General features: G+C 38.2%; 5 protein-coding genes and 1 long non-coding RNA gene across 10 annotated transcripts; 1 reads left to right on the forward strand and 5 right to left on the reverse strand.

Moving 5' to 3' along the window:
• Positions 1-40005: 40005 nt before the first annotated feature.
• On the reverse strand, positions 40006-41209 carry LOC124193803. The gene is made up of 4 exons (XR_006874488.1): positions 41093-41209; positions 40756-41034; positions 40566-40687; positions 40006-40505 (listed from the first exon to the last, which is right to left on the reverse strand). It is a non-coding gene; the product is annotated as an uncharacterized LOC124193803 (long non-coding RNA).
• Positions 41210-41282: 73 nt separating this feature from the next.
• LOC124193802 lies at positions 41283-47820 on the reverse strand. 2 transcript variants are annotated; one of them, XM_046587772.1, is made up of 4 exons: positions 47730-47820; positions 41951-42041; positions 41694-41846; positions 41284-41617 (listed from the first exon to the last, which is right to left on the reverse strand). In XM_046587772.1, the coding sequence occupies exons 1-4, from the start codon at positions 47730-47732 to the stop codon at positions 41562-41564; spliced, it is 303 nt and encodes a 100-aa protein (XP_046443728.1). In that variant the 5' UTR covers positions 47733-47820; the 3' UTR covers positions 41284-41561. The 2 variants fall into 2 exon arrangements, with proteins under 2 accessions (XP_046443727.1, XP_046443728.1); XM_046587771.1 differs by having other exon boundaries at positions 41283-41846.
• A 1287-nt stretch (positions 47821-49107) lies between these two features.
• LOC124193947 (uncharacterized protein K02A2.6-like) lies at positions 49108-51087 on the reverse strand. The gene is made up of 2 exons (XM_046587920.1): positions 49720-51087; positions 49108-49440 (listed from the first exon to the last, which is right to left on the reverse strand). Exons 1-2 carry the CDS (start codon positions 51085-51087, stop codon positions 49108-49110), a joined length of 1701 nt encoding a protein of 566 aa, XP_046443876.1.
• Positions 51088-52686: 1599 nt separating this feature from the next.
• LOC124193727 lies at positions 52687-56140 on the reverse strand. Of its 2 annotated transcripts, none has more exons than XM_046587694.1 (6): positions 55984-56140; positions 55560-55912; positions 55390-55492; positions 55003-55300; positions 54737-54944; positions 52687-54594 (listed from the first exon to the last, which is right to left on the reverse strand). In XM_046587694.1, exons 1-6 carry the CDS (start codon positions 56123-56125, stop codon positions 52795-52797), a joined length of 2904 nt encoding a protein of 967 aa, XP_046443650.1. In that variant the 5' UTR covers positions 56126-56140; the 3' UTR covers positions 52687-52794. The 2 variants fall into 2 exon arrangements, with proteins under 2 accessions (XP_046443650.1, XP_046443649.1); XM_046587693.1 differs by having other exon boundaries at positions 55003-55297; positions 55387-55492.
• A 17-nt stretch (positions 56141-56157) lies between these two features.
• LOC124193729 lies at positions 56158-58705 on the forward strand. Of its 3 annotated transcripts, XM_046587697.1 has the most exons (9): positions 56158-56244; positions 56366-56468; positions 56534-56622; positions 56683-56873; positions 56947-57300; positions 57364-57510; positions 57602-57921; positions 57988-58168; positions 58233-58705. In XM_046587697.1, the coding sequence occupies exons 2-9, from the start codon at positions 56379-56381 to the stop codon at positions 58472-58474; spliced, it is 1614 nt and encodes a 537-aa protein (XP_046443653.1). In that variant the 5' UTR covers positions 56158-56244; positions 56366-56378; the 3' UTR covers positions 58475-58705. The 3 variants fall into 3 exon arrangements, with proteins under 3 accessions (XP_046443653.1, XP_046443651.1, XP_046443652.1); XM_046587695.1 differs by having other exon boundaries at positions 56534-56873; XM_046587696.1 differs by having other exon boundaries at positions 56183-56244; positions 56369-56468; positions 56534-56873.
• Positions 58706-61548: 2843 nt separating this feature from the next.
• Positions 61549-64298, reverse strand: LOC124193948. The gene is made up of 7 exons (XM_046587922.1): positions 64279-64298; positions 64051-64199; positions 62941-63973; positions 62277-62872; positions 62002-62174; positions 61816-61941; positions 61549-61743 (listed from the first exon to the last, which is right to left on the reverse strand). Exons 1-7 carry the CDS (start codon positions 64296-64298, stop codon positions 61549-61551), a joined length of 2292 nt encoding a protein of 763 aa, XP_046443878.1.
• Positions 64299-66588: the final 2290 nt, after the last annotated feature.

A 66588-nucleotide genomic window follows, 5' to 3' on the forward strand; every position in this document is an offset into this window, starting at 1 on the left:
TTCAGAGATCACATTGAATAAACACGCTGAGTCGCGATTTTGGAGCCTGAGCAACTGGACCACATCATTAAAAACGAGCTTAATATCAGCAACAGTGATCATCCCGATAGCATCATTTGCCTGTCTGGCATTGGCCTATTTTAGACTAAAGCAGATAAAGCATCAAAAAGAGCTAACAGAGTTCGCTCTACGGCTTCAGGCAAATCAACTGATGAGCCCACCGTAAGCAACAGACCAAATGTCCGAATATATATGTATCGATTAATCATTAAAAAATTCACCCATCAAGCATCATCAACACACAAGCCTATCATAAGAAAAGCCAAGGAGAGAAAGAAAGAAAGACAGAGTCAATGCAACTGCAGCCGAGCGGCCATCACAAAAAGGGAGGGACCGGCCGCATAAAATCCCAAACCCAACGCCATTGGCCCGCCCACAGCCAATGAGCATCGTCGGCAAAGGAAAAAGCTAAGCCCAACCCCCTTCTGTGAACAACACACGGGCCATACGATCGCGCCGTCAAAGACGGACGCATATAGCAACATACGATCTGCCATAGGTTAACGGTTGCAAGACTCATCATTCGAAGAATATATATATAGCAGCATATCAGTTGCACATCCGTAGTCATATGCCAGATAACTAATTAACACGCAGAGTATCGGATTCAAATAGCTCGAACGCCTACGCAGCATCAAACAGCTGCAAACAAATAGCCAAATGCAATCAAACAAGCCAGTCAGCAGAAAGTCGGTATATAAAGACGAACGCCTACACATTAAAACGACGCAGTAAGAAAGCAGCAGCGCATCGGCCAACAATAGACATTGCGACAGAAAAGATTTTTTTAAAAAATGATGAGACGCGACCCAGCAGGAGAAAGAGCCGAAGAAGAAGAGCTGCACGGACCCGGATACAACTTGCGGCCACGCTCAAGGTCGGCGAGCGCGGACGATGCGGCACGAAAAAACAAATACAAGGTATTAACGGTCATTCACGCACCAGAAATTCTTAAGACACCAACCTATAGAACGCGGACGGAAACGATGGTGACACGAAGAGAAGAATGGGCAAAAGAGACACGGCAAGACGGAGGAAGCAGCCAAGCAGGCCCCGGAAACGAAGACCTAGCCGAAGAAATAATTCAAGAATGGGAAGAATTTTGCAGGACGCCAAGCAAGAAGAAAAATCAAGAAATTCAAGAGTCACCAGATTCACCAGAAGGACCGCCGTCTGGCGTGCGCGTTCAGCCGATCAAGATGAAAAGAACATCCGGATATACAACAAACAAGGAAATAGAAGATCTGATGAAAGAACAAGAAAATTGGGAGCTGACTCAATCTTCTCCGGTAGTGACGGGGAGTCACGACCGCCCACAGTCAAGAAGAGGTGAAGAAAATCAACAAGAAAAGGACTACGATCCAGAAAATAGGACTCTGCCGAGTTACCTAAAACAACTTAGGCGTATATTGTTGCGCCTACGGGAGGCAGCAACAGCCGCCCGACGAAATCTGGACCAAATCAGACGACTCGCGTACGATGGCGATATCGTAGAGAACGGAATACAACAGCTGGTAGGAGAGCAGGAGATGGACACCGAAGACGACGAGAAACCAAGTATTGTACGTGTAATGATAAGAAGGTCATTGCATTTCCCCCTATGTTTAACCGTAGTAACAAATAGAACGGACACATTATTAACTTGTCCTATTGATTTAACGCATTTTATACTCCATTTTCCTATTGATTTAACGCATTTTATACTCCATTTTTTCCATAGATTTAAATGCATTTTTATACTCCATTTTCCTATTGATTTAACGCATTTTATACTCCATTTTCCTATTGATTTAACACATTTTTTACTCCATTTTCCTATTGATTTAATGCAATTTTATACTCCATTTTCCTGTTGATTCAATGCATTTTTATACTTCATTTTCTTGTCCTATTGATCCATACAATTTACCTCGTCTTACTCTAGTATAGCTTTCGTCCCATTTTTTTTCCCATTTTTACGCCATTTTTTTTGTACTGCTTTCTTTCCAAAAAAAAAATAATAATACGAAGCGAAAAAGAAAAGTCAGAATTAAAAACTTTTATTGATCGAAGGCAGGAGAATACATGAAGAAAATTTTTTTTTAATAGCCAACGAAAAAAGAAACAAAACAAAATGAATTTGAAAGAAAACCTTGTTTTATTTGACGGCAGACATAGTAAATACAAAGTTTCAACCAAAAAAAAAATTTTTTTGAACAGACAATCAATTGTCCCGATGAGGGGGAAGAATCCGATATTGGTCGTCCTGTTCTAGCTTAGATAGATGAGCATCCATATGACGCCGAAAGGCGTAGTATGCCGCGATGCGTTCCTGCGTAGTATAACCTAAAAAAAAAAAAGAGAGATAGAAAAGTAGTCAGTTAACACATAAAAAAAAAAAAAAAAAAAGGGGGGGCAACAAAACGATTTAGATACTCACTAGTCAGCAGAGAGGCCAGGTAATTCGCCTCAAGCGAATACTGGGTCTCAAAGTCAAAAGGCTCTAAAGGGCTCGAAGAAGAGGAGCCCTCCGACGACACCAGTGGCGTCGGGCAGCCGGAAACCGAAACACTCGGAGACACCAACGTCGGCGGTCGGATGGGGACAAGCGCTGGCATACCACCTGCGCTTTGCACCCTTCCGGACGGCGACGCGGGCGGGGGCTGAGGCACCGGGGTGGCTACAAACGCCCGGAAAGCCGAGCGGGCCGGGCTGGTCGGTCGCACAAACGACTCGACAACGGATGGGCCGGAAAGGCCACCCGCCGGGACACGCAAAGGCACCGCACAACTTTTCCTAGCCGTCGGCCGACATGGGCCGGAACGACAAGCCGCCGGAGGCACAACGGAGCCAGCTTGGCTTCGGGACGGCGGCTGAACGAATCCAGAAGGGCCAGCGGACGGAACAATTCGAGGTGATTCGGGACGAACCCGAATAACGAGGGGGGGAACTACCGAGGTGGAGGGCAACTGGGGAGTCCCCACAGTAGAACTAGCGGAGGACTCCGCATAAGCGACGCGCTTAAATCTTTTGGGGCGCAGCATTTTTAAAGTTAGAACAGAGAGGTGCAACTTTTTCACTCACAGTAAAAAGAACGATAGATGCGCACTAGGGCGAGGCGAAATAGGCAATGAACAGAAATAGTGAAATCTCGGACGAAAATAAAAAGACCACCCGTTAAACCATCGTCAGCAAGTAAGGACACCCACCAAATTTTCGTTTCAAGTAGCTAAAAGATCGTATAAATAACAAACAAAAAAAAAGGGAATACATTTACACTAGGCTTCCCCCTATAGACATATAAATCCAAGAAACAGGACGCACACCAATAACATGTAACACAATGCTAAAAGAAAAAAAGAAAAAAAATATGTATTTTGTCCTACTACAAAGCTTAAGAAGTAGAAATATTAATCGAAGAGGATGACAATATAGAGCACATTGTATTTCAAATTTTTTACGCTACATACATATTATCCTACATTCAGCTTCAATAAGTGACCTACTTCCCATCACGACCATGTCATTATCATGTTATGTCCCATTTTGACCATGTTATGTCCATCATATCCATGCTATGTCCCATGATGCCATTTCAGAAAGTCGAAAAATCCTGAAGCCATCAAAGGTGAAGGAACAAAAAAAGAAGGCGATGTCATTTAATCAAAGGCGAATTATTAAAAACCAAATTATGGACAAAACGCGCAAGAAAAAGAAACAAAAGAGCCAACGCCGAGCCAGTGTAAACAAAGCGTACCAGTCGCGCATACGTAACACTGCAGTAGCCGGCGGGCAGATAAATCCCAATGAAAGTTTCAAGGCCACCCCATGCATATGTATTGTACAGCGCCGTAAAAGCTGTGAAATTATGTTAGATTACTTGTTTAAATGTTTCCTTCAATGCATTATATTAACCGATCCTTAGCTTAGCTTAATAATTGATTTGCCCAGGAGTGCAAATTTAAAGGGGGGGAGTGTGTAAGGATCGGGCTAACTCACCGCTCTGGCAGAGAGTAGTACCCGAACCCAGCCACGGGAGGGCACCCGCAACCAGCAAACAAGCGGCGCATCTATAGCACAGACAGCCATAAGCGCGCAATTCAAAAGACGTCTGCGCAAACGAGTCCGTTGAGCAAATAGGATCCGCTCACGGACACCGTGATGCTGACTCACGGGAAGTATCCAGTGCCGACACCGTGAGGCTGACTCACGGAAGGTATCCAGTGCCGACACCGTGAGGCTGACTCACGGGAAGTATCCCTTGCCGACACCCTGATGTCGACACACGGGAGGTATCCATTCCCAACACCGCGATATCGACATCAGCCAGAGTATCAATCCCAACACGGCAATAACAGCAATAACGAGATCAATCTACAACGCTGACTTCCGCCTTGACCAGTATAAAAGCCCCCTTGTTTCCCTTGTATAATCAGTCTTCTCCGAGCAGGCCTTCACGCTGGTAAACTCTTTCTCTCTTATTATTCTGATATTGAATAGTCGCATTCGTGTACTTTTATGTTTAATCTCGTGTATTCAAATACAAACGTCATCCTCGTACAAGTCGTTGCGTCTCCATTTCTTACAAGTAAAGTAAGGCTGGAACGAGCCTTACAATTTTAATCTGAATAACTTTTGAATAGAACATGAAGATCATAGAAATAAAATTAACTATGTTGATATTTTTACTAGCTATCCAGTGAGATCAAAAATGGAAAAAAAAATACAATACTGTTCATGTTTGGGAATGAGTTCCATGGAATAATGGGAAGAAAGTGTCAACACTCAGTAAGTTGCAAATAGTCAGAAATTTTTCTGGTAATTTCCAGAATAAAAACATAGTGCTAAATTGTAGTGAGAAAAATCCATAAAATAAGATCACTTATACACTTCTTTGGTGTAATGGTTAGCGCGTCGAGTGTATCAGTAAGTTGTACGACGGCTTGAACGAGTGTTCATGGTACCGCATACATGAGTCAATCAGTAAGTTGTGCGACGGCTTGAACTAACGTTCATGGTACCGTATACATGATCCTATCGATTTGTGCAAACTTTTATACCGAGTATTGTATTTTGATTTTTTATCATTTATAATTACCAAATTAGATATTAAAGAAATATTGACAATAGTAAGTTCGGTACTTTGACGGTAAATCTATGTTAGAGGTTCGAACCTTGGCAAGAGCCATCCTTTTTATTATTTGATTCTTCATATACATTTTCATTTACTTATATGCATGTAAAAAAATTAGCATAAAATAAAAAATTATGTTTTTTAGTGGGTTGTTAGGTAAAAGATGTAACGAAAGAGATTCGAGAAGTCTTGAAAGAAATCAACATTCTGTGTTTGACGTTTTTGACTATCGATTTAAGTTGCAAATAGTCAGAAAGAGTTATTTTAATCTGAATAACTTTTGAATAGAACATGAAGATCATAGAAATAAAATTAACTATGTTGATATTTTTACTAGCTATCCAGTGAGATCAAAAATGGAAAAAAAAATACAATACTGTTCATGTTTGGGAATGAGTTCCATGGAATAATGGGAAGAAAGTGTCAACACTCAGTAAGTTGCAAATAGTCAGAAATTTTTCTGGTAATTTCCAGAATAAAAACATAGTGCTAAATTGTAGTGAGAAAAATCCATAAAATGAGATCACTTATACACTTCTTTGGTGTAATGGTTAGCGCGTCGAGTGTATCAGTAAGTTGTACGACGGCTTGAACGAGCGTTCATGGTACCGCATACATGAGTCAATCAGTAAGTTGTGCGACGGCTTGAACTATCGTTCATGGTACCGTATACATGATCCTATCGATTTGTGCAAACTTTTATACCGAGTATTGTATTTTGATTTTTTATCATTTATAATTACCAAATTCGATATTAAAGAAATATTGACAATAGTAAGTTCGGTACTTTGACGGTAAATCTATGTTAGAGGTTCGAACCTTGGCAAGAGCCATCCTTTTTATTATTTGATTCTTCAAATACATTTTCATTTACTTATATGCATGTAAAAAAATTAGCATAAAATAAAAAATTATGTTTTTTAGTGGGTTGTTAGGTAAAAGATGTAACGAAAGAGATTCGAGAAGTCTTGAAAGAAATCAACATTCTGTGTTTGACGTTTTTGACTATCGATTTAAGTTGCAAATAGTCAGAAAGAGTTATTTTAATCTGAATAACTTTTGAATAGAACATGAAGATCATAGAAATAAAATTAACTATGTTGATATTTTTACTAGCTATCCAGTGAGATCAAAAATGGAAAAAAAAATACAATACTGTTCATGTTTGGGAATGAGTTCCATGGAATAATGGGAAGAAAGTGTCAACACTCAGTAAGTTGCAAATAGTCAGAAATTTTTCTGGTAATTTCCAGAATAAAAACATAGTGCTAAATTGTAGTGAGAAAAATCCATAAAATAAGATCACTTATACACTTCTTTGGTGTAATGGTTAGCGCGTCGAGTGTATCAGTAAGTTGTACGACGGCTTGAACGAGCGTTCATGGTACCGCATACATGAGTCAATCAGTAAGTTGTGCGACGGCTTGAACTAACGTTCATGGTACCGTATACATGATCCTATCGATTTGTGCAAACTTTTATACCGAGTATTGTATTTTGATTTTTTATCATTTATAATTACCAAATTCGATATTAAAGAAATATTGACAATAGTAAGTTCGGTACTTTGACGGTAAATCTATGTTAGAGGTTCGAACCTTGGCAAGAGCCATCCTTTTTATTATTTGATTCTTCAAATACATTTTCATTTACTTATATGCATATAAAAAATTAGCATCAAATAAAAAATTATGTTTTTTTGTGGGTTGTTAGGTAAAAGATGTAACGAAAGAGATTCGAGAAGACTTGAAAGAAATCAACATTCTGTGTTTGACGTTTTTGACTATCGATTTAAGTTGCAAATAGTCAGAAAGAGTTATTTTAATCTGAATAACTTTTGAATAAAACATGAAGATCATAGAAATAAAATTAACTTTGTTGATATTTTTACTAGCTATCCAGTGAGATCAAAAATGGAAAAAAAATACAATACTGTTCATGTTTGGGAATGAGTTCCATGGAATAATGGGAAGAAAGTGTCAACACTCAGTAAGTTGCAAATAGTCAGAAATTTTTCTGGTAATTTCTAGAATAAAAACATAGTGCTAAATTGTAGTGAGAAAAATCCATAAAATGAGATCACTTATACACTTCTTTGGTGTAATGGTTAGCGCGTCGAGTGTATCAGTAAGTTGTACGACGGCTTGAACGAGCGTTCATGGTACCGCATACATGAGTCAATCAGTAAGTTGTGCGACGGCTTGAACTATCGTTCATGGTACCGTATACATGATCCTATCGATTTGTGCAAACTTTTATACCGAGTATTGTATTTTGATTTTTTATCATTTATAATTACCAAATTCGATATTAAAGAAATATTGACAATAGTAAGTTCGGTACTTTGACGGTAAATCTATGTTAGAGGTTCGAACCTTGGCAAGAGCCATCCTTTTTATTATTTGATTCTTCAAATACATTTTCATTTACTTATATGCATGTAAAAAAATTAGCATAAAATAAAAAATTATGTTTTTTAGTGGGTTGTTAGGTAAAAGATGTAACGAAAGAGATTCGAGAAGTCTTGAAAGAAATCAACATTCTGTGTTTGACGTTTTTGACTATCGATTTAAGTTGCAAATAGTCAGAAAGAGTTATTTTAATCTGAATAACTTTTGAATAGAACATGAAGATCATAGAAATAAAATTAACTATGTTGATATTTTTACTAGCTATCCAGTGAGATCAAAAATGGAAAAAAAAATACAATACTGTTCATGTTTGGGAATGAGTTCCATGGAATAATGGGAAGAAAGTGTCAACACTCAGTAAGTTGCAAATAGTCAGAAATTTTTCTGGTAATTTCTAGAATAAAAACATAGTGCTAAATTGTAGTGAGAAAAATCCATAAAATGAGATCACTTATACACTTCTTTGGTGTAATGGTTAGCGCGTCGAGTGTATCAGTAAGTTGTACGACGGCTTGAACGAGCGTTCATGGTACCGCATACATGAGTCAATCAGTAAGTTGTGCGACGGCTTGAACTAACGTTCATGGTACCGTATACATGATCCTATCGATTTGTGCAAACTTTTATACCGAGTATTGTATTTTGATTTTTTATCATTTATAATTACCAAATTAGATATTAAAGAAATATTGACAATAGTAAGTTCGGTACTTTGACGGTAAATCTATGTTAGAGGTTCGAACCTTGGCAAGAGCCAACCTTTTTATTATTTGATTCTTCAAATACATTTTCATTTACTTATATGCATATAAAAAATTAGCATCAAATGAAAAATTATGTTTTTTTGTGGGTTGTTAGGTAAAAGATCTAACGAAAGAGATTCGAGAAGACTTGAAAGAAATCAACATTCTGTGTTTGACGTTTTTCACTATCGATTTAAGTTGCAAATAGTCAGAAAAAGTTATTTTAATCTGAATTACTTTTGAATAGAACATGAAGATCATAGAAATAAAATTAACTTTGTTGATATTTTTACTAGCTATCCAGTGAGATCAAAAATGGAAAAAAAATACAATACTGTTCATGTTTGGGAATGAGTTCCATGGAATAATGGGAAGAAAGTGTCAACACTCAGTAAGTTGCAAATAGTCAGAAATTTTTCTGGTAATTTCTAGAATAAAAACATAGTGCTAAATTGTAGTGAGAAAAATCCATAAAATGAGATCACTTATACACTTCTTTGGTGTAATGGTTAGCGCGTCGAGTGTATCAGTAAGTTGTACGACGGCTTGAACGAGCGTTCATGGTACCGCATACATGAGTCAATCAGTAAGTTGTGCGACGGCTTGAACTAACGTTCATGGTACCGTATACATGATCCTATCGATTTGTGCAAACTTTTATACCGAGTATTGTATTTTGATTTTTTATCATTTATAATTACCAAATTAGATATTAAAGAAATATTGACAATAGTAAGTTCGGTACTTTGACGGTAAATCTATGTTAGAGGTTCGAACCTTGGCAAGAGCCAACCTTTTTATTATTTGATTCTTCAAATACATTTTCATTTACTTATATGCATATAAAAAATTAGCATCAAATGAAAAATTATGTTTTTTTGTGGGTTGTTAGGTAAAAGATCTAACGAAAGAGATTCGAGAAGACTTGAAAGAAATCAACATTCTGTGTTTGACGTTTTTCACTATCGATTTAAGTTGCAAATAGTCAGAAAAAGTTATTTTAATCTGAATTACTTTTGAATAGAACATGAAGATCATAGAAATAAAATTAACTTTGTTGATATTTTTACTAGCTATCCAGTGAGATCAAAAATGGAAAAAAAAATACAATACTGTTCATGTTTGGGAATGAGTTCCATGGAATAATGGGAAGAAAGTGTCAACACTCAGTAAGTTGCAAATAGTCAGAAATTTTTCTGGTAATTTCTAGAATAAAAACATAGTGCTAAATTGTAGTGAGAAAAATCCATAAAATGAGATCACTTATACACTTCTTTGGTGTAATGGTTAGCGCGTCGAGTGTATCAGTAAGTTGTACGACGGCTTGAACGAGCGTTCATGGTACCGCATACATGAGTCAATCAGTAAGTTGTGCGACGGCTTGAACTATCGTTCATGGTACCGTATACATGATCCTATCGATTTGTGCAAACTTTTATACCGAGTATTGTATTTTGATTTTTTATCATTTATAATTACCAAATTCGATATTAAAGAAATATTGACAATAGTAAGTTCGGTACTTTGACGGTAAATCTATGTTAGAGGTTCGAACCTTGGCAAGAGCCATCCTTTTTATTATTTGATTCTTCAAATACATTTTCATTTACTTATATGCATGTAAAAAAATTAGCATAAAATAAAAAATTATGTTTTTTAGTGGGTTGTTAGGTAAAAGATGTAACGAAAGAGATTCGAGAAGTCTTGAAAGAAATCAACATTCTGTGTTTGACGTTTTTGACTATCAATTTAAGTTGCAAATAGTCAGAAAAAGTTATTTTAATCTGAATTACTTTTGAATAGAACATGAAGATCATAGAAATAAAATTAACTTTGTTGATATTTTTACTAGCTATCCAGTGAGATCAAAAATGGAAAAAAAATACAATACTGTTCATGTTTGGGAATGAGTTCCATGGAATAATGGGAAGAAAGTGTCAACACTCAGTAAGTTGCAAATAGTCAGAAATTTTTCTGGTAATTTCTAGAATAAAAACATAGTGCTAAATTGTAGTGAGAAAAATCCATAAAATGAGATCACTTATACACTTCTTTGGTGTAATGGTTAGCGCGTCGAGTGTATCAGTAAGTTGTACGACGGCTTGAACGAGCGTTCATGGTACCGCATACATGAGTCAATCAGTAAGTTGTGCGACGGCTTGAACTAACGTTCATGGTACCGTATACATGATCCTATCGATTTGTGCAAACTTTTATACCGAGTATTGTATTTTGATTTTTTATCATTTATAATTACCAAATTAGATATTAAAGAAATATTGACAATAGTAAGTTCGGTACTTTGACGGTAAATCTATGTTAGAGGTTCGAACCTTGGCAAGAGCCAACCTTTTTATTATTTGATTCTTCAAATACATTTTCATTTACTTATATGCATATAAAAAATTAGCATCAAATGAAAAATTATGTTTTTTTGTGGGTTGTTAGGTAAAAGATCTAACGAAAGAGATTCGAGAAGACTTGAAAGAAATCAACATTCTGTGTTTGACGTTTTTCACTATCGATTTAAGTTGCAAATAGTCAGAAAAAGTTATTTTAATCTGAATTACTTTTGAATAGAACATGAAGATCATAGAAATAAAATTAACTTTGTTGATATTTTTACTAGCTATCCAGTGAGATCAAAAATGGAAAAAAAAATACAATACTGTTCATGTTTGGGAATGAGTTCCATGGAATAATGGGAAGAAAGTGTCAACACTCAGTAAGTTGCAAATAGTCAGAAATTTTTCTGGTAATTTCTAGAATAAAAACATAGTGCTAAATTGTAGTGAGAAAAATCCATAAAATGAGATCACTTATACACTTCTTTGGTGTAATGGTTAGCGCGTCGAGTGTATCAGTAAGTTGTACGACGGCTTGAACGAGCGTTCATGGTACCGCATACATGAGTCAATCAGTAAGTTGTGCGACGGCTTGAACTATCGTTCATGGTACCGTATACATGATCCTATCGATTTGTGCAAACTTTTATACCGAGTATTGTATTTTGATTTTTTATCATTTATAATTACCAAATTCGATATTAAAGAAATATTGACAATAGTAAGTTCGGTACTTTGACGGTAAATCTATGTTAGAGGTTCGAACCTTGGCAAGAGCCATCCTTTTTATTATTTGATTCTTCAAATACATTTTCATTTACTTATATGCATGTAAAAAAATTAGCATAAAATAAAAAATTATGTTTTTTAGTGGGTTGTTAGGTAAAAGATGTAACGAAAGAGATTCGAGAAGTCTTGAAAGAAATCAACATTCTGTGTTTGACGTTTTTGACTATCAATTTAAGTTGCAAATAGTCAGAAAGAGTTATTTTAATCTGAAGAACTTTTGAATAGAACATGAAGATCATAGAAATAAAATTAACTATGTTGATATTTTTACTAGCTATCCAGTGAGATCAAAAATGGAAAAAAAAATACAATACTGTTCATGTTTGGGAATGAGTTCCATGGAATAATGGGAAGAAAGTGTCAACACTCAGTAAGTTGCAAATAGTCAGAAATTTTTCTGGTAATCCATATATAATAAAACAGCAAGCTTTTGGGGGAGGAGCCTGTGTCTGTCACGGACATTTTGGGGGAGGAGCCTGTGTCTGTGTCAACACAGGCTCCTCCCCCAAAATGGAACATGCCCAAACATGCCCATCACCACCAGATGTCGTCGCCGTGATGACGCAATCTTTGATGATGCAGCATCACCACCAGATGTCTATAGCATCGCCGTGATAATCTTAAAGTAAAGTACTGGGCAGATTTCCCATGCTTAAATCTATTACGGGCAGATGATTAAGCTACAGAAAAGCGAATAGCAAAAGAGTTCGAATTTACGCTAGACAAAAGTTCCCCGGATTTGAACGGGGCTCAGGTTACTCGTTTCCAGAATAAAAACATAGTGCTAAATTGTAGTGAGAAAAATCCATAAAATAAGATCACTTATACACTTCTTTGGTGTAATGGTTAGCGCGTCGAGTGTATCAGTAAGTTGTACGACGGCTTGAACGAGCGTTCATGGTACCGCATACATGAGTCAATCAGTAAGTTGTGCGACGGCTTGAACTAACGTTCATGGTACCGTATACATGATCCTATCGATTTGTGCAAACTTTTATACCGAGTATTGTATTTTGATTTTTTATCATTTATAATTACCAAATTAGATATTAAAGAAATATTGACAATAGTAAGTTCGGTACTTTGACGGTAAATCTATGTTAGAGGTTCGAACCTTGGCAAGAGCCATCCTTTTTAAGATAGAAAAGCAAGCTTATCAGCTCGCCGCGAAGGGATAGTCGTAAGCCAGTTGAAAACTGTCTTAAATGACAAATTCAGGGCCTATGATTAAGTCGGACTTATTCACAATTCACGCTTTTTTTCACAGACTTTTTGGTCTTAAAACGGGATTTTTCTGACACAGTTCAATATCCTTGCAAGTTATTTACGTTTGGTTTGATCAACTCATATTTTCCAATTTTTACACATAAAGTTCAATAATTGAATTTAAAAATAACCATCATTTAGTCAAATAACTACAAAACATAAATAACATCTGGTGGTGATTTTATGTGAAAGTGAAAAAGTTGTAGTCGCAACCGCCAGATGTCACTAGTCGTTAAGTAATTATTTTAACAGTTTTTCATTAATTACAGGAGAACTAATTCAGTAAATAAAATTATTTTTGTACTGGTCGCACCGCATATTTTTTGTCTAGTTTTTAAGACCAAAAAGTCTGAAATGTGTCGTAAAACGCCCGAGCTATGGAGCGTTACATACATACATACATACATACAGACAAAGTGACATGGCTTTTTTTTTTCTGCGTATGCGATTATTAGCTTCGCCCTTCGGGCTCGCAATTAGCTTCGCCCTTCGGGCTCGCAATTATTTGATTCTTCAAATACATTTTCATTTACTTATATGCATATAAAAAATTAGCATCAAATGAAAAATTATGTTTTTTTGTGGGTTGTTAGGTAAAAGATCTAACGAAAGAGATTCGAGAAGACTTGAAAGAAATCAACATTCTGTGTTTGACGTTTTTGGCTATCGATTTAAGTTGCAAATAGTCAGAAAGAGTTATTTTAATCTGAATAACTTTTGAATAGAACATGAAGATCATAGAAATAAAATTAACTATGTTGATATTTTTACTAGCTATCCAGTGAGATCAAAAATGGAAAAAAAATACAATACTGTTCATGTTTGGGAATGAGTTCCATGGAATAATGGGAAGAAAGTGTCAACACTCAGTAAGTTGCAAATAGTCAGAAATTTTTCTGGTAATTTCCAGAATAAAAACATAGTGCTAAATTGTAGTGAGAAAAATCCATAAAATAAGATCACTTATACACTTCTTTGGTGTAATGGTTAGCGCGTCGAGTGTATCAGTAAGTTGTACGGCGGCTTGAACGAGCGTTCATGGTACCGCATACATGAGTCAATCAGTAAGTTGTGCGACGGCTTGAACTAACGTTCATGGTACCGTATACATGATCCTATCGATTTGTGCAAACTTTTATACCGAGTATTGTATTTTGATTTTTTATCATTTATAATTACCAAATTAGATATTAAAGAAATATTGACAATAGTAAATTCGGTACTTTGACGGTAAATCTATGTTAGAGGTTCGAACCTTGGCAAGAGCCATCCTTTTTATTATTTGATTCTTCAAATACATTTTCATTTACTTATATGCATATAAAAAATTAGCATCAAATAAAAAATTATGTTTTTTTGTGGGTTGTTAGGTAAAAGATCTAACGAAAGAGATTCGAGAAGACTTGAAAGAAATCAACATTCTGTGTTTGACGTTTTTGACTATCGATTTAAGTTGCAAATAGTCAGAAAGAGTTATTTTAATCTGAATAACTTTTGAATAGAACATGAAGATCATAGAAATAAAATTAACTTTGTTGATATTTTTACTAGCTATCCAGTGAGATCAAAAATGGAAAAAAAATACAATACTGTTCATGTTTGGGAATGAGTTCCATGGAATAATGGGAAGAAAGTGTCAACACTCAGTAAGTTGCAAATAGTCAGAAATTTTTCTGGTAATTTCTAGAATAAAAACATAGTGCTAAATTGTAGTGAGAAAAATCCATAAAATGAGATCACTTATACACTTCTTTGGTGTAATGGTTAGCGCGTCGAGTGTATCAGTAAGTTGTACGACGGCTTGAACGAGCGTTCATGGTACCGCATACATGAGTCAATCAGTAAGTTGTGCGACGGCTTGAACTATCGTTCATGGTACCGTATACATGATCCTATCGATTTGTGCAAACTTTTATACCGAGTATTGTATTTTGATTTTTTATCATTTATAATTACCAAATTCGATATTAAAGAAATATTGACAATAGTAAGTTCGGTACTTTGACGGTAAATCTATGTTAGAGGTTCGAACCTTGGCAAGAGCCATCCTTTTTATTATTTGATTCTTCAAATACATTTTCGTTTACTTATATGCATGTAAAAAAATTAGCATAAAATAAAAAATTATGTTTTTTAGTGGGTTGTTAGGTAAAAGATGTAACGAAAGAGATTCGAGAAGTCTTGAAAGAAATCAACATTCTGTGTTTGACGTTTTTGACTATCGATTTAAGTTGCAAATAGTCAGAAAGAGTTATTTTAATCTGAATAACTTTTGAATAGAACATGAAGATCATAGAAATAAAATTAACTTTGTTGATATTTTTACTAGCTATCCAGTGAGATCAAAAATGGAAAAAAAAATACAATACTGTTCATGTTTGGGAATGAGTTCCATGGAATAATGGGAAGAAAGTGTCAACACTCAGTAAGTTGCAAATAGTCAGAAATTTTTCTGGTAATTTCTAGAATAAAAACATAGTGCTAAATTGTAGTGAGAAAAATCCATAAAATGAGATCACTTATACACTTCTTTGGTGTAATGGTTAGCGCGTCGAGTGTATCAGTAAGTTGTACGACGGCTTGAACGAGCGTTCATGGTACCGCATACATGAGTCAATCAGTAAGTTGTGCGACGGCTTGAACTAACGTTCATGGTACCGTATACATGATCCTATCGATTTGTGCAAACTTTTATACCGAGTATTGTATTTTGATTTTTTATCATTTATAATTACCAAATTCGATATTAAAGAAATATTGACAATAGTAAGTTCGGTACTTTGACGGTAAATCTATGTTAGAGGTTCGAACCTTGGCAAGAGCCATCCTTTTTATTATTTTATTCTTCAAATACATTTTCATTTACTTATATGCATATAAAAAATTAGCATCAAATGAAAAATTATGTTTTTTTGTGGGTTGTTAGGTAAAAGATCTAACGAAAGAGATTCGAGAAGACTTGAAAGAAATCAACATTCTGTGTTTGACGTTTTTGACTATCGATTTAAGTTGCAAATAGTCAGAAAGAGTTATTTTAATCTGAATTACTTTTGAATAGAACATGAAGATCATAGAAATAAAATTAACTTTGTTGATATTTTTACTAGCTATCCAGTGAGATCAAAAATGGAAAAAAAAAATACAATACTGTTCATGTTTGGGAATGAGTTCCATGGAATAATGGGAAGAAAGTGTCAACACTCAGTAAGTTGCAAATAGTCAGAAATTTTTCTGGTAATTTCTAGAATAAAAACATAGTGCTAAATTGTAGTGAGAAAAATCCATAAAATGAGATCACTTATACACTTCTTTGGTGTAATGGTTAGCGCGTCGAGTGTATCAGTAAGTTGTACGACGGCTTGAACGAGCGTTCATGGTACCGCATACATGAGTCAATCAGTAAGTTGTGCGACGGCTTGAACTATCGTTCATGGTACCGTATACATGATCCTATCGATTTGTGCAAACTTTTATACCGAGTATTGTATTTTGATTTTTTATCATTTATAATTACCAAATTCGATATTAAAGAAATATTGACAATAGTAAGTTCGGTACTTTGACGGTAAATCTATGTTAGAGGTTCGAACCTTGGCAAGAGCCATCCTTTTTATTATTTGATTCTTCAAATACATTTTCGTTTACTTATATGCATGTAAAAAAATTAGCATAAAATAAAAAATTATGTTTTTTAGTGGGTTGTTAGGTAAAAGATGTAACGAAAGAGATTCGAGAAGTCTTGAAAGAAATCAACATTCTGTGTTTGACGTTTTTGACTATCGATTTAAGTTGCAAATAGTCAGAAAGAGTTATTTTAATCTGAATAACTTTTGAATAGAACATGAAGATCATAGAAATAAAATTAACTTTGTTGATATTTTTACTAGCTATCCAGTGAGATCAAAAATGGAAAAAAAAATACAATACTGTTCATGTTTGGGAATGAGTTCCATGGAATAATGGGAAGAAAGTGTCAACACTCAGTAAGTTGCAAATAGTCAGAAATTTTTCTGGTAATTTCTAGAATAAAAACATAGTGCTAAATTGTAGTGAGAAAAATCCATAAAATGAGATCACTTATACACTTCTTTGGTGTAATGGTTAGCGCGTCGAGTGTATCAGTAAGTTGTACGACGGCTTGAACGAGCGTTCATGGTACCGCATACATGAGTCAATCAGTAAGTTGTGCGACGGCTTGAACTAACGTTCATGGTACCGTATACATGATCCTATCGATTTGTGCAAACTTTTATACCGAGTATTGTATTTTGATTTTTTATCATTTATAATTACCAAATTAGATATTAAAGAAATATTGACAATAGTAAGTTCGGTACTTTGACGGTAAATCTATGTTAGAGGTTCGAACCTTGGCAAGAGCCATCCTTTTTATTATTTGATTCTTCAAATACATTTTCATTTACTTATATGCATATAAAAAATTAGCATCAAATGAAAAATTATGTTTTTTTGTGGGTTGTTAGGTAAAAGATCTAACGAAAGAGATTCGAGAAGACTTGAAAGAAATCAACATTCTGTGTTTGACGTTTTTCACTATCGATTTAAGTTGCAAATAGTCAGAAAGAGTTATTTTAATCTGAATTACTTTTGAATAGAACATGAAGATCATAGAAATAAAATTAACTTTGTTGATATTTTTACTAGCTATCCAGTGAGATCAAAAATGGAAAAAAAAATACAATACTGTTCATGTTTGGGAATGAGTTCCATGGAATAATGGGAAGAAAGTGTCAACACTCAGTAAGTTGCAAATAGTCAGAAATTTTTCTGGTATTTTCTAGAATAAAAACATAGTGCTAAATTGTAGTGAGAAAAATCCATAAAATGAGATCACTTATACACTTCTTTGGTGTAATGGTTAGCGCGTCGAGTGTATCAGTAAGTTGTACGACGGCTTGAACGAGCGTTCATGGTACCGCATACATGAGTCAATCAGTAAGTTGTGCGACGGCTTGAACTATCGTTCATGGTACCGTATACATGATCCTATCGATTTGTGCAAACTTTTATACCGAGTATTGTATTTTGATTTTTTATCATTTATAATTACCAAATTCGATATTAAAGAAATATTGACAATAGTAAGTTCGGTACTTTGACGGTAAATCTATGTTAGAGGTTCGAACCTTGGCAAGAGCCATCCTTTTTATTATTTGATTCTTCAAATACATTTTCATTTACTTATATGCATATAAAAAATTAGCATCAAATGAAAAATTATGTTTTTTTGTGGGTTGTTAGGTAAAAGATCTAACGAAAGAGATTCGAGAAGACTTGAAAGAAATCAACATTCTGTGTTTGACGTTTTTCACTATCGATTTAAGTTGCAAATAGTCAGAAAGAGTTATTTTAATCTGAATTACTTTTGAATAGAACATGAAGATCATAGAAATAAAATTAACTTTGTTGATATTTTTACTAGCTATCCAGTGAGATCAAAAATGGAAAAAAAATACAATACTGTTCATGTTTGGGAATGAGTTCCATGTAATAATGGGAAGAAAGTGTCAACACTCAGTAAGTTGCAAATAGTCAGAAATTTTTCTGGTAATTTCTAGAATAAAAACATAGTGCTAAATTGTAGTGAGAAAAATCCATAAAATGAGATCACTTATACACTTCTTTGGTGTAATGGTTAGCGCGTCGAGTGTATCAGTAAGTTGTACGACGGCTTGAACGAGCGTTCATGGTACCGCATACATGAGTCAATCAGTAAGTTGTGCGACGGCTTGAACTATCGTTCATGGTACCGTATACATGATCCTATCGATTTGTGCAAACTTTTATACCGAGTATTGTATTTTGATTTTTTATCATTTATAATTACCAAATTCGATATTAAAGAAATATTGACAATAGTAAGTTCGGTACTTTGACGGTAAATCTATGTTAGAGGTTCGAACCTTGGCAAGAGCCATCCTTTTTATTATTTGATTCTTCAAATACATTTTCATTTACTTATATGCATGTAAAAAAATTAGCATAAAATAAAAAATTATGTTTTTAGTGGGTTGTTAGGTAAAAGATGTAACGAAAGAGATTCGAGAAGTCTTGAAAGAAATCAACATTCTGTGTTTGACGTTTTTGACTATCAATTTAAGTTGCAAATAGTCAGAAAGAGTTATTTTAATCTGAATAACTTTTGAATAGAACATGAAGATCATAGAAATAAAATTAACTATGTTGATATTTTTACTAGCTATCCAGTGAGATCAAAAATGGAAAAAAAAATACAATACTGTTCATGTTTGGGAATAAGTTCCATGGAATAATGGGAAGAAAGTGTCAACATTCAGTAAGTTGCAAATAGTCAGAAATTTTTCTGGTAATTTCTAGAAAAAAAACATAGTGCTAAATTGTAGTAAGAAAAATCCATAAAATGAGATCACTTATACACTTCTTTGGTGTAATGGTTAGCGCGTCGAGTGTATCAGTAAGTTGTACGACGGCTTGAACGAGCGTTCATGGTACCGCATACATGAGTCAATCAGTAAGTTGTGCGACGGCTTGAACTATCGTTCATGGTACCGTATACATGATCCTATCGATTTGTGCAAACTTTTATACCGAGTATTGTATTTTGATTTTTTATCATTTATAATTACCAAATTCGATATTAAAGAAATATTGACAATAGTAAGTTCGGTACTTTGACGGTAAATCTATGTTAGAGGTTCGAACCTTGGCAAGAGCCATCCTTTTTATTATTTGATTCTTCAAATACATTTTCATTTACTTATATGCATGTAAAAAAATTAGCATAAAATAAAAAATTATGTTTTTTAGTGGGTTGTTAGGTAAAAGATGTAACGAAAGAGATTCGAGAAGTCTTGAAAGAAATCAACATTCTGTGTTTGACGTTTTTGACTATCGATTTAAGTTGCAAATAGTCAGAAAGAGTTATTTTAATCTGAATAACTTTTGAATAGAACATGAAGATCATAGAAATAAAATTAACTTTGTTGATATTTTTACTAGCTATCCAGTGAGATCAAAAATGGAAAAAAAAATACAATACTGTTCATGTTTGGGAATGAGTTCCATGTAATAATGGGAAGAAAGTGTCAACACTCAGTAAGTTGCAAATAGTCAGAAATTTTTCTGGTAATTTCCAGAATAAAAACATAGTGCTAAATTGTAGTGAGAAAAATCCATAAAATAAGATCACTTATACACTTCTTTGGTGTAATGGTTAGCGCGTCGAGTGTATCAGTAAGTTGTACGACGGCTTGAACGAGCGTTCATGGTACCGCATACATGAGTCAATCAGTAAGTTGTGCGACGGCTTGAACTAACGTTCATGGTACCGTATACATGATCCTATCGATTTGTGCAAACTTTTATACCGAGTATTGTATTTTGATTTTTTATCATTTATAATTACCAAATTAGATATTAAAGAAATATTGACAATAGTAAGTTCGGTACTTTGACGGTAAATCTATGTTAGAGGTTCGAACCTTGGCAAGAGCCATCCTTTTTATTATTTGATTCTTCAAATACATTTTCATTTACTTATATGCATATAAAAAATTAGCATCAAATAAAAAATTATGTTTTTTGTGGGTTGTTAGGTAAAAGATCTAACGAAAGAGATTCGAGAAGACTTGAAAGAAATCAACATTCTGTGTTTGACGTTTTTGACTATCGATTTAAGTTGCAAATAGTCAGAAAGAGTTATTTTAATCTGAATAACTTTTGAATAGAACATGAAGATCATAGAAATAAAATTAACTATGTTGATATTTTTACTAGCTATCCAGTGAGATCAAAAATGGAAAAAAAATACAATACTGTTCATGTTTGGGAATGAGTTCCATGGAATAATGGGAAGAAAGTGTCAACACTCAGTAAGTTGCAAATAGTCAGAAATTTTTCTGGTAATTTCCAGAATAAAAACATAGTGCTAAATTGTAGTGAGAAAAATCCATAAAATAAGATCACTTATACACTTCTTTGGTGTAATGGTTAGCGCGTCGAGTGTATCAGTAAGTTGTAAGACGGCTTGAACGAGCGTTCATGGTACCGCATACATGAGTCAATCAGTAAGTTGTGCGACGGCTTGAACTAACGTTCATGGTACCGTATACATGATCCTATCGATTTGTGCAAACTTTTATACCGAGTATTGTATTTTGATTTTTTATCATTTATAATTACCAAATTAGATATTAAAGAAATATTGACAATAGTAAATTCGGTACTTTGACGGTAAATCTATGTTAGAGGTTCGAACCTTGGCAAGAGCCATCCTTTTTATTATTTGATTCTTCAAATACATTTTCATTTACTTATATGCATATAAAAAATTAGCATCAAATAAAAAATTATGTTTTTTTGTGGGTTGTTAGGTAAAATATCTAACGAAAGAGATGCGAGAAGACTTGAAAGAAATCAACATTCTGTGTTTGACGTTTTTGACTATCGATTTAAGTTGCTAATAGTCAGAAAGAGTTATTTTAATCTGAATAACTTTTGAATAGAACATGAAGATCATAGAAATAAAATTAACTTTGTTGATATTTTTACTAGCTACCCAGTGAGATCAAAAATGGAAAAAAAAAATACAATACTGTTCATGTTTGGGAATGAGTTCCATGGAATAATGGGAAGAAAGTGTCAACACTCAGTAAGTTGCAAATAGTCAGAAATTTTTCTGGTAATTTCCAGAATAAAAACATAGTGCTAAATTGTAGTGAGAAAAATCCATAAAATAAGATCACTTATACACTTCTTTGGTGTAATGGTTAGCGCGTCGAGTGTATCAGTAAGTTGTACGACGGCTTGAACGAGCGTTCATGGTACCGCATACATGAGTCAATCAGTAAGTTGTGCGACGGCTTGAACTATCGTTCATGGTACCGTATACATGATCCTATCGATTTGTGCAAACTTTTATACCGAGTATTGTATTTTGATTTTTTATCATTTATAATTACCAAATTCGATATTAAAGAAATATTGACAATAGTAAGTTCGGTACTTTGACGGTAAATCTATGTTAGAGGTTCGAACCTTGGCAAGAGCCATCCTTTTTATTATTTGATTCTTCAAATACATTTTCATTTACTTATATGCATGTAAAAAAATTAGCATAAAATAAAAAATTATGTTTTTTAGTGGGTTGTTAGGTAAAAGATGTAACGAAAGAGATTCGAGAAAGCTTGAAAGAAATCAACATTCTGTGTTTGACGTTTTTGACTATCGATTTAAGTTGCAAATAGTCAGAAAGAGTTATTTTAATCTGAATAACTTTTGAATTGAACATGAAGATCATAGAAATAAAATTAACTATGTTGATATTTTTACTAGCTATCCAGTGAGATCAAAAATGGAAAAAAAATACAATACTGTTCATGTTTGGGAATGAGTTCCATGGAATAATGGGAAGAAAGTGTCAACACTCAGTAAGTTGCAAATAGTCAGAAATTTTTCTGGTAATTTCCAGAATAAAAACATAGTGCTAAATTGTAGTGAGAAAAATCCATAAAATAAGATCACTTATACACTTCTTTGGTGTAATGGTTAGCGCGTCGAGTGTATCAGTAAGTTGTACGACGGCTTGAACGAGCGTTCATGGTACCGCATACATGAGTCAATCAGTAAGTTGTGCGACGGCTTGAACTATCGTTCATGGTACCGTATACATGATCCTATCGATTTGTGCAAACTTTTATACCGAGTATTGTATTTTGATTTTTTATCATTTATAATTACCAAATTCGATATTAAAGAAATATTGACAATAGTAAGTTCGGTACTTTGACGGTAAATCTATGTTAGAGGTTCGAACCTTGGCAAGAGCCATCCTTTTTATTATTTGATTCTTCAAATACATTTTCATTTACTTATATGCATGTAAAAAAATTAGCATAAAATAAAAAATTATGTTTTTTAGTGGGTTGTTAGGTAAAAGATGTAACGAAAGAGATTCGAGAAAGCTTGAAAGAAATCAACATTCTGTGTTTGACGTTTTTGACTATCGATTTAAGTTGCAAATAGTCAGAAAGAGTTATTTTAATCTGAATAACTTTTGAATTGAACATGAAGATCATAGAAATAAAATTAACTATGTTGATATTTTTACTAGCTATCCAGTGAGATCAAAAATGGAAAAAAAATACAATACTGTTCATGTTTGGGAATGAGTTCCATGGAATAATGGGAAGAAAGTGTCAACACTCAGTAAGTTGCAAATAGTCAGAAATTTTTCTGGTAATTTCCAGAATAAAAACATAGTGCTAAATTGTAGTGAGAAAATTCCATAAAATAATATCACTTATACACTTCTTTGGTGTAATGGTTAGCGCGTCGAGTGTATCAGTAAGTTGTACGACGGCTTGAACGAGCGTTCATGGTACCGCATACATGAGTCAATCAGTAAGTTGTGCGACGGCTTGAACTAACGTTCATGGTACCGTATACATGATCCTATCGATTTGTGCAAACTTTTATACCGAGTATTGTATTTTGATTTTTTATCATTTATAATTACCAAATTAGATATTAAAGAAATATTGACAATAGTAAATTCGGTACTTTGACGGTAAATCTATGTTAGAGGTTCGAACCTTGGCAAGAGCCATCCTTTTTATTATTTGATTCTTCAAATACATTTTCATTTACTTATATGCATATAAAAAATTAGCATCAAATAAAAAATTATGTTTTTTAGTGGGTTGTTAGGTAAAAGATGTAACGAAAGAGATTCGAGAAAGCTTGAAAGAAATCAACATTCTGTGTTTGACGTTTTTGACTATCGATTTAAGTTGCAAATAGTCAGAAAGAGTTATTTTAATCTGAATAACTTTTGAATAGAACATGAAGATCATAGAAATAAAATTAACTTTGTTGATATTTTTACTAGCTATTCAGTGAGATCAAAAATGGAAAAAAAATACAATACTGTTCATGTTTGGGAATGAGTTCCATGGAATAATGGGAAGAAAGTGTCAACACTCAGTAAGTTGCAAATAGTCAGAAATTTTTCTGGTAATTTCCAGAATAAAAACATAGTGCTAAATTGTAGTGAGAAAAATCCATAAAATGAGATCACTTATACACTTCTTTGGTGTAATGGTTAGCGCGTCGAGTGTATCAGTAAGTTGTACGACGGCTTGAACGAGCGTTCATGGTACCGCATACATGAGTCAATCAGTAAGTTGTGCGACGGCTTGAACTATCGTTCATGGTACCGTATACATGATCCTATCGATTTGTGCAAACTTTTATACCGAGTATTGTATTTTGATTTTTTATCATTTATAATTACCAAATTCGATATTAAAGAAATATTGACAATAGTAAGTTCGGTACTTTGACGGTAAATCTATGTTAGAGGTTCGAACCTTGGCAAGAGCCATCCTTTTTATTATTTGATTCTTCAAATACATTTTCATTTACTTATATGCATATAAAAAATTACCATAAAATAAAAAATTATGTTTTTTTGTGGGTTGTTAGGTAAAAGATCTAACGAAAGAGATTTGAACAGACTTGAAAGAAATCAACATTCTGTGTTTGACGTTTTTGACTATCGATTTAAGTTGCAAATAGTCAGAAAGAGTTATTTTAATCTGAATAACTTTTGAATAGAACATGAAGATCATAGAAATAAAATTAACTTTGTTGATATTTTTACTAGCTATCCAGTGAGATCAAAAATGGAAAAAAAAATACAATACTGTTCATGTTTGGGAATGAGTTCCATGGAATAATGGGAAGAAAGTGTCAACACTCAGTAAGTTGCAAATAGTCAGAAAATTTTCTGGTAATTTCCAGAAAAAAAAAACATAGTGCTAAATTGTAGTGAGAAAAATCCATAAAATAAGATCACTTATACACTTCTTTGGTGTAATGGTTAGCGCGTCGAGTGTATCAGTAAGTTGTACGACGGCTTGAACGAGCGTTCATGGTACCGCATACATGAGTCAATCAGTAAGTTGTGCGACGGCTTGAACTAACGTTCATGGTACCGTATACATGATCCTATCGATTTGTGCAAACTTTTATACCGAGTATTGTATTTTGATTTTTTATCATTTATAATTACCAAATTCGATATTAAAGAAATATTGACAATAGTAAGTTCGGTACTTTGACGGTAAATCTATGTTAGAGGTTCGAACCTTGGCAAGAGCCATCCTTTTTATTATTTGATTCTTCAAATACATTTTCATTTACTTATATGCATATAAAAAATTACCATAAAATAAAAAATTATGTTTTTTTGTGGGTTGTTAGGTAAAAGATCTAACGAAAGAGATGCGAGAAGACTTGAAAGAAATCAACATTCTGTGTTTGACGTTTTTGACTATCGATTTAAGTTGCTAATAGTCAGAAAGAGTTATTTTAATCTGAATAACTTTTGAATAGAACATGAAGATCATAGAAATAAAATTAACTTTGTTGATATTTTTACTAGCTATTCAGTGAGATCAAAAATGGAAAAAAAATACAATACTGTTCATGTTTGGGAATGAGTTCCATGGAATAATGGGAAGAAAGTGTCAACACTCAGTAAGTTGCAAATAGTCAGAAATTTTTCTGGTAATTTCCAGAATAAAAACATAGTGCTAAATTGTAGTGAGAAAAATCCATAAAATGAGATCACTTATACACTTCTTTGGTGTAATGGTTAGCGCGTCGAGTGTATCAGTAAGTTGTACGACGGCTTGAACGAGCGTTCATGGTACCGCATACATGAGTCAATCAGTAAGTTGTGCGACGGCTTGAACTATCGTTCATGGTACCGTATACATGATCCTATCGATTTGTGCAAACTTTTATACCGAGTATTGTATTTTGATTTTTTATCATTTATAATTACCAAATTCGATATTAAAGAAATATTGACAATAGTAAGTTCGGTACTTTGACGGTAAATCTATGTTAGAGGTTCGAACCTTGGCAAGAGCCATCCTTTTTATTATTTGATTCTTCAAATACATTTTCATTTACTTATATGCATATAAAAAATTACCATAAAATAAAAAATTATGTTTTTTTGTGGGTTGTTAGGTAAAAGATCTAACGAAAGAGATTTGAACAGACTTGAAAGAAATCAACATTCTGTGTTTGACGTTTTTGACTATCGATTTAAGTTGCAAATAGTCAGAAAGAGTTATTTTAATCTGAATAACTTTTGAATAGAACATGAAGATCATAGAAATAAAATTAACTTTGTTGATATTTTTACTAGCTATCCAGTGAGATCAAAAATGGAAAAAAAAATACAATACTGTTCATGTTTGGGAATGAGTTCCATGGAATAATGGGAAGAAAGTGTCAACACTCAGTAAGTTGCAAATAGTCAGAAAATTTTCTGGTAATTTCCAGAAAAAAAAACATAGTGCTAAATTGTAGTGAGAAAAATCCATAAAATAAGATCACTTATACACTTCTTTGGTGTAATGGTTAGCGCGTCGAGTGTATCAGTAAGTTGTACGACGGCTTGAACGAGCGTTCATGGTACCGCATACATGAGTCAATCAGTAAGTTGTGCGACGGCTTGAACTAACGTTCATGGTACCGTATACATGATCCTATCGATTTGTGCAAACTTTTATACCGAGTATTGTATTTTGATTTTTTATCATTTATAATTACCAAATTCGATATTAAAGAAATATTGACAATAGTAAGTTCGGTACTTTGACGGTAAATCTATGTTAGAGGTTCGAACCTTGGCAAGAGCCATCCTTTTTATTATTTGATTCTTCAAATACATTTTCATTTACTTATATGCATATAAAAAATTACCATAAAATAAAAAATTATGTTTTTTTGTGGGTTGTTAGGTAAAAGATCTAACGAAAGAGATGCGAGAAGACTTGAAAGAAATCAACATTCTGTGTTTGACGTTTTTGACTATCGATTTAAGTTGCTAATAGTCAGAAAGAGTTATTTTAATCTGAATAACTTTTGAATAGAACATGAAGATCATAGAAATAAAATTAACTTTGTTGATATTTTTACTAGCTATTCAGTGAGATCAAAAATGGAAAAAAAATACAATACTGTTCATGTTTGGGAATGAGTTCCATGGAATAATGGGAAGAAAGTGTCAACACTCAGTAAGTTGCAAATAGTCAGAAATTTTTCTGGTAATTTCCAGAATAAAAACAAAGTGCTAAATTGTAGTGAGAAAAATCCATAAAATGAGATCACTTATACACTTCTTTGGTGTAATGGTTAGCGCGTCGAGTGTATCAGTAAGTTGTACGACGGCTTGAACGAGCGTTCATGGTACCGCATACATGAGTCAATCAGTAAGTTGTGCGACGGCTTGAACTATCGTTCATGGTACCGTATACATGATCCTATCGATTTGTGCAAACTTTTATACCGAGTATTGTATTTTGATTTTTTATCATTTATAATTACCAAATTCGATATTAAAGAAATATTGACAATAGTAAGTTCGGTACTTTGACGGTAAATCTATGTTAGAGGTTCGAACCTTGGCAAGAGCCATCCTTTTTATTATTTGATTCTTCAAATACATTTTCATTTACTTATATGCATATAAAAAATTACCATAAAATAAAAAATTATGTTTTTTTGTGGGTTGTTAGGTAAAAGATCTAACGAAAGAGATTTGAACAGACTTGAAAGAAATCAACATTCTGTGTTTGACGTTTTTGACTATCGATTTAAGTTGCAAATAGTCAGAAAGAGTTATTTTAATCTGAATAACTTTTGAATAGAACATGAAGATCATAGAAATAAAATTAACTTTGTTGATATTTTTACTAGCTATCCAGTGAGATCAAAAATGGAAAAAAAAATACAATACTGTTCATGTTTGGGAATGAGTTCCATGGAATAATGGGAAGAAAGTGTCAACACTCAGTAAGTTGCAAATAGTCAGAAAATTTTCTGGTAATTTCCAGAAAAAAAAACATAGTGCTAAATTGTAGTGAGAAAAATCCATAAAATAAGATCACTTATACACTTCTTTGGTGTAATGGTTAGCGCGTCGAGTGTATCAGTAAGTTGTACGACGGCTTGAACGAGCGTTCATGGTACCGCATACATGAGTCAATCAGTAAGTTGTGCGACGGCTTGAACTAACGTTCATGGTACCGTATACATGATCCTATCGATTTGTGCAAACTTTTATACCGAGTATTGTATTTTGATTTTTTATCATTTATAATTACCAAATTCGATATTAAAGAAATATTGACAATAGTAAGTTCGGTACTTTGACGGTAAATCTATGTTAGAGGTTCGAACCTTGGCAAGAGCCATCCTTTTTATTATTTGATTCTTCAAATACATTTTCATTTACTTATATGCATATAAACAATTACCATAAAATAAAAAATTATGTTTTTTTGTGGGTTGTTAGGTAAAAGATCTAACGAAAGAGATTTGAACAGACTTGAAAGAAATCAACATTCTGTGTTTGACGTTTTTGACTATCGATTTAAGTTGCAAATAGTCAGAAAGAGTTATTTTAATCTGAATAACTTTTGAATAGAACATGAAGATCATAGAAATAAAATTAACTTTGTTGATATTTTTACTAGCTATCCAGTGAGATCAAAAATGGAAAAAAAAAATACAATACTGTTCATGTTTGGGAATGAGTTCCATGGAATAATGGGAAGAAAGTGTCAACACTCAGTAAGTTGCAAATAGTCAGAAAATTTTCTGGTAATTTCCAGAAAAAAAAACATAGTGCTAAATTGTAGTGAGAAAAATCCATAAAATAAGATCACTTATACACTTCTTTGGTGTAATGGTTAGCGCGTCGAGTGTATCAGTAAGTTGTACGACGGCTTGAACGAGCGTTCATGGTACCGCATACATGAGTCAATCAGTAAGTTGTGCGACGGCTTGAACTAACGTTCATGGTACCGTATACATGATCCTATCGATTTGTGCAAACTTTTATACCGAGTATTGTATTTTGATTTTTTATCATTTATAATTACCAAATTCGATATTAAAGAAATATTGACAATAGTAAGTTCGGTACTTTGACGGTAAATCTATGTTAGAGGTTCGAACCTTGGCAAGAGCCATCCTTTTTATTATTTGATTCTTCAAATACATTTTCATTTACTTATGTGCATGTAAAAAAAATTAGCATAAAATAAAAAATTATGTTTTTTAGTGGGTTGTTAGGTAAAAGATTTAACGAAAGAGATTCGAGAAGTCTTGAAAGAAATCAGCATTCTGTGTTTGACGTTTTTGACTATCGATTTAAGTTGCAAATAGTCAGAAAGAGTTATTTTAATCTGAATAACTTTTGAATAGAACATGAAGATCATAGAAATAAAATTAACTATGTTGATATTTTTACTAGCTATCCAGTGAGATCAAAAATGGAAAAAAAATACAATACTGTTCATGTTTGGGAATGAGTTCCATGGAATAATGGGAAGAAAGTGTCAACACTCAGTAAGTTGCAAATAGTCAGAAATTTTTCTGGTAATTTCCAGAATAAAAACATAGTGCTAAATTGTAGTGAGAAAAATCCATAAAATAAGATCACTTATACACTTCTTTGGTGTAATGGTTAGCGCGTCGAGTGTATCAGTAAGTTGTACGACGGCTTGAACGAGCGTTCATGGTACCGCATACATGAGTCAATCAGTAAGTTGTGCGACGGCTTGAACTAACGTTCATGGTACCGTATACATGATCCTATCGATTTGTGCAAACTTTTATACCGAGTATTGTATTTTGATTTTTTATCATTTATAATTACCAAATTCGATATTAAAGAAATATTGACAATAGTAAGTTCGGTACTTTGACGGTAAATCTATGTTAGAGGTTCGAACCTTGGCAAGAGCCATCCTTTTTATTATTTGATTCTTCAAATACATTTTCATTTACTTATGTGCATGTAAAAAAAATTAGCATAAAATAAAAAATTATGTTTTTTAGTGGGTTGTTAGGTAAAAGATTTAACGAAAGAGATTCGAGAAGTCTTGAAAGAAATCAGCATTCTGTGTTTGACGTTTTTGACTATCGATTTAAGTTGCAAATAGTCAGAAAGAGTTATTTTAATCTGAATAACTTTTGAATAGAACATGAAGATCATAGAAATAAAATTAACTATGTTGATATTTTTACTAGCTATCCAGTGAGATCAAAAATGGAAAAAAAATACAATACTGTTCATGTTTGGGAATGAGTTCCATGGAATAATGGGAAGAAAGTGTCAACACTCAGTAAGTTGCAAATAGTCAGAAATTTTTCTGGTAATTTCCAGAATAAAAACATAGTGCTAAATTGTAGTGAGAAAAATCCATAAAATAAGATCACTTATACACTTCTTTGGTGTAATGGTTAGCGCGTCGAGTGTATCAGTAAGTTGTACGACGGCTTGAACGAGCGTTCATGGTACCGCATACATGAGTCAATCAGTAAGTTGTGCGACGGCTTGAACTAACGTTCATGGTACCGTATACATGATCCTATCGATTTGTGCAAACTTTTATACCGAGTATTGTATTTTGATTTTTTATCATTTATAATTACCAAATTCGATATTAAAGAAATATTGACAATAGTAAGTTCGGTACTTTGACGGTAAATCTATGTTAGAGGTTCGAACCTTGGCAAGAGCCATCCTTTTTATTATTTGATTCTTCAAATACATTTTCATTTACTTATGTGCATGTAAAAAAAATTAGCATAAAATAAAAAATTATGTTTTTTAGTGGGTTGTTAGGTAAAAGATTTAACGAAAGAGATTCGAGAAGTCTTGAAAGAAATCAGCATTCTGTGTTTGACGTTTTTGACTATCGATTTAAGTTGCAAATAGTCAGAAAGAGTTATTTTAATCTGAATAACTTTTGAATAGAACATGAAGATCATAGAAATAAAATTAACTATGTTGATATTTTTACTAGCTATCCAGTGAGATCAAAAATGGAAAAAAAATACAATACTGTTCATGTTTGGGAATGAGTTCCATGGAATAATGGGAAGAAAGTGTCAACACTCAGTAAGTTGCAAATAGTCAGAAATTTTTCTGGTAATTTCCAGAATAAAAACATAGTGCTAAATTGTAGTGAGAAAAATCCATAAAATAAGATCACTTATACACTTCTTTGGTGTAATGGTTAGCGCGTCGAGTGTATCAGTAAGTTGTACGACGGCTTGAACGAGCGTTCATGGTACCGCATACATGAGTCAATCAGTAAGTTGTGCGACGGCTTGAACTAACGTTCATGGTACCGTATACATGATCCTATCGATTTGTGCAAACTTTTATACCGAGTATTGTATTTTGATTTTTTATCATTTATAATTACCAAATTCGATATTAAAGAAATATTGACAATAGTAAGTTCGGTACTTTGACGGTAAATCTATGTTAGAGGTTCGAACCTTGGCAAGAGCCATCCTTTTTATTATTTGATTCTTCAAATACATTTTCATTTACTTATGTGCATGTAAAAAAAATTAGCATAAAATAAAAAATTATGTTTTTTAGTGGGTTGTTAGGTAAAAGATTTAACGAAAGAGATTCGAGAAGTCTTGAAAGAAATCAGCATTCTGTGTTTGACGTTTTTGACTATCGATTTAAGTTGCAAATAGTCAGAAAGAGTTATTTTAATCTGAATAACTTTTGAATAGAACATGAAGATCATAGAAATAAAATTAACTATGTTGATATTTTTACTAGCTATCCAGTGAGATCAAAAATGGAAAAAAAATACAATACTGTTCATGTTTGGGAATGAGTTCCATGGAATAATGGGAAGAAAGTGTCAACACTCAGTAAGTTGCAAATAGTCAGAAATTTTTCTGGTAATTTCCAGAATAAAAACATAGTGCTAAATTGTAGTGAGAAAAATCCATAAAATAAGATCACTTATACACTTCTTTGGTGTAATGGTTAGCGCGTCGAGTGTATCAGTAAGTTGTACGACGGCTTGAACGAGCGTTCATGGTACCGCATACATGAGTCAATCAGTAAGTTGTGCGACGGCTTGAACTAACGTTCATGGTACCGTATACATGATCCTATCGATTTGTGCAAACTTTTATACCGAGTATTGTATTTTGATTTTTTATCATTTATAATTACCAAATTAGATATTAAAGAAATATTGACAATAGTAAGTTCGGTACTTTGAAGGTAAATCTATGTTAGAGGTTCGAACCTTGGCAAGAGCCATCCTTTTTATTATTTGATTCTTCAAATACATTTTCATTTACTTATATGCATGTAAAAAAATTAGCATAAAATAAAAAAATTATGTTTTTTATTGGGTTGTTAGGTAAAAGATCTAACGAAAGAGATTCGAGAAGACTTGAAAGAAATCAACATTCTGTGTTTGACGTTTTTGACTATCGATTTAAGTTGCAAATAGTCAGAAAGAGTTATTTTACTCTGAATAACTTTTGAATAGAACATGAAGATCATAGAAATAAAATTAACTTTGTTGATATTTTTACTAGCTACCCAATGAGATCAAAAATGGAAAAAAAAATACAATACTGTTCATGTTTGGGAATGAGTTCCATGGAATAATGGGAAGAAAGTGTCAACACTCAGTAAGTTGCAAATAGTCAGAAATTTTTCTGGTAATTTCCAGAATAAAAACATAGTGCTAAATTGTAGTGAGAAAAATCCATAAAATAAGATCACTTATACACTTCTTTGGTGTAATGGTTAGCGAGTCGAGTGTATCAGTAAGTTGTACAACGGCTTGAACGAGCGTTCATGGTACCGCATACATGAGTCAATCAGTAAGTTGTGCGACGGCTTGAACTAACGTTCATGGTACCGTATACATGATCCTATCGATTTGTGCAAACTTTTATACCGAGTATTGTATTTTGATTTTTTATCATTTATAATTACCCAATTCGATATTAAAGAAATATTGACAATAGCAAGTTCGGTACTTTGACGGTAAATCTATGTTAGAGGTTCGAACCTTGGCAAGAGCCATCCTTTTTATTATTTGATTCTTCAAATATATTTTCATTTACTTATATGCATGTAAAAAAATTAGCATAAAATAAAAAAATTATGTTTTTTAGTGGGTTGTTAGGTAAAAAATGTAACGAAAGAGATTCGAGAAGACTTGAAAGAAATCAACATTCTGTGTTTGACGTTTTTCACTATTAATTTAAGTTGCAAATAGTCAGAAAGAGTTATTTTAATCTGAATAACTTTTGAATAGAACATGAAGATCATAGAAATAAAATTAACTTTGTTGATATTTTTACTAGCTATCCAGTGAGATCAAAAATGGAAAAAAAATACAATGCTGTTCATGTTTGGGAATGAGTTCCATGGAATAATGGGAAGAAAGTGTCAACACTCAGTAAGTTGCAAATAGTCAGAAATTTTTCTGGTAATTTCCAGAATAAAAATATAGTGCTAAATTGTAGTGAGAAAAATCCATAAAATAAGATCACTTATACACTTCTTTGGTGTAATGGTTAGCGCGTCGAGTGTATCAGTAAGTTGTACGACGGCTTGAACGAGCGTTCATGGTACCGCATACATGAGTCAATCAGTAAGTTGTGCGACGGCTTGAACTAACGTTCATGGTACCGTATACATGATCCTATCGATTTGTGCAAACTTTTATACCGAGTATTGTATTTTGATTTTTTATCATTTATAATTACCAAATTCGATATTAAAGAAAAATTAACAATAGGAAGTTCGGTACTTTGACGGTAAATCTATGTTAGAGGTTCGAACCTTGGCAAGAGCCATCCTTTTTATTATTTGATTCTTCAAATACATTTTCATTTACTTATCCATATACGAGTAACCTGAGCCCCGTTCAAATCCGGGGAACTTTGGTCTAGCGTAAAGTCAGACCCTTTTGCTATTCGCTTTTATGAAGCTTAATCATCTGCCCGTAATAGAATTTATCGTGGGAAATCTGCCCAGTACTTGAATATGTCGTCATCACGGCGATGCTATAGACATCTGGTGGTGATGCTGGTTGTTGCGTCATAAAAGATTGCGTCATCACGGCGACGACATCTGGTGATGATGGGCATGTTTGGACATGTTCCATTTTGGGGGAGGAGCTTGTGTTGACACAGACACAGGCTCCTCCCCCAAAATGTCCGTGACAGACACAGGCTCCTCCCCAAAAATGTCCGTGACAGACACAGGCTCCTCCCCCAAAAATGTCCGTGACAGACACAGGTTCCTCCCCCAAAAGCTTGTTCTTTTATTATATCCATATATAATAAAAGAACAAGCTTTTTATTATATCCATATATAATAAAAGAACAAGCTTTTTGGGGGAGGAGCCTGTGTCTGTCACGGATAATGTGTCAACACAGGCTCCTCCCCCAAAAGCTTTTATTATATATGGACAAGCTTTTGGGGGAGGAGCTTATTCATGTCTCAAGGGGGAGGAGCTTATTCATGTCACAACGCTGTGATTGGTCAGTCAAGTCGCTGCCCAAACATGCCCAAACATGCCCAAACATGTCAATCACATCCAGATGTCTATAGCGTCGCCGTGATGACGCAATCTTTTATGTCCCAACCATGATGCAACAACCGGCATCACCATCAGATATCAATAGCATTTTATTATTTATGGATTTCAGTCATTGAACTTTATGCGTAAAAATAGGAAAATATGAGTTGAGCAAACTAAACGTAATTAACTTGCAAGGATATTGAACCGTGAATGAAAAATCACCACCAGATGTCTCTAGCATCGCCGTGACGCAACAATGCCCCAACCATGACGCAACAACCGGAATTGCATTCAAGTTTGCAGTTATTAAACTAAAGGGTGGTTATTTTTAAATTTCAATCATTGTACTTTATGTGTAAAAATAGGAAAAAATTATTTGAGCAAACTAAACGTAATTAACTTGCAAGGATATTGAACTGTGAATGAAAAATCCCACAGGATTGCAGTTGCGAAAGGGAAGTGTGGATACAAGGTGTGGATATAAGGGGCTTCGACACGAGTTGATTTTAAAGGGTGCCAAACACACACCGTTTCTGTCTGATTGTTTTTACCACAAAAAAAAACAAGAAAGAACATTGCAACAACCTTTGCCCAACAACCCTTGCCCAACCCGAAGTCCGTTAACTTACCTGACTTTTCAGAAAATAATATTGTTATTGAAGACGCAACAACTTTGATAACAATTTCTGAAACCTTTTCCCAACCGGAGTCTATAAACTCCCAACTCGAACCCGAATAACGAGAACTATATTCCCGTTGAACCCGAAGTCATCATCATTTATTCAATAGACCCCTAAGTTGAAAAAGATACATAGACAGAATGAACTCATTCATAATTTTAAACAAAAATGCAGAACTAAGAGCGAAAAGAAAAGAAGAAACACCAGAAGCGAGGGAATTGAGATTGAGTGCTGATAGGGAACGTTACGCCGAAAGGAAACGTAAAAAAACCCAAGAAGAAAATATCCAATATCTGGCTGAACGGGCTAAACGACAACGTGAAGTACGTCTACAGGAAACGCCTGAAAGGAGAGAAGAAAGACGCAGAAATGTTGGAGACAAAAATGCAGAACTAAGAGCAAATAGAAATGAAGAAACACCAGAAGCGAGGGAATTGAGATTGAGTGCTATTAGGGAACGTTACGCCGAAAGGAAACGTAAAAAAACCCAAGAAGAAAATATCCAAGATCAGAAGGAACAGGTTAAACGACAACGTAAAGTACGTCAACAGGAAACGCCGGAAAGGAGAGAAAAAAGACGTAAAATTGACAAAGACCTCCACCAGATTCGACGTGCAGCAAAAGCCAAAATTTGGCGAAATTGGGCGCCCTCTGCTGGCGAAAGTGCAAGTTTGTTGAAAAAAGTACAAATTTTGAAGTGGAAAACTTTGAGGTATAGGGAAGGGTTCTCTGAGTTGGTTTGATTGTAAATTATTCTTTATATTCGTATAGAGTGAAGAATTCTGCATCTTTTGGCACAAAGAAAAAGATTTTAGCTTGATTTTTAGTATTTTTTGTAAATTTTGGAAAACGCCGTATTTAACACGGCGCATATGGGGGGAAAACGGGTGTACCTAATAAACTGAACGATACCGTAGCGCCGTGGGGGTTAATCCTACGACAACTTCCTGTGTAGAAAAAATGTAGATCATCATTAGATCTACTCAGGGCCAAAAGGAAAAAAATCTAGCCCAAGCGGTTTAAGAGTTATTGCATTTTTTCTAGGACACGTAGTGCCATAAGAATGCATTGAAAATGGGGTGTACCTAATAATTTGGTGGGTACTGTATATTTTAGAAGTAGTTTGTTTTAAGTTTTCCAGAGTTTGATCAGCAGTGGTGAAAGACATGAAGAAGAATCTTTCCTAGGACGGGCCAGATTAGAAACACTTAGTTCCCTCTGCAGGATTAGATGTGCACAAATTAGATTTTGATGATCCAACTTAAATGTTTAAGTTTTTTAAATATTTGACAAAGCTTTGTTCTCTTAAATTTAAGGGGTTTGTTTCCCTATCAGGTGGAGATGTGCAGAATTCCGGCTCTGGATGTTTTACTTTGTTTGGACTTTGCATCTTGCCAGAAAATGATCAAAACAGTTAAAATTGAAACCCAGTTGGGAGATGGAGTACCGTTTATCTCCAGTCTACTTTTGGGTGGAGATGCCAATATCCGCTCCTGGTTTTCTCTTTTCATTAGGAATTGACAAAAGGTTTAGCTTTCTTTCAATGTACTTTATGTTAGCCATCAACGTATTTAACTTTATTTCTTTATTTCCTAGCGACATGATATCGTCACTGCGTTGCAAACTTTACGCGAAGAGCTTCTGAGAAGTTTGCAGTCGTTTGTTTAAACGGCTGCTGATGAGCCGTTACTGTTGTGTTTTTCCAATTCAAGCGTTCCCCCAACTCTGTTGCTGAACCCAATTGTTGCCAAAACCTATCTCTTCCACTTCTTCTTGTCAAAGTTTCCTTCGTCTGCTATGTGACGTTCTACACTTCTTCTTCTTCTACTTCAACCGCGTTTCGACGTATAAGTATTGTCTGAAGTTATCTGTGAAGTGTGTGTTCTTACTTTGGTATTAAACTTTGGTATTTATTTCTATCAAATGCATGCGTTCATTATTCTTAGTTCTAACATCTAAATTCTACAGTTACCATCAACGTATTTAACTAACGTTGGCGTTACTTGCCCAGCCTATTAGCGGGGACTTGGCTAAGCAGCTTTTTGCTGTTGATACCACACCTGTCTTTACAGTTCGCACTGCCTAGATCTTCCAATGTCGCCCGTCTAGCTGAAAAAACTCTATCAACCCTTCTCTGCGGCAAAAAAAATCAATTACCTACCTATTTAGATATTCATGTAATATGTTATTTTATTCGGTCCAGTTTTGCCAAGTAATGGGCGTACGGAGATTTACCTGCCAACTTTTCCTGCATTTGTGAGGATAGCTACAGCTTTTCAACTATTAGTTGACGACATTGTGAGCTTTTTGGTTCAATTAAGACGCGATTGCTTATTGCAATCATGTCTACACGGCTCTTACGATCACCGCATCGTCAGCTCACTGCTCCGTCAGCTGGATCACGAGATGGTTGTTGATGAGAAGGAAGGAATGAAGGAAGCAGTAGCCGTTTCGAAAAAAATCAAGGAAGAAATTGTTACGCCTCCAGAAGACGATTACCCAATGGAAGTGGATACCAAGAAAGAACGATAGGAAGGAGAATTAGAAGAAGGGAATTCCCAGATGCTAAAATTAATAATCCGCCCAGCAAGCCATCTGCACTAGTCGCCCCAATAGACAGCAAATCTAAAGCCGTCGATTTCTCTGCTTCCTCCGACCTGTCTGTGCCTTTCACGCCGACTCAAATCCGCAAACTTTTCAAATTGCTTCCGGAATCGTGTTTAATGGGCGCCGAAGTATCTCAGACATTTTCTCAACTATGCTATAAAGCAATTCTTCACAAGACCATTTACTGAGAAACAATTCTGCACAATCGAAAATTCTTTTCCATTCTTTTTTTTTATCCTGTTACTTTGCCCAGCAACAGCGATGATGTGTATTGTGAAGTAGGCCTAAATACAATCAAAAGAGTTAAAAAAAACTGCTGATGTTACTTAATCCCACATTCAAGATGATTCTTTTTTTTTTATTTCATCCGATCTTGGATTATTTTTGTAAATTTCCCTCTGTTTATAAAAACAACCGATCGCAACAGTCTCTTTTAGGGTGACGTTTTTCTAGTGACGCCGGTAATATTATCACCGTTCTAGTGTCGGCCCTGAAATTACTGCCGTTCTAGCGTCGCCGTTCTAGTGTCGGCCCTGCTGCCGTTCTAGTGTCGCCGTTCTAGCGTCGCGTTCTAGTGTCGGGTTTTGATAAGTGTTAGTGTCGGCCCGAAAATGATGAATTTCTAGTGTCGAGTTCTAGTGACGCTTTTCAAAAATGTTGCCGTTCTAGTGTCGACCCTGAAATCTCGAAGTTCTAGTGCCGCGTTCTAGTGACCCGTTAAAAAAGTTGCAGTTCTAGTGTCGCGTTCTAGTGTCGGATTCTTAAAGTTCTAGTGGTAATACGTTCAAGTGTCGCTATGCCCTGACTAGTACACATATAACAACATTATGCCAGATTACATTTTTGAATTTTTTAGGAATACATTTTGTTTTTTACTCCCAGAAAAGTGAGCTTTTTTATGATTCATTTTTCTGTCAGTAAAAAAACAAATTCAAATAAATAAAGTCAAATAAAGAACTTTTGACTTTTTCACAGTTAGACCAGAGCTATAGACTCCTGGTCGCTTCACGGCTGTGTTGGCTTCCTCATCTCGGTTTTAGGGTAAAAGTAAGCCGTGAACCGGCCAAGAGGCCAATGGGCCAATGCAAAGTATAAAAGGGCAAGATAACCAAGGGGCAGATCAACAAAAGGTAACCAACAAATTGTCAATATTGTTACACTTAAAACTAATAGCCTAATTAAACTTGTACTTAACAGCCTTGTAAAGACTAATGGAACCCCCTCTCCAGCAAATTTCTTCAGGATTGTTAAAGTTTCTTAACATAACTCGTTAAATTCTACTACGCCGGAATCGATTGACCCAGCAATCTCGCTGTCTAAACTAAAATTTCAAGTTTCAAGTGTTTAAAATTTTGTAATTGCTTAACTTATTCCATGTCCTTGTAAATAATCTTTGTAAATAATAAAACTTGTACATAAAAATTCTTTACTTACCTACAACCTAACACGAACAACATATGACATTGAAAAGCCAAGAAAAGAAACTAGACTGAGAAGAGACGAGATAGAAAAAAGGGGGGGGGGGTTACTGAGAAGAGACGCGACGCGTCTCTACTCAGTTCCCCTTTTCTATCGTGTCTCTTCTCAGTAACTCCCCCCCCCTTTTCTATCGCATATATGCAGTAAAAAGTCGCTCTGTTTTCAGTAAAAATGGTAATTCGTGCAACACGGAACTGGTGAGCTAGCTCAAACGCTCGTCCTCAAAATGCGCTCTCAGGTTAGTAGGGGGAAACGAGTGCTGCCGCGGTGGCCAATTGGTCGTTCCAGATTTGTTGATTTTGGCGGCCATTTTGATTTTTCTTAAATAGGCCCGTATATTTTCACTGTATTTTCTTATTTATTATCAATATTTGAGCGTTTTAATGGTGTTTTTCGTGCTTAGCTTTTAAATTTACCCTATGTACATCTATTTCCAGTCATTTTGTTTTAATTTTGTTACCAGTTTTCTTTCTCTCTCTTCCCTATAGGAACTGTCAAAATGGTAAATTCGTGATTTTAAGGTATATTTATCACATTAAGTAACTCAGTTTATTACAGGTGATATTTCCTTTAGTAACCTGCTTTCTTCCCATCAAAACCACCAATATGAATGAAAAATACACCCATAACTCAACTTTTTCGGCTGAATCGGAATATCAGGTCAAAATAAGCCTGAGATGAACATACGTAGGTGTAATTACCTGCGAACGAATTTTCACTTTCACGCACGCTACTATGCGGCTGACCACCAATATGAATGAAAATTACAACTTTAACTTAACTTTTAACGCTGAATCGAAATATGAACTCGGAATAAGTCTTATATGAACACACGCATGTGTATTTCTGCGGGAAGGGGGCGGGGCGATCAATTACTTATCTAGCGTTGAGAAAACAAGTTGGCCAGGTGCCCAGTGCTCCAAAAAGAGTGATCCACCCTGACGAAGCGATTTTGGCCAGTCACTTTATTGAAAAGAACAGACTGTTTCAAACAAAGTATCTTGATTATAGCATATCCATATTGCTCAATATAAAAAATGAACACAAGCAGTTTCAAACAAAATATCTTTATTGTAGCCTACGCATATGCTCAATACAAAAAAATAAATAAAGGGAAACAATGCGGGGTATTCATCCGCAAACATCTATAAAATTTAGCTATGACAGGAGCTTGTTGGAGTTCAATGGTTGTCGAATACGGAAGCTTCCCTTTCGTTATGAAGTTGTGCTGAAAAAATTTAATTATAAATGAAATAATACAATTGCATTACCAAACGTTCCGTCCTCAGCGCTCTCCATTTTGAATCGTTCCGATTCGACAATGACTTCGTCCGCCTTTTGCCACGAAATGACGGGCAGAGGTATACCCTGGACGCAACCTTCAAACTTGGCCGTCTGTCCAGCTCTGGCGTAACAGCTTTTGGGTTTCGTAGAGAAGGTAGGAGCCTCCGAGTGGACAGAAAGTTTGTTTGAAAAAAAACGTTGGAAGCTTCCTCGCTGATGCTGATGCGTTCGCTAGTGGTGGACTTGATTTGAATGCCGTCCTTCAACCTAAATAGAAAATTACAATTTACATTTTTATTGGGAAAACAACTTGAATTAAATAATTACCATTTCACTTTAGATTTGGGATGGGCGGTGACTTTAACTTCGATGTTGGTCTCTTCGTAGTATTCAACTTTGATTTCGGGTTCGTGGCTCATTTCAGGTTTCATGACGATCGTCAGCGATGCCTGTCATAAACAAACAAACATCTCAAATCAACGAATCAAAGTCAATTAGATAAAATTGAATTTCATACACTTGACTCGTCGAATCCGTGCTCGTTGGTTCATGAAAAATACCCGTCCTGCATCAGCTGAAAATGCACCCAATGCCTTTAGAAGGCAATATTCAGATGAACCTGGTAGGTAATTCTTGAGGTGGAAATACAGCTTCAGAAATGAAGTCGTAAAGAAAATTCCAAGTGTTTTGGGATTTCCAGGCCAATACCCCGAGCCAATGTAGTCCTCAAGTTCCGCGTTCATTACGCCATCACAACGGGAACACTTAAACGCAGCGCAGTGTAGATCAAATCGACCTGAAATTAAAACTTAAAAGTAACGTGCACTCGATGTGCTTTTATTATTGAGAAATACCTTCTCCCGAGATCACAGTACAGTAATTGGTTCCAGCAACAAGTACCAATGTACCTTTCGTTCCAAGTTTCTTGCACTTCTCAGTTCTGCAGCTTACTGGCACAAAAACGCGCATTCCAATATATTTTTGAAAACAATTTTTTTATCTAGTTATCACAGCAAGAGATTTTTAAAAAAAGGTAACTTTGATATAACTCACTGAGTGGTCGATTTTCAACTCCATAAAACTCGTGAGTCAATAGTGGGCGGGACTCAAACTCATTTAAGAACAGCTTTCGGTCGTGGAAAGGTCTGGTTGAATGAATTTTAACATCACAGTCCGGGCAAAGGTGACTCTTGCAGTCATCAAAACAACGAATAATGATTGTAAGCTCCTGCTTACAATTATCGCATCGCTCGGCGTCACAAGCTCAGGCCGACACAAATGCGTCCAAAAGTCTAGGGGTAAATTCATTCCAGGTTTCGGTGTCTATCGTAACTCGTTTACTCCATTCGGATTCTTGCTTTTTTTTATCGGCTTCAATTCTAGCAATATGAGCAGCATTTTATTCTATCGCTTCTTTCTCAATGGTCGTGAATTCTACGAGGGAACCACCATCACCTTGACATCCGTCTTCATATGCATCAAAAACATACTCTGGTACTCGTGAAATCATAGTAGCAACTTCTTCAGCAACTTTTGCTGCATGCTTTCTGTTGTCTTCTTTTGCTTCACGTTCAATAACATCCAGTTTTTCTTCAGCATGGCTGTTACCTGTAACAATCAAAGGATAGGAATTCCTTTACCTTCTATTATATTTGAAATATACATATCCATCAATCAAGCAAATAACAAAATTTTGAGTGAAATTGTTTTACGTTGACTGTTGAAAGCCAATGCAGCTGGAGATTTAGGGCCTACTTGTCTCTGCATCATTTGATCCCAGTATAATATCTTCAAACAGGTTTCCTGTAAATAAGCATTTGTATATGTATTATGTAAGCATTGTTTTTGCTATGACTCGGCAACGTCGCCCCCCTCCCCTCCCTCTGATCACAGCGTCAGTTGGTCTCGTCTCGTTGGTAGAGTGAATACACGCCCGTATCGCTCTCGAATTCAGCCTCTTTCAAACTTCATTCTATGGCGCAGTTGATTGTGTTTTAAATCCAATTCATTCTTCCTGCTCTCATCACTCGATCCCAAGTGTTTTTTGTTCAGTTCTATTTTGTTTTGTGTTGATTTCCCCGGCCCTTGGGTGCGCCCATTGCTGCTAACCCCCCCCTCCTCCCAGCAACCAGCGTGGTTTGTGGGGGCCGCCATCTTGTTTTCCTTTGTCTCGTGTGGTGCATATGCTATTCGTTTGTGGTCCTGCGAGTTATCCTATCCGCCGATCATATTTGGGACTTTTGGCACACATTCACCCACTGTTTTTCATATTTCATGTGTTTTTTTTAAATTTTTTTTTGGTGATTCACTGTCGTGTCTATATTGAGGGGCCCACATGTTGCGTGCCCACCATTTTTTATTTCTCTTTTCTATTCGGCCCATACGCATTTTCTGTCTATAGTGAGGGGCCCACATGTTGCGTGCCCACCATTTTTTGTTTTTTTCTCTCTCTGGCTTCGTTTCTCTCTTGGCCGTCTCTCTTGCTGAGAATCCGTTTGTCGTTTTTTTTTCTTTGTTGGCCGTAATTACTCCGCGTCCACTCGTTCCACGTGGATTTCATCCCGCGGTTTAGTCTCTCCCACCATTCAGCCCCCTATCGTCATATATGCGTTTATTGTTTGTTTGTTGGCCGTAATTATCCCACGTCCACCCGTTCCACGCGGATTTCATCCCGCGGTTTAGTTTCTCCCACTATTCATCCCCCTATCGTCATATATTTCCACATTGCCGTTCATTCTGTTTTCAAGTGTGCTGTTTTCTTGATTCACACCCTCGTTTCGACCACTCATATTGCCAATTCAACCTCACACGCTCCCCCCATTCAATTCATTTTTTTTCTCTTCTTGTGTTTTCTGCTCCTCGTTTCTTTAACGTTCATCTGTGTGTTTTCAATTCTCCCACCCAACGTGGTTTCATTCCTCCATTCATTTTCATTCCGCTGCCGTGTTCATCCTACGCCGGTGCCACCCTTCGTGCAGTGATTCAGTGGTCCCCTTGTGTCACCCAGGTCTTGGGTTAATCCGTGCCTCGCCATGCCTCCTAAGCCATTCAAGCCGTACGGCGCGCCACCTCCACTAGACATCGAGGAATTCAAAGACTCCTTCGAGATCTGGCACCAGCAGTGGAATATATTCCTCGCTCTTTCGACAATCAACACTGCACTTCCGCAAGGCGACCGACCGGAATATATTGCCAACATCTTGCTGTCCTGCCTCTCCAAATTGACGCTGAAGGCTGTGCTCACCATGGGTTTGGCGGCCGCTGAGTTAAAAGATGCAGACATCATTATTGGGAAGCTGCAGGAGAGGTATAATGCTGGCCGCAATTGTCATGTGTGGCGCCAGAAGTTCTCATCCCGCGTCCAGCGTGACACCGAATCGGCTGATTCTTGGCTCAGCGACTTGCGTGATCTCGCGCGCAAATGTGAATTTGAAAAAGATTGCTGTGCGGCCTGCCAGAACACGCGCATTTTGGGCCAAGTTGTCTTTGGCGTTTTCGACGACGAGGTCCGCCGTAAGCTACTGGAACAGGGCGCCACTTTAACCCTGGATATGGCGCTAACAACGCTCCGTACAGCTGAGGCCACCCGGCTTCAGGCGTCCACCATCAAACAGGGTGGCGCGGCCCCCGTCCACCAGCTAAAGACTCCTACGGCAAAACCACCTATGGGCAAGCCGGCCATTCAACACCGGGATCAGCAGCGCGGACGTCCAGCAGCTCGTTGGCATCCGCCCGGAACTAAGCCGTATGGGTGTTGGAACTGCGGGTCGGCCTCTCGTCACGCTAAGGAGGATTGCCCCGCCTTCGGCAAAGAATGTCTAGGTTGCCACAAAACGGGCCACTTCCAGGCCGTTTGCACCCAAGGCGGCAGTTCAACCCCGAAACCTGAGATGGCTGGCAGCATCACGATCCAATCAATCATCCCTGATGACATGGTCGAGCTTGGTGTCGTCCCGGCTTCCAGCAACTCAACTATTTTCATCCGTGTGCTCCCTGACACCGGGGCGTCGATTGATGCAATCCCGGCCGCCATGTTTTGGAGTCACTTCAAGCACGTTCAACTAATTGATGGCGGACCAAACGCAGTCACGGCCACCGGGGCGGCAATTTCGTCACTTGGTCACTTCCCGGCCTCGTTGTCATGGTCCAGCGGATCATCCCTCCCCGTGGCCACAACCATTCATGTCCTACGTGACCTTCAACAGCCGGTGCTCTCCAAGGCGTCTCAAAAACAATTCGGCATGCTACCGGCTCAGTATCCGCATTCATGCGTGTTAGCTGCGGTTATGCCTCCGCCTTTGCCAGCTTCGACCCAAATTGATGACGTCATGGCTACATTGCACGTTCTTATGGCGGAGTGCCCTTTGATTTTCGATGGAGTATGCCGGCCCATGCGTGGTCCTCCATGCCACTTTCAACTAAAGGAGGGCGCAGTCCCTTCGGCCATCCGTGGATCCCGTCCCATTGCAGTGCCTCTCATGCCAAGGGTCAAACAGGAGCTGGACTCGCTGGAAGAACAAGGCATCATCAGCCAGGTGCCTGAGCCGACGTTGTGGGTCCACCCAATCGTCATTGTCCCAAAGGACGATGGTGGGATCCGCATATGCGGCGACTTTACGTCGCTCAACCGCTGCATCATCCGGCCCACCTTTGATTCCCGACTCCGTTCCAGGCGGTCCGGACCATCCCGACGGGGATGAAGTTCTTCACAGTTATTGACGCCCTCAAGGGCTATCACCAGGTGGAGCTGGATGAGGAGTCAAGTGCCATGACGACGTTTTCCACTCCGTTTGGCCGCTTCAAGTACAACCGTCTCCCGTTTGGCGTCTCGTTGGCTGGCGATGACTACGGCAGACGTCTCGCAAACATTTTCGACGATCTCCCGAACTGTCGCCGTGTAGTCGAGGATATCCTGGTTTTCTCTGCCACTTGGGAAGAACATGTCGACCTCGTCCGTCGCCTTTTCCGCCTCGCCGCTGATCACCAGATCGCCATTAACGTTCGCAAGGTTGTCTTTGCTCAACCGTCAGTGTTGTTCGGTGGCTACGTAGTAGGAGAGAGTGGCTTCCGACCCAGCCCGGATTTACTGAGGGCCATCCGTGAATTCCCGGCTCCCACTTGTGTTTCAGAGATGCGAGCCTTCCACGGGCTCTGCCAGCAGGTTGGGAACTTTTCGGACGACTTGGCTCCCGTTCTTCGCCCTCTGGCGCCTCTACTTCGAAAGGATTTTGTATGGGAGTGGACGATGCAACACTAGAAGGACTTCAAAGCAGCCCGTGAGTCCCTTTCTTCGTCTTCCGAACTATCATTTTACGACTCGGCTGCCCCAACCTCACTTCACGTCGATGCGTCCCGCCTCCGGGGCCTCGGTTTTATCCTCCGACAACAAAAAGCCGATGGGAGCTGGAATGTCGTGCAGGCGGGTTCCCGTTTTCTATCTGATGCAGAGTCCCGGTTCGCGATGATCGAGCTGGAATGCCTGGCTGCGGCTTGGGCAATGCGCAAATGCCGCCAGTTTCTCGAAGGCCTGCCCTCCTTCCAGCTCGTTACCGATCATCGCCCTTTAATTCCGATCCTCAACGATTATCACCTGGATAAGCTGGATAATCCCAGAATTTTACGTCTTCGCCTGTCCATGCAGCGGTACTCCTTCGTCGCTGTTTGGGTGCCGGGGAAGAACAATGTGATGGCTGATGCCCTGTCGCGCTCCCCGGTTGATCGTCCTTCCGCTTCCGACGAGATCGCGGAGGGCCCGCAATCGTTCTCAGCCCGCATCAGCTTGTTGGATACAATGGAGGGATCAAACGACGCCAATCCCGACGTGTTGCTGTCCTCCGTTGCAGCGGCTACCTCGGCCGATCCGGTTATGCTGTCCCTCCGACAGACAGTCCTTGAGGGATTCCCGAACGAGAAGTGTAATCTTCCCCTAGAGCTTCGTCCATTCTGGCAGGTGCGGAGCCAGCTGTCCGTCGACGACGCGGAGGGTCTCATCCTTGTCGGCCCCCGAGTAGTCATTCCGACTTCCTTGCGCCAGGAGATCATCAGGCGCTTACTTCAAATGCACCAAGGAGCCACCAAACTCCGTCAGCGCGCCCGTCTCTCCATCTACTGGCCCTCCATGGACAACGATATCGTCGTTGCCGCAAAGTCCTGCCCATCTTGCACAGAGCTTCTCCCGTCTCATCCGGCGGAGCCTCTCCTTCCCCATGCTCCGGCTTCCAGACCGTTCGAGTTTGTGTTCGTTGATCTAGGCGCCTACCGCGGTCGTGATTTTTTAATTGTGGCCGATCAGTTCAGCGGTTGGCCTCAAGTCTTCCCGTTCCCGGACACCAACACGTCAACGCGACGGGTCATCGACGCCCTCCGTTCGTTTTTCACGTGCGGAGCCGGAGCCCCGGTGAAACTGTGGTCGGATGGAGGCCCGCAGTTCAAGTCCGACGAATTTCTCGCCTTCCTTCGCGACTGGGATATTAGTAACGGCCGTTCATCGCCCCACCATCCCCAGTCCAATGGCTACGCGGAATCAGCCGTCAAATCGATGAAGAAGCTCATCGCAGGCTCTTGGTCGTCAGGATCGTTCGACCCGGACAAGTTTGGCAAGGCTTTGCTTCTCTTCCGCAACGCGCCCATGTCAGGCGGAGCTTCACCATCGCAAATCGTTTTCAGCCGCCCAACGCGCGATCTCCTTCCCGCACACAGGCGTTCATTCGCTCCGGAATGGCAGCAAGCCGCCGAGTTATTGGAAAAGCGTGCTCAACATGCAAAGGAACTTCAAATTCAGCACTTCAACCGTACCGCGCACCCCCTCCCACCCCTGGTGATTGGCGACAGCGTGCTCATCCAAGACCACAAGTCAAAACGTTGGTCCACTCCTGGAGTCATCGTTGAGGTGGGACCATTCCGGGATTACCTCGTCAAAACGCCAGCTGGTCGGCTGTTCCGCCGCAATCGGCGTTTTCTTCGTGTCATCTCCCCCCCAACGCCGCAGCTGCAACCTCCATCGAGCGCTTCAACTTCGACTACCCCTTGCCAGCGGCATGGTCCAGCCCCTCCGACAGCGCCTTTATCAACTCTCCGTCGTTCGCGTCGCCTTGCCGCCAAGATCGCTTCTTAAATTATTACGTTGTCTTTTTGTTTCTCTGTCTCTTTCGTTCGTTCTTCTTTGAGTCCATCTCCTCTTCCGTCAGCTTTGAGACCCGCTCTTATCTTAATTCAGCAATTACCCCTTATCTTTTTGCTCCCCGTGTTTTTTCCTTGGGAGTATTTTCTCGCCGTGGGTGTTCCACATTACAATTCAGAAATTCTTTTCCGTTCATGTACGGGGAAAAAGACATGCTATGACTCGGCAACGTCGCCCCCCTCCCCTCCCTCTGATCACAGCGTCAGTTGGTCTCGTCTCGTTGGTAGAGTGAATACACGCCCGTATCGCTCTCGAATTCAGCCTCTTTCAAACTTCATTCTAGTTTTGCTCACTTATTAAAGCAAATAAACCATGTTCCATGTTAAGTGTTGTACCAATCCCGGCTCCTTTGGTAATACTGTCACCTGTTGCACCTAGCTACTCTAGAATAATAAAATCCAATTACAAACTAAAATAAAAAACGCAGTATATTACAGTTGACAGTGGGGACAGCCGAACTGAAAAATGTAAACAAGTATAGAAAGATGCGTCTTCAAAAAGTACTAAACAGTATCCAAATTAAAAAAACTAAATTGTATTTTCAAATAAATTGAATTTGCAAAATTTAGACTGTTTACAAAGTAAATATAAAATAAAACATAAAAATTAATTGAGATCAAATTTAAACAATTCAAATTTTAGTTTAAATTAACAAAACTCCATTTTACCCTATGCTTCAGAGCGAAGGAAAATTTTAACTAAACTAAGAATATATAACTGAATCTGAATGTGTATGGGGTTGTCTAACACAGGATTCTATCAAAGAACATATTTAAATTAATTGAAATACAATGGAAGCAAGTCCAATAAAAAAAAACAACTTACATGTTCTTTTTCCAGCCTTCATAGTTAACGATGAAGAAAATTCCACTGATAACCAATAATACTGGTAATTTCTTCAGAAAAAGGGTCCCTGGATCAATAATAATAGAATAATGGTTAATAAAATTGAATGGCTGCAAACTTTCTATAGAAAGAATGTAAAATGCAGGAAAAAACTTAGCGAGCTTACCAAGCCCTACCCCATAATTGATATTTTACAAAGAAAATAGGGGTGTTTTGATGGGAAGAAAGCAGGTTACTGAAGGAAATATCACCTGTAATAAACTGAGTTACTTAATGTGATAAATATACCTTAAAATCACGAATTTACCATTTTGACAGTTCCTATAGGGAAGAGAGAGAAAGAAAACTGGTAACAAAATTAAAACAAAATGACTGGAAATAGATGTACATAGGGTAAATTTAAAAGCTAAGCACGAAAAACACCATTAAACGCTCAAATATTGATAATAAATAAGAAAATACAGTGAAAATATACGGGCCTATTGTTGTAGTCTTGGTAGTCTCTGTGTGTCTGTGTATTCTCTAGTGCCGCCTCGGTGGTCTCGACATGGAGGAGGGGAAGATGGGAGGCCACCTAGTGGTAGACTTTACAACATCTCCCCCCTTTAACTATATACGAACGAACAGAAATGAATGCGATCAAAACGGAAAATGAGAATGCGAAAAATAAACCAACATGAATGAACAATGAGGATGTGTACGAAGATGAATGAACAATGGGTAGGTGAGATGAAAATAAACGCATGAACAATGAGTAGTGAAACGATGAAAAATGAAACGACAATGAATTGAAATGACATGAAGATAAATCGGACGGGAGACTGAAATGTCGACTTGCGCCGTTTACTGAGAGGGTGGTGGAGGTTTAATGTAGCGTCGGCCCGAGCGGGTAACGCCAAGGGCGGCCACAGGAGCATGTTGACCACTGCTGGCCGAAGGGGGCACCCAAACCACCCGGTCACGAACGGGAATACGGGAAACAAGTAAACGAGCGGGTGAGGCCGGAATCTCTCGAACAGGACGGCTGGGCGCTTCAACAGAACGGACTGGCGTAGACTCTTGTTGAGCAGACGACTGGAACACGGAAGACTGTCCAGACGGAGTATTGACACCAGCGACTGGACGGGCCGTCCTTGCGACGGCTGACTGGACAGCCACTGATGAACTTCCACTCGGCTGAACCAAAGCCGACGGTTGAGTGGGTGGAGCGACAACCGGGCCACGTTAAAAATGCGGACGGGAAGGTTGCATGGTCCGCTGAACGGCTGTCGGTCTGGTCGCGTTATCGACGTTAATTGCCCAGCGTGTACGACGAAACATACGCCCATCAGTTAAGCGGACGATATAAGAGTGTGGTTCTGGGCACACCACATTTACGACACCAAGTTGCCACTTCCCTTTGATCAAGGCACGAACACGTTGTCCTACAGTCAACGCAGACGACCGAACACTCACTGGGCGGGGTTGAACAAACGCCGCCGTTTGTTGGCGACGAGACAACTCTTGACGTACAAACGACGCCGGCACCAGCTTTGGAGATAAGGATGCGTCGAGAAAAGGCAGCACACCACGAAGATTACGTCCTTGAAGTAGCACTGAAGGGGCCGGTAATGAGCCGGACACCGGGGTCGAACGGATGGCTGCCAGGGCCTCCCATAGTGATTTTCCTTCAGCAAACATCTTCAGCAAAGTGCGTTTTACCGTTTGGATGTGTCGCTCAACCAGTCCGTTGGATTGGGCGAACTCGGGACTCGACGTCACTTGCTTGATGTTCAACGATGCACAATATTCACGGAACTCCGCACTGGAAAATTGAGTCCCGTTGTCAGACTCCAACTCCTCTGGCCGTCCAAAGTCACAGAAAAATCGTGACATCTCTTCAATGATGGCTGACGAGGTTGTTGATTTAAGGGGAACGACACACGGCCATTTGCTGTATGAGTCCACCAGCAAAATATAGTTCACGCGCTCAAACTCAAACAAATCAGCAGACACCAGCTGAAAGGCGTAATCCGGAAGCCGGACGGGATGTAACGGCAGTTTAGGGTTTCGACCACGGTTTTCTTGGCAAACCGAACAACTGGCCACCATATTTTTTACTTGATCCTCCCAACCGGGCCAATACACCGCTGACTTCGCGCGTAAAACAGACTTCGTTTCACCGAAATGACCGTCGTGTATACCCTCCATGGTCTCGCGACGAAGGGACATTGGAACCACTAAACGACTGCCACACAATAAAACGCCTTCCACCATTGACAAATCGCTCCGCACCGACCAATACGGTTTGACTGAAGCCGGACACTGAGCACGCTTCTCAGGCCATCCTTTTTGAATCACCGTTTTCAAAAGTTGCAGAGTAGGGTCCAAGGCCGTGGCTTCGGCATAACGCTTCCTTGTGGACACGGACGTGACGAGACTATGAAGCACATGATGCACTTGGTCTTCACTATCCTGGGTGACGTCATCCGTGAACAAACGCGGTGAAGGTGCACGGCTCAAGGTGTCGGCGATGAAAAGCTCCTTGCCGGGCTTATACACAAGCCGAAAGTCGAATCTTTGCAGTTGAAGTCGCATCCGTTGGATCCTTGGGGAGCAAGTTGCTATCGGCTTTTCCAGCAGACCAACAAGCGGTTTGTGATCCGATTCAACGGTCACTTTTTGTCCATAAACATATTGCCGGAATCTCAGCAAACCAAACTGAACCGCCAGCAGCTCCTTTTCTATTTGACAGTAACGTTTTTGAGTCTCAGTCAGTGACGTGGACGAAAAAGCTGTTGAGCGGCAAAACCCACACCCGTCAGATGAGATGCTGTTTAGCATCCACCTCAACCCTTTTCTTGTTTATGTCAAGCTCGCTACTAGATTATTCTCGCTCTGTCTCTTCTGTCACTAAGAACCTGGTGTGTGGAACTCAGCAACATGTGAAACTCTTTTATTCAAACTCAACAGGTTATGGGCCCAGGTTTACCGATCTCCGCAAACTAGTAGTTGAACTGTTGTTTTGCCTTCTAGTAGGCTATGTCAAAAAGAGAGAAGAAAATACTTCGCTATTTTTCAGGTTTGAACTGTTATTCCAAACAAGGTTTCATTTAATTTGCATAATACTGTTTAAGTGTCAGATAATCTTGATTGCGAAACATTTTGTATTTCGCAGCCTCTTAACACAACAAGTCTGTGAGATAAAGTATGGTTATCCTTATTTTTGCAACTACCATTTGCCTGTCGTGAAGAACATGATCAAATGCACTAAGCTTTTATAATTTTATTTTTCTTCTTGACATAATGTTAGGTTTTATAAGTCCATGTCTCAGTACATCATGTGAATATTGTTATTGAGATGGAAGATGGACTATTCCCCTCGACTGTCAAGTACAAGCAAACTTTTGTACGGAGTGTAAGATTCTTATCTATCCCCTCTTTTTTCATTTGTTTTACTTATTATTCTTCTATTCATATCCTTAATTGTTTTCATACAAGTTATATTGTTTATCTTGAAGGCAAAATTATCCTTTTTTCTGTGATCGAACAGATATAATTGCCAAGAAAGGTCTGTAATCCCTAGCAAAGATTTTCGGTGTTAACCTGGGATGGTGCAAAACACTTATTTGAAACCCTTAATTCCTGGTTCAAAGTGGGTGTTCTTCACGAACCGGTCAATTGGTAATAGAAATCCTCGCTGAAAATGTGTTTGACAGTTGTCGTGTTAAAACTGCGTTTTATACTGTTACTATCCCCGCAGTACACAGCTTGAAGCACGTGTTTTTTTCTTTCGTCCATGTCCCTTTTTTAAACCAGGTTGAACAGCGTTATACACAAGTGCAGTGCACCATGAAACAGGAATTTTAAACTTTTTTCTAGAGATTTTTTAAGGTGTGTGACACTAGAACTATTTGCGTACTAAATTGGATTGAAAAACTGTTAATATCCGTATAAGAATGTGTAAGAATTTTATTGGGGAAATAGGAGTTTCATACCGGTGTCGCACATTGAGCAACCGTTACGCATTTCTTTGTGTATAACGCCGTGCTCATACGGGGGAAATTCTAGTTTAAACCCACATTTTCCGCGATGACGATTTAATAATATGGCATCAAAATAACAGGCCGTAAAGCTATCACGGAAATTGTCATCTGCGTTGAAAACTGGTTTTGTACGCTGAAATTCATTTTCCTGGATTTGTGTTTGTGGTTGGCATAGCTATATTTACACCGGAATGGAACTCGCGTGAGCCTCGACGCACACACGTTCACTTCAAATTCACGTTAAATAATGCTTTTAATACGCTTTACACATGTTGTGTTTCCGACTGTCTATTTTATTGCTCTTATGTCGTCTATTGAAAGGCGCGCAAATTTAAATGATTCATGTGCAGATGTAAAGTGAATGCTTTTTAATACTGGAGATAGCAGAGAAACTACATTACAGGAAGAAATTGTGTTCTTTTATTTCCAAATGTGTCATACACATCAACCAATGACGAAATGTACACGGCGGTTCACTTACGGAGACATTTTTTTACTTTTGTGGCTATGAGATTGTGTGTCGGATAGGAGTAGCAAACCATCTGTTGCGCACATTCGGCAGGGTAATGTCAGGTAACTTGGAATAGTCTATCAACTTATAAGGAATAGTATACATTTTGCAAAGTAAGTTATTTAAATTCCATTCATTAATGCGATTGTCCAACTGCGATACAATAAATGTGTTGTATCTGCTTGATACGTAGGGCTGCACGCAAGCATTTTCTTTTATTTTAAATGAGAAACCAACAATCAGAAAATTATTGCTATGCTTCGGAAACTCAATGAAATCGCAGCAAACAATAACACTTCCATTTTTTAATAAACAGACATTGTTCGGATATTGATTAGTCAGCACAAAATCAGGGAACACAATTTTCTTCAGTCCTTTCCATTGAGCAAATTTTACTACTATCTTTTGGCCACTGTGCTTTGCTTCTAATTTTTTCACTTCAATTTCAAATTGTTTTGAAGAATTTATGATCATTCCGTCAGCAGAAGTTGGCAGCAAGTACTTTGATCTTTCAACAAGCCTATTTCTTATCTGTTGTAACGGCAGGTTTCCCGAAGCGAGAATATTCCGGAAAAATCTGTAGAAGTTTTCGAATACAAACGCACTTAATGATTCCACCCCACACCCATGATTCAACGCATCTTCCGGTAAGTGTGACGATAAGTGAGTAGTCGGTCGGATCGGGTACTTGAAATTTTTCAGTTGCTCAACATACATCTTCAAAACTCGAGACGCTTCCATTATATTGTCGTGGGAGACTGGATCGTTGGCAAAACCACCGATCAACAACATGGAATACTGAAGCAATAAAAGGTTTTCTAAGTGCTCATCCTGCAAGATCCCACAAAATGCCGGAATCAAAATGTACATAAGCATATCTCTTATTTCGTGATGCTTGTACTTCTTAGCGCACTTGCTAAGGCTTCTGACATGCCTATCAAATTCACAAGGTTTACATTTTTCAAAGAGTTTTAACCGTTGATCAACTTGAAGAAGTTGTGATGCGCTCAATTTACCTTCGTTTGCTTTTCCGGCAATACCCTTGAGTCTTCCGCCTACACACCCAGCGTAAAATGTATGCATGGATTCTACAACAAAACCGGACACCATCGGAAAATTCCATTTCAGAAATGGACTGAGATCGTGAAGTCCATTAAGATGTTCGTCAAGGCAGTCGTCAGATTTCATATAAGTCAGAAAGTCTTCGTTAGTTCTACGAGGGGCGTTCACTTCTAAAAACTGAATTGTTTTTTTCTTCTTCTTTTTTGAATTTCTCTGATTCGAATGATTGTCACACGCAACACCACACTGCACACACCGCTCGCAGCTCCAGTATCCTGTATGACCTTTTACCCTTTTTAAATACGACCGCATTGGCCAGTCAGCGATGACACAACGAATGGAAACGGTGAATTGGCGGCCTAAGGTAGTATCGCCGTCGTTATTCGGATCCAGTCTTGTCAGTTCTTCAATGAAGGCAGATAAAAACGAATTAACATCTGGCTTCTCTTTGCAGTGAGCAACACCAACGATTATAGGAGAACGTTTCTGTAATAAGATAGGCTTGCTTCGTGATGGATCGCAACTCTCGCTTACTGAATGTACAATCACACATAGAGGAATGCATTCTGCTTGCTCGGAGTTCTCAAAAAAAAGGACGCCATCACAGCTCGCATCAATTACAATATGTGGGACGTTCGTTGTCAAAGCGGTATCGACATCTGGGTGTTGTGTATCTCCTTTAAGTAACTGCTTGGCTGCTTCGAATTCCGCTTCAGGATTAAGTTTCTCAATCTAGAGGGGAAAATGAAGTTACAGTTATAATGTAACCTAAGCTGTATAATAATGAAATCCATAATCTATTTAATCCACTTCCTCGCATTGCTACAAAGTAATGCGGAGGGAAGGCATACATGCACTTTAAACAAATATGTACCTTTCTTCGAATAGATAGTGGAAGGGCTTTTGGATTTGTTTTGTAAATAGCAGCATATTGCAATAAATCTGCATGGCGGTGATATAATCCTGGAGAGTCTCCGGCCAATGCACATTCAAGACCGAAGTGAGTGTACCTCCCATTTCCTTTATTATCTAAATCAACGACGGGTGGCAATCGGTGTTTTTTCCCATTCTTGCTGTTTTGACTGTAACACAATATTTTTTTAAATATACGTACTGCACGATATGTCCATTCAAAATTACCTAGGTGGGTCCTGTTCTGTCGTAGAAGATAAATGGGGCACATCACGCCCGTCGATGTACATCAATTGCTGGCCGGAAGATGGCAAGGCATCGTAATCTATAGGGGGTCTATGCTCTTTGAGCAACTCCAGCAAGTAAGTGAGGTGGCTTTTCTTTTGCATGGTACTGGCTGCCCAATGACAAAGAACTCTTTTAAATGACAACGGTTTGTTGTTAATTGGCGCAGAACTGGTAGAAATATTAATCACCGGTGTCCCTTCAAATAAATCTTCATCTTCATTTGATTGCTGTTTATCTGTCGAGGATGAATCCATATTTAATTTAACAATGCTTTATTACTAATTATGCTCAAATTTGGTATGAATCAAATCATGTGAATGTTACCAAGAGGGAGACGAAACACTGCTTGGTCATTATTAGTTTGTGGCTCTTCAGTACATTCACTTAAATTAATAAGTCTCTCAGTTTCTTCAATAATGCAGCTTTCTTCCTGGTATAAAATACAAATGCATAATAGAAGTCATCAGAAAGACGGCAATCACTGTAAATATTAATACCATTTGCACGATGGGAGTTGGCTCATGTAGATGTTCAGGTGTTGTTGGGTTTTCCATAACATTAGCTTCCGATAAACAAACTTGGGTCTTCAGTCCAAACATCTGAGGCAACCCAGACGATAGTGAAACTAAGTGTGTCATGTACTTCTCAGGAACTCCCGTAGCCATCCAAATAAGAAGTTCCTTCATGGCTGTTGTTTTCAGTCGCTTGTGGTATTCTGGTGTCAAATGGTTTAATTTCCTTTTTCTTTTACGTTGCTGTTTTCCACATACGAGAAGAATTTCGTCAACTTCCTTGTCACCTAATTTTGCTGCAATATCTTCCATTTCGTCTGAATGTTTTCTTAGCGACACTGCATTCACACAGACAAAGACGATATAATTTAAGATAAGACAAAAACATATGTATGTAGTTATTTATTACCTATGGGGAAATATTTCCAATGAAGAGCTTGTAACAGCTTCCAGCATGCACTCTCGCACTGCGCAGTTTTCAGGAGATACAGACGACTTGACGTAGTAACCATGGATACCAGGGCTAATGCTTTGATGGATACGCACACCATCCGTCTTTTGTTTTTTTACGCATGGTCTAGTGAAACTTGAAAGAGCAGACAGAATTCATCATATTTTTTGTATGGAAGTGAAGTTCGAAGCGTGGTTTTCTAGTTTGGTGTATAATCTGGTAATTAAACACATAATAAGTTTTATAACCTGTCGTTTTGCCCCTTTACTTTTAGAAATGTACCCGTGTTTTTTTTAAAGTGAAATCAAAGATGCTATAACGAGTTATTGTTTGTTCGTAGTAGGATATAAGTAATGGCCAGCAAAAGTGCTCAGATAGAAAATGGTGGAGAGGATTCGTTATTAACTAGTGCCGTGACGCCCGTTAGTTATTGTGCTTTCCAGGTATTACTACTGTATGACAACTTTTTTTTCAAACATATGCTAAAGTTATTGTGTTACTGTAATAGGTGGGTAGATTGCAACTTCACTGGAAGGGCGAGCATAGGCTGGAACAAACGAGTGAGGAAAGTGCCCAGAACAACCTTAACTCTTTGAAGTATTACCTGGTCAAAACTGTAGAAACAGACGAAGACTTTAAAGAAAAAGCTTTCTTTAGTTGTGTTCCAACAACTTGGGTTTCCGTGTGCATGAAGTTCATGTTATACCCCCCCGTTGGGACACATTCTGCAAACGGAAGACATCAAGAACCGAATCAATGGAGAAGTAATGTTTTTAAAAGGTTTCGTTATCCAACGAAAGATTGGTTTGAGTACGACATTGTGCAAATTTTCAATTTAGTAAAACCAGGTAAAACAGAAAAATCTTGAGTATATTACATTGCATGTGATATTCTTAATTTGTTGCATTAATCCTCTTTCAGGGAGTCATGATCGGATCTTTAAGGCTGCAACCGCAGCATCTAAAGGCATGAAGAATTTTGAAGATCTGCTCAAGTCTGATAATGATGAGTCATTAGGCCGGGGGAACCGAGTAAAAAGAAAAAAAGTTTTAGAAGACGCCGAAATGGAGCAGCCCAAGAAGAGAAAAGTGAAAAAATCAACTGAGGAAAAGGAACTGATGGCCGTTCCAGCAACTACTCTGGCCAAGGCCGACAACGATAAAGATTTACAATCAAGTTCCTCTGAATTAGATAACTACAACGTCATTGACAATGTAGTGTTGCCTCACCTTGCAGATAACTGGAACAGTCATGATGATTACAACAGTAATCAAGGTATATTGATATGCAATGTACATGTACTTAAAGTTTTTAAAATTTGGATTATATATGTAACAGGGGACTTATCAGCACCAATTGAACAAACTTGGCTTGAACAACCGGATGAAACGATGGAACAAGTTGGAACACCAATCCCCGATAAAACAATAATGGACTTAGACACTCTGGAACTGTGTCCTTCTACATCTTCATCTAATAGTGGAGGTGAGTGTTATCTGTTACAGTGGTGTTAATACTAAGAAACTTTGAGAATATCAACAACATTTAATGCTATTTAAAATCATTCTTTGTTCAGGTCCTCCCAGCGAGCCATCTTGGATGCTCCAGCATGTTCTTCATCAAGCCCTTGAACGCTTAACCTGTGTTGAAAATGGAATTAGTGCCATTGAAGCCAAAATGTCGACAAACTTTCTATTAATCGTGGAGAAGTTGGAGGCATTAGACCAAAAAATTGAAAAAATGCGTAAAGTTGCAATCCACAAAATGGCAGAGACTGATTTTGATCATCATACATCTGTGGTAGAAACGTACTTAAAAGAATTACCAGTAACGACGACGAAGGCTGTGGAAGCCATTGATGTACTTTTGCAAGACAACACTTTGGCAGTAAGCCTTGTAAGTATACGTGTTTTAATTACTTACGTTTATTTCCATTTACTATCTCAATTTTCAATGATACAGGTTTTTGTTTTTGTCGAAAAACTGAAAACAGTTAAAACGGTTAACAAGTTTTTCTATCAGATGTTGGGCTTCCTGGTAGCAAAGGATGTCAGCAATAGCTTGCAGTGGAAAATGAGCCCAAGGGGCAGAGATAACAGGCCTGGAATGGCTGGCCTTTTCAATTTGTTGGCTGTTTTCGGAGGTAACGTAATGACTGTCAGAATTGTTTCGAAAATTTTAACTTACATATTTTCCATGCAATTTAGTGGCCGCAAGGATTTTTGCTCAGAAGAAAGGAGAAAAATTAAATGAGGGCCGAATCCAGCAGCTTGTACGCGATGCTAGGAAAACGCACGCTCGCGAATATCGTGCCACCTCTCGCGATAACAAACAAGATGAGGTTGTAATTGACGCTCCAACAGGACCGAACATTGAAGATAACGATGGGATTACACTAAAACAACACATTGATCGACTGCAAATACTAGTGAACAATTTCACCCTTTAATGTGTTATACTTTTGACATGTAATATGTGGCTTGGTTTTCGGATTTCCGGTTTTCGCACCTCGAGAAGTCATTTTTTGTTTGTTTTCCATTTATATTTTGGAGACCCAATGGACTGTATCAGTCCATCACTCCCTGGCGATAGCGTTATTTATTATTGTGTTTGACTACATTCCAATTATTATTTCAATTTTACGGTGTGATTCAAAATAAACTAGCCAGTATTCAACTAAGTTTGTGTTAAATGAGACATTACTTGTTTTCTTGCAAATTGCGAGGTTGGGTCCCGTGAAGTGTCAACTTAAGATTGCAACGGTTAAGAACTAGTGTGGTATACCAGTGCAACTGAACAGTTTGAAACTGGAACGACCCACCAGTATATAGGATGGGTTTGAAACTGGAATAATTAACAAGTAAATTGAAAGGGTTTGGTACTGGTGTGGAGCACCATTTATTTTTAGAAGCGTGAGTAACAAAACTGAAGAGAACACTAGTTCAAAATTGAGGTTTAAACGGGTGTATATTCCCAGAACGTTCTCGGGTAAAATTACAAAACTATACCAAATAAAAACAAACAAAGAGAATGAACTGTAGAACGAATACCGGTGTGATTCGCTCCATATCACGCGAACAAGAAGTGTTACACCAGTGTGACTCACCAGTATCACACTTTACACCGGAGAGCCACACCAGTTCAACACGGGATCCCACCCGCAAAAACTTTGCTAGGGATGCAAATAGAAGAAAGCTCTTCTGATTTGTTTTCCCTGTTACTCTGGGAGAGTACATTAAGATTATCAATACCAATTAAATATTACTTATCGTAGAAATTAGTTTAGATTCCAGTAACCACTGAATTCTCTCCAACAGGTTCTAATTATTCTATCTGACATCTCATTCAGGTCTGTTGTCCGATGTGTGTTATTTGACGTTGTTTTTTCTCTGAGAGACTTGTACTGAGAGGCAGGTGTATATTTCTTTTCAAGTTCGATGGCCCACTTTCATATGTTTACTTCACAAACTTTGCATCAAATCCATTGACCTGTTTTTGACTAACCTCTCATCTATCTATGTTTTGGGTGTAACAACGCAAAATGGAGCCACGCAAGAAGGAAAAATCACGAGCAGCCGGACAGCCGTGATTGAATAGTCTGAGGAAAATCTATCAAGTATCAACCAACTGCCACCAATTCTACTATAATTATTGGACGCCATTACGGAACGGAATCGAGAATTGGCTATTGATCGTAACATCCTTCTCAGTCTTCTTTTACTGCTTGTACGACCTTTTACTAATTGCCAATATTGGTGTATCATTATTTATTTGGTTGATTCAATCAAACATCGGCAAAATGGTGTCTCTAGGCTTATTTAACTTATTTTTTTATATTTCTCCCTAGCTAGTCTTGTTATTCCTTTTAGAAGAATTCTGATCCTTGACAGTGTGGCGAACCGGCGACTATATCTTACAACTTCTAAGGTTATCACTGTAACACAGTGCCACTTCACGACTGCACGGGATGAAGGCAGCCTGGCGGACCACCACTCCTTCTAGGCCAAAGCTGGATCTGTTAGGCTTACATGGTTTTGATGAAGTCTCATTTTAGGGAGAGTACAATCTACGATTTTTGCTTAACAATTATGCGTTCAAAAGTTCGTTTAATTTTGATCGAGTTTGCTAACCCCATTTTAAGTTAAGACAAAGTAAAATGATTCTTCATGCAGTCTTTAAACTGCTCGCAGACTTAATTACTACAGATCTCCGACTTCAATTTTAGGGAGAGATTTAAACGTAAAAATAGATGTTGGAGATTCCAGAATTCCGAGGGTAAACGTGATTTCACAAATTCAATGGAGTGAATTTTCCGTAATGAAAATTTGCAGTCATGCCGAAACTGAAGCAAGAACTTTTCTCTCGGTATGTGAACACGAGAAAATCTTTGAGTCTACACATGGACTGTGATTCCAAATCACAGGTAACTGATTGAATGTGTATGAGAAAATCTTTGAGTCTACACATGGACTGTGATTCCAAATCACAGGTAACTGATTGAATGTGTTAGAGAAAATCTGAGTCTACACATGGACTGTGATTCCCAATCACAGGTAACTGATTGAATGTGTATGAGAAAATCTTTCGAGTCTACACATGGACTGTGACTGAATCACAGGTAACTGATTGAATGTGTACGAGAAAATTGTTCATTGTCTACACGTGGGCTGTGACCGAATCACAGGTAACTGATTGAATGTGTACGAATCACAGGTAACTAATTGAATGTGTACGAGAAAATTGTTCATTGTCTACACACGGGCTGTGACTCTAGACTCACCGGCAACCGATCAAGTGTGTATGAAAGGAACTAATGGTTTATGTGGGAACAGGCCTAATGTAACTTGCAGACAGCCGAACAATATGATCACACATGGTTGAGAAACTGTGTAAACGTTTTTTGTCAAAATGTCAGACCTTCCCCCGAAGTTGATCCCGGCCGACCCAAGTGTCCATCTCGCATCAGACAACGTCTCAAAGGGTGAGGGAGAGAAGACTGCCTTTTCCGTACCCCTACCGTGAAGCAGTCGGCGCCCTCCTCTACGTCGCACTGATGACTAAAACGGACATTGCATAACCCGTCGGACAGGACTATGGAATCTGGCTAGGTGGAAGCCAAAGTGGACTCATCGGATACACCGACGCTAACTTCGACGGCGATCGAGATGACTGCCGTTCCACCTCTGGAGGTATTTTTTCTTTCATGGTGGCCCTGTAGCGTGGTTCAGCAAGAAATAGCCCGATATCGCACAATCGACTTCAGAATTGGAGTGAGAAAATTCACCGACTGAGCAGCAACATCTAAATCCCCTTTTTTCTCTTTTGATTAAATCCATCTTCCGTTTGTTTGTTTTGAGGGAGAGTGTTGAGCGGCAAAACCCACACCCGTCAGATGAGATGCTGTTTAGCATCCACCTCAACCCTTTTCTTGTTTATGTCAAGCTCGCTACTAGATTATTCTCGCTCTGTCTCTCCTGTCACTAAGAACCTGGTGTGTGGAACTCAGCAACATGTGAAACTCTTTTATTCAAACTCAACAAAAGCCACCGGCTGGCCATCTTGCAATAACACTGCGCCAATGCCGATGGGCGAAGCATCCACTGACACCACCAACGGTTTGGAAAGATCAAATAAACGTAAAACCGGCAACGAAGAAATGGCGGACTTGAGGGCATTTAAGGCTTGATCTTGTTGCGCGTCCCACACCCATGCCGCATCCTGCTTCAACATGTCACGAAGAGGTCGCGTTAGAACAGCCAAGTCTTTACAAAATTTGTCCAAGTACGTTACCATTCCAAGTAAGCGTATCAACCCGTTTTTGTCCGTAGGAGCCGGCATCTTCACAATAGCTTCCACTTTTTCAGGATCAGGCTTCAAAGATCCATTTCCGATCACATGACCCAACCAGGGCAGATTCTGAACAAAGAATTGGCATTTCTTTAACTGCAACTTTAAATTCTTTTCTCGGCAACGTACCAGCACTCGGCGCAGATTACACTCCAGTTCCTCCATTGTTTCTCCCATCACCAAAAAGTCGTCGAAGTAAATCAGCACTCCGAGCAAATCGCCGAACAGCTCCGACATGGCCTGAAGGTAAACTTCGGGAGCCGAGGTGAGGCCAAACGGGAGCCGCAGGAAACGATATCTTCCTTTGGGTGTCGCCATGGTGCACAAATATGAAGAGCGGTCAGACAGGGGTATTTGGTAAAAACCGGATGCAGCGTCAAGGCTACAAAAATACTTTGCCTTACCAATCTTTCCAAACAGCTGTTCCACCGTCGGTACCATGAAGTGTTGCCGCTGTATAGCCTTGTTCAAGTCAGATGGATCAAGACAGATACGGACGTCTCCATCAGGTTTTCCAACTACCAGCATTCTGCTCACCCACTCCGTCGGTTTGACTACTGGAGCAATGATGTTGTCAGCAACCATCTGATCCAGTTTGTCGAACACCTTTTTCTCCAAACTAAACGGAATACGACCCGCCGCCGATACCACAGGATCCACATGATTAGGGCCAGTTGCCAGGCGTATTTCATGTTCAATTGGAAGCTTTCCAATGCCGTTGAACACGTCTGCAAACTCTTTCACGATTGGCGGCTGTAGTTGTGGCGGCGACACGGTGATGGAATGAATACGCTTGATGAGCTTCATTAACTTGCACGCCGGAAGCCCTAAGATGGCTGGTTGACCAGGTTCATTAACCACCACAAATCGAAGCACATAAGCTACTCCACGGCGAACCACTTGTCCCCTGTACACGCCCAGAACATTCAGATAACCACCGTTTGCGCTGTAGTTTCTTACTCGAGGGCCAGGTTCTAAAGGAGCACCATTCGGGCACACACTCACATACAATTCATATGGCAACACATTACACGTAGCGCCCGAGTCAAGTTTAAAACGAATAGTTGCCTTTCATCGACCGCCATATCTTCATACCACTCGTCCACTTTTTCTTCTGTGCAGGTGAGTTGATGAGTGACGTAATCTTCTCCCAAGAATGCGTTGGCTCCTGTCAACTGGCCATCAAACTCTTCCTCCTCGACGGCGTGCAACTGCTGTTGCATAAAAGTTCCGCGTTGAGCAGGCCGCATTGTCGGTTGTCGGTTATCCGTCGGAGGTGCAGGTGGTGGCGCCATCTTACGAGGGTGTGACGTACCTTGTTGAGGTCTCCCATTCGGACACCTATTTGCAAAATGGCCGACCTGCTGACACGCGAAGCACACCACTCTTGCTGCAGAACATTGATCTTTTCGATGACGTCTGCCACAATCCTGACAATTAACATACTGCTGCATGTTCCCGCCAGGTTGACGCGACTTGTTGTAAGAGCTCATGCCCTGCTTTCCTTTTGGCTGGTTGTCCTGTAGGCGATGAACAGTAGACTCTCCTCGTGGCGCCATCTGGGTCAGTTTTGATGAAGCTGATTCACACGCGCGAACAATGTTGCAGGCCGCAGCCAACTTTAAGTCAGTTTCAAATAAAAGTTTTTCGCGCACATGTTCACTGGCCACGCCCAAAACAATCTGGTCCCGCAACACTGACTCTATAACCGGGTCCGAACCATAATTGCACGACGTTACCATACTGCGTAACTCCATCAGCCACGTGTCGAAAGACTCACCCGGTTGCTGGTGACGACGATGAAAAAGGAAGCGATCAAATACTTCGCTTTTGAGGGGCTCAAAATACGTCGTGAATGCAGTTAACACTTCAGCAATCTTCTTTGCATTTGCCGCTGTCAACGGTAACGTCTCATAAATCTTGACTCCCTCTCTTCCAAGCAGGGACAACAGCACTCCAATCAAAACTTCTTCATCCTTCTCGTCCTTACGCGTGGCTTTAATGTACCACTCAAACTGACGACGCCATTGTGCCCACTCCACGGCCAAATTAGGCGCCGTGAACGCAAACGGATCAGGGAACTTCAAGCCTTGGGCCATGGCTGCACAATTTCAAACGTCGGAAACACAAATAAACGATAACCAGGACACACACGCAACAGAAAATGTTGAAATCAACCACGAGAGAGGACGGATGTTCTCGATTGGCCTGGATACAGTTTAGTTGAACCACGTGCGAAAAGGGATGCTTGAGATACGAACGGATAGCGTTGACACGACAGAGCCGTAATTACCACGTAATTACCACGAATCACCCCACAACCAGGGCTAGGGAACGACAATTACCAGTTCCAACTCAGTGTGAAACATCAAGAAACACACCACACGCGAGAAATTGAAAAATTACTCGAGCACTTCTGACACCATGTTGTAGTCTTGGTAGTCTCTGTGTGTCTGTGTATTCTCTAGTGCCGCCTCGGTGGTCTCGACATGGAGGAGGGGAAGATGGGAGGCCACCTAGTGGTAGACTTTACAACACCTATTTAAGAAAAATCAAAATGGCCGCCAAAATCAACAAATCTGGAACGACCAATTGGCCACCGCGGCAGCACTCGTTTCCCCCTACTAACCTGAGAGCGCATTTTGAGGACGAGCGTTTGAGCTAGCTCACCAGTTTCGTGTTGAATTCGTGAGATCGACTTAATCAGAGCCAATTCTGTCACGGGTAATGGTTATCATCAAAGGAGAATTCACCAAGCAACGAGGTTTTTGGCTACAGATCTTTCGTTTGTAAACCAAAGTATAACGCTCATCGCGAGATTCAAAAGAGTCTGAAAAGGATTGACCACACCTTCACCAACGGAATTGAATATAAGTTCAATAATTGTGATACACACAACTATTGGCTGTTTATCATGGTAGGTTTCTTTAATTATCTCCTCTCCTATTCTTTTTTGGACTTACCCGTATTGGTATTTTTCTAATCAAACTTATTCACTTACCTTTTTGCAGGAAACTTCGATAATTGGTCCTGGTTGGGGAGGAGGGGAGTGCAGTTAAAGATGATGTACACTTCAGTACAACGAGAACCGAGAGTTCAAAGAAATAAAAAAGCTGGCCCAGAACGCCGACAACGTCAACAACGAGTTGCCCAACAACGGGGTCGTGGTCAATAAGTTTGGTTTAATGACACTACAGTTCTTTTTGGCCCATGTTCTCGTGCAACTGTAGTTAATTGCAAACTAATACAATGTCTGCTGCAGTGTCAGCGAATGAATAATAACCTGTGCTTTCTTTAACTAATAATCAATACAGTAGACTTCGAGAACTTCATTTTTAAGAAATTGATTATATTGCTTGAAATCAATTTACCAACAGATTTTGGATTGTAAGTGAGGCCAAGGATTGTACTTCAATAACATTGTATCCCTGTGAAAAGAAACTATTTTTTTAAAAAAGGAGCCTGAATCGAAGTACATTCTTAAATTGCTTGGGATTACCTTGGATTTACGGTTCAGTCGGAAACACCCTTAAAGTTAAACAATTAGATATTGATAAACAATACATATCTACATTAGTACATTGAACTTACATTGTGTTTAAGCTTGTTAAAAAGATGTTCGAATCGAATTATATGTTACGACTATGTTGCACGAAAGAGCGTGAATGAACGATGTTGGATGAACTGAAACTAAAAAGTGATGTGATGTGTGAAGTGATGAAATTTGAAAGTGATGAAATGATTGTGCAATATAGGGTTTTTATTGCAACACAGTTGCCTGTTACTGTACAAATATTATTATGTGTTTACAAATAATTTCAGAATTGTTGTGTCAAAGCAGTAGTTGATAATTTCTTGATGGAGCTGGGTCAAAGCTGCAAGTAAAGAAGTGCCATTAACAGTAAATTATATTAACGAGAATATCAACAGATTACCTGTGTGCAAGACGTCTAATTCGCCCCGTTTGGCAACGCACCACGGACAAAGAAGCTTCCCCTCCCTATACGTTGCATTGTCTACTTTGCATAACCTTTTCTATCTTTTCTATCACTTATTCTCAGTAAACTGTGTCGCTGGGACGTGTGTCTCTTAAACTAAACTTAAAACACTTTCCGTCTAGTCGCCTGGCATCCGGCTATTCACCTTCTCTCGACTTGTCCCTTTCGTTTAATACGTGCCGGCTGGCACCTGACCCTCCATCTGTCAAGTCCCTTCCCAGTCTAATATCGTTAAATCGTGGCAAAGTCAGGAATACAAACTCAATTCGTGTTCCATTCAAACTCCCGTGTTTAGTCCCCTCTTTGTCTTAGCTTAAAGTAAACATTCGATGTAGCGACGGCACGGAGGCCTAACACAACCTGGACATCTTCATTCCGTAACTCATCAATCTGTAGGATACAAGGATTCATCGGTTGTTGTATCGGCGGCCGCCATCGTGATCAAGAAAAACCTTATGTGCAAGTGCTGACGCGTAGCCTACCCTACCCTAACGCTGCCCCCTGGTGGCATGGTTTCTAAGTAGCTTTCTCATTGTCCAACCAGAGCTATAGACTCCTGGTCGCTTCACGGCTGTGTTTGCTTCCCCATCCCCATCCCGGTTTTAGGTTAAAAGTAAGCCGATTTGGAAACTTTAAAAAGCGCCTCTAGTGAGTGTGTCAGCTACAACGTCCAGCTACTTTTGAGAGCCTAGATGGCTCTTTTTAACGTTTCCACTTC

This window comes from Daphnia pulex, chromosome 5 (assembly GCF_021134715.1).
Source record: "Daphnia pulex isolate KAP4 chromosome 5, ASM2113471v1".
Lineage (NCBI taxonomy): Eukaryota > Metazoa > Arthropoda > Branchiopoda > Diplostraca > Daphniidae > Daphnia > Daphnia pulex.

What these genes read in the sequence shown, in the direction of transcription:
- LOC124193802 (XM_046587771.1), bottom strand. An exon ending in ATTGGCTTTCAACAGTCAAC is followed by an intron (nt 41,847 to 41,950) that starts GTAAAACAATTT and finishes TGATTGTTACAG; the next exon opens with GTAACAGCCATGCTGAAGAA.
- LOC124193947 (XM_046587920.1), bottom strand. Translation starts at nt 51,087, where the DNA reads ATGCTAAACAGCATCTCATCTGACGGGTGTGGGTTTTGCCGCTCAACA. An exon ending in CGTTTGTTCAACCCCGCCCA is followed by an intron (nt 49,441 to 49,719) that starts GTGAGTGTTCGG and finishes GCTTTGGTTCAG; the next exon opens with CCGAGTGGAAGTTCATCAGT.
- LOC124193727 (XM_046587694.1), bottom strand. Translation starts at nt 56,125, where the DNA reads ATGGTGTGCGTATCCATCAAAGCATTAGCCCTGGTATCCATGGTTACT. An exon ending in CAACTCCCATCGTGCAAATG is followed by an intron (nt 55,493 to 55,559) that starts GTATTAATATTT and finishes ATTTTATACCAG; the next exon opens with GAAGAAAGCTGCATTATTGA. An exon ending in AGCAGTGTTTCGTCTCCCTC is followed by an intron (nt 55,301 to 55,389) that starts TTGGTAACATTC and finishes ATTCATCCTCGA; the next exon opens with CAGATAAACAGCAATCAAAT.
- LOC124193729 (XM_046587695.1), top strand. Translation starts at nt 56,379, where the DNA reads ATGGCCAGCAAAAGTGCTCAGATAGAAAATGGTGGAGAGGATTCGTTA. An exon ending in TTTCAATTTAGTAAAACCAG is followed by an intron (nt 56,874 to 56,946) that starts GTAAAACAGAAA and finishes ATCCTCTTTCAG; the next exon opens with GGAGTCATGATCGGATCTTT. An exon ending in ACACTTTGGCAGTAAGCCTT is followed by an intron (nt 57,922 to 57,987) that starts GTAAGTATACGT and finishes TCAATGATACAG; the next exon opens with GTTTTTGTTTTTGTCGAAAA.
- LOC124193948 (XM_046587922.1), bottom strand. Translation starts at nt 64,298, where the DNA reads ATGGTGTCAGAAGTGCTCGA. An exon ending in ACAGCTGTTTGGAAAGATTG is followed by an intron (nt 62,175 to 62,276) that starts GTAAGGCAAAGT and finishes CGACACCCAAAG; the next exon opens with GAAGATATCGTTTCCTGCGG. An exon ending in GTAATCTGCGCCGAGTGCTG is followed by an intron (nt 61,942 to 62,001) that starts GTACGTTGCCGA and finishes TTCTTTGTTCAG; the next exon opens with AATCTGCCCTGGTTGGGTCA.